General features: G+C 42.7%; 2 protein-coding genes across 2 annotated transcripts; both read right to left on the reverse strand.

Moving 5' to 3' along the window:
- Positions 1-37,660: 37,660 nt before the first annotated feature.
- On the reverse strand, positions 37,661-38,254 carry LOC122665491. The gene has a single exon (XM_043861646.1). It carries the CDS (start codon positions 38,252-38,254, stop codon positions 37,661-37,663), a length of 594 nt encoding a protein of 197 aa, XP_043717581.1.
- A 24,371-nt stretch (positions 38,255-62,625) lies between these two features.
- On the reverse strand, positions 62,626-63,180 carry LOC122665492. Its single transcript, XM_043861647.1, has one exon. It carries the CDS (start codon positions 63,178-63,180, stop codon positions 62,626-62,628), a length of 555 nt encoding a protein of 184 aa, XP_043717582.1.
- Between the last annotated feature and the right edge of the window lie 8,909 nt (positions 63,181-72,089).

Consider the following 72,089-nt stretch of genomic DNA (forward strand, 5'->3'; position numbering starts at 1 on the left):
TTGCATGCTTCGGTTTATTATAACCATAGGCCTAATTGTCACACCCCAAACCACCCCCTAGGAGGATTGGGTAGGTGACCCGAATTGCACAACGGCAATCTGCCAAATCCCACGGATCTAGAAGCAGTGCTTACATTCACGGAACCACATTCATTCACTTACCAAAGGCAAGATCAGAGTGCTGCAGATAACTACAATTTCAATAAATAAAGGAAGCATAGCGATACTGGGAAATGATGATAATATATACATAAAAAGGTCTGTTTTGATACATTTCCCATCAACCCACAAACATAAAGACAAAGCTGACAGAACCAAAGCTAAAACTACTACATACACATATATATACAAGGTGAGCATACTCAACCCTAAAAAGAAAAGAAAGTAAAAACTATAACCGGTCCATAGTCAGAATGGGGATGAACTCCTAGAAAAAACAAAAAGGAGTCCCCAAAACAAAAAGCATCAGAAGTACTCCTTAATGGTCTTCATCAATGACCACTGAGAAAGTATGCAGGATCGGTCTGACCTCCATCAGGGTCCACACCAACATCATCGTAACAACCAGAACTCTCCTCCTCGAGATAAGCCTCCATGCCACACTGGCATCGATCTGCAAAATCATCTAAGAAAAACATTGTATAACAGAGTGTGAGCCCCACTGAGCTCGTCAGCAAATAACATCAATCATGCATGCATATGCAATCACAATTCACAGTTCATATGATCCTACATGATGTGCAAATCCAGTTTATTATTAGCCACCTAACAATACAACTAAGTCAGGTCAATGCTACTATAATCCCCAATACATGTATCCCTGGTGCGGGCTTCTAACCCCTTCCCGTGATACACCCATTGAGTTGTCAGAGAGGACCAGTTAGCTCCCGCATCAGTCACCAAGGTCAGCCCGACCAGCCCTCTGTAATTAACCTGAAGGGCAATCCATTTCTTTTCTTTGGCTTACAACCCATATTCACCATTCCAGTGTTCTTTCTTTTCTTTTCATTCACCATTCTGGTGTTCTTTTCATTTCTTTTCATTCACCATTCCGGTGTTCTTTTCATTTTTTTTCATTTCTTTTCTCATTCACATATGGTCACCCTCATAGGCATCCAACTCCTAAACCCCTGTTGGGAAGGGTGCGTAGCACAGGTGATGAAACTCTAGCCCCATGTCTATATGGCATTGTATGAGTCGGGTGATTTCAACCGCATCCCATTCTACATGCTACCACAGGCCTCATCTCCAAGCCGACTACGGCATCTAGTCTAACAATCACAATCATCATAATAGAATTCACAGTGTTGATCAATAAATAGTCATTATATAGTGATTTGAGTAATTTGAATAGAAGTAAATAACACAGCACATATAATTCAATTCTTATTAGCCGGCATAACTTCATAATTACACATGCACATATGATAGTATTATTCACTCACCTGAGTTTGGTTCTAGATACTCAGTTGCAAACTCAATTCCAATAGTAGTCTAGTTGTTGACCTCGAGCGCAGGATCAATTCCTAGATATAAATCAAAAGTTGTCATGTTAGGTTTTTAGTTTATCACTGGCACTCCTAGGGTTAACCTAAATTTACTGGGTTGACCCAGTATTCAGTTGGTCCACACTTGGAATCATTGGGCCTTGCACTGGGCTTTAGGTCATGTCCGGGTGCATCACCCAGTGTCAGTGGCACAAGGGTAAAATGGTCATTTTCATTAGCTGTACCTGACCCAAGGTCAGATCAAGTCCACAGTGCTGTCCACAGCTTGTCTATGCTGTAGGATCAAGCACAATAGGGTTTCTTACACTTACGGGACCCACTAGGGTTCCAAAATACCTTCCCATCAAGGATAGATGTGGGGAAGGGCTTTTTAGATATTTCCCAACCTCCCACAGTGTCCAAAAGGCCATTGGGTGAGATTCCCCAAAGTCAGATCAGCAATACAACAACTTTCCATTCATTGGGAGATGTCTCTGGGCTTTGCCACGTCGCCCAGTACATCGCCCAGAGGCTGCAAATCGATGCTGGGCTGAGTTCCCTAGGCTGGGCTTCTTGGGCAGGGTCCTAACCTTCAGCCTATGCATGTTAGGGCATAAGGTAGCCCCAGTGATGATCTACACCATGGTCCAGATGAATCTTCCATCAAGTCCACCATCAGGCTGCCAATGGCCGCCCAGACAGTCCCAGTGAATAGTGTCATAGGGTTTTACCAAGCTTGGAAATCTGGTTTCAGCCACATGCAGGGCTGGAAATGCCTGAAAAATAGTGGTTCAAGGCTGCAACCACCTAGGGTTTGGTCTCTACAGTCATGGCTTGCATACAGGGCTTCAATCAGTTAGCCAAGAGTGAATCTGAACAGTGCAGCTATGCACAACTAGAATCGGCTCATAAGAACAGCAAATCAGAATTATATTTTTGTTCAAAAATCACTGATCTTCCATGCTTAAGGCTAGCATGGCAGATCTGGAGCTGGTCTAGGCAAACCCTAGCTGTTCAGGACTGCCCAGGGAGCAAAATCACATCAAACATAGAGAAATAATGGGGACAGTAGGCATATATAGGTATGTTTATACCTGAATGAGTCTGAGAAGGCTCGAACCAGGCTGGGTATAGGGCTGCAGCAGCTCCCCCTTCCTTCTTCTTCCTTCTTCCTTCTCCTTCTTCTTCTTTTTCTCCTTTCTTCCCTCTCTTCTCACCCACGGATTTCAGATATGCCAAGGGCTCTAAAATGAGCCCAAGGCCTGTTTTCCTGAGAAAACCTCTTTTAAAAATCAGTTTTTAAATTGATTCTGACTGATTTTGGGCACACTGGTGGCGTCCACAGTGAACTGAGGGCATGAGGTGGTCCCTCAGACTCCCTCTACCCATGGAGGGTTCCCATGTCCATATTAGGTGGTCCCCACAAATAAAAATAAATAAAATATACAGAAACAGTCACTGGGCCCTGCTGCATCGCCCAGTGCCATCGTCTAGAGAATTCCAGCAAGCTGAAATTCAATGGGCTTGCACAGGGGTTTGACCCTTGGTCAGGGTATTGTCCCCACATGCCCCATAGGAGATTTTACATACTTTTACAGAGGTGGGTCCCAGCATTATAAGGAGGAGAGAGATTACTTGGGATCCAAACCATATATCAGGCAATGAGCTGTACATTTGCAGGGGTCTGCTGTCCACCTACTGACAGGCATGTAAGATGATCCACACAGGGTTTCTTCATCAATCCAAGTCACTGGGGTGATGCTCCACAGTGATCCTGGTTGCCTGATCAGGGGTTTGTGTCCTTCAATCAAAATTTTTAGTTAGTCAGGGGTAGGGTTTGACACTAATAATACCACAAAATGTAGGGTTCCTCCTAAGTATGGACTATCTTGACGAGTACTATCGTCCTTTGCTTATAGGGCTTGGCACGCTTAGTTCGTTCAGCTATAATCCATCATTGGTACAACCACATAAGAACAAAATACCATTGCTTGAATGAAAAATAATGAATCACAGAAACAAAATTTTCCAACTAAATACATCAATTAAAATCATCCAAACAGGGATGGGGTCTCAACATCAAGCAATCAAGAATACAAACTAGAATTTTCAATAGCAAACACCACTAGTTCATCTACACCTAAAGACAGAGGGAACTTAGCCAATCATGGTGCTAAGAGACAAAGGGCAGCAATGGTGATGACGATCTATGGCGATGAAGCTGCTGGAACGGTGATCACTCCCTCCTCCCCTTGCCGAACCCAAGATCCAAAAACAAAAAAAAACCAAAGAAGAAGGAAGCAAAATAAAGAGAAGAAGAAGAGAAGAGGGCACGGTTTTTTTGCTTTTTTTTTTTGCAATGGGATCTGTCCGTGGGTTTTATAGTTGGTGTTTTAAAAAGAAATTTAACAATAAAAAAAGAAAAAGAAAGCATGAGAGATAGAGAGAATGAGGGAGATAGAGAATCTGTGATGGATTTGGGAAATAGGTGGGTGATAGGATCTCAATCTGAATTCTGCCCAGTAATTTAATGAAACCCTCTTTAAATCAGTCCCCCTCCTCCACGTGAATAGGTTAGATGATTTTAAAAAGATAAAGATAAGAATAAAAGGGAATCCGGTTGGAATAGGAGAGTAAAAGAGAGGGAGAGAGGTAACATGTAAGATGGGGATGAGACAGAGAGAGAGAGAGAACGTGTGAAATGGGGAGCATATGGGAGTTAGAGGAGAGATTTTAGTGGATAAGAATTAGGAGAATAAAATAGATTTAGGAAAGGGAAACCGTGTGGCGTTTGAGAGAAGATGGGAAAGAAGTAGGGATTGAGAAGTGTAGGGTTTGAATAAAATAAAAAAATAAAAGAAAAGGAAAGTGAATGGGAGAAAGAAGAAAAAGAAAAGTAAATAAAATATATAAAATATATGGGAGAGAGAAAATAGGAGAGGAAATAAAATAAGAGAATAAAATGGGAGAGAGAGAAAATAGGGGAGGAAATTCGTCCAACAATGAAGGAGGGGCCCACTTGTATTATACCAGTCAATCTTCCCTGGTTTTGGGCTCGGGCTTGCATTTCAACTCATTTTTCGGCCTATTATTCTTTTCTAGCCCAAAAAGAATAATCGCATGAATGGACTCCAAAACCGATGCATACTTTTAATGCAACACATCCATCTTGCTCAGAATTCAGCCCTCTTTGTAACCATGAAAAGAAACTAGACCACTTTACGTGTAAATTAGAAGATATGATGCCTGATAGTCCATAATAGCATGAAATCACATAAAATACCCCTGTATCCTGAAAAAGACAGAAAATACCCAAGGTAGCTCCATTCTAAGCAGATAAAAATGCAGAATTAAATGGAATAATTTCACACATAAATGTGCTCATCAAATACCCCCACACTTAGATTTTGCAAGTCTTCGAGCAAAAAAAAAATAAAGAAAACAAGAAAAACCTAACTCACTTTCGTAGGAATCACGGTTGTACTTAGCATGTGCAACAAGCCTTTAAACCTCTAGGTTACCCCTAGTGGACGAGTTTTGTCTCGTGAGTGTTTGCAGGGAATATACACATAATATTCATGATTGCAAGTTCATATTTTGACAATGGGTAAGAAGCACACACCAAACCCAAAACTAAGATGCCCTACTTAAGATCAAAAAGAAAATGGTACCCCCACACTTGAGCTCTTATTACCCAGTATTGATTGTAGCAACAGGTACTGTAAAACCCCTGCACAAAAATACAGGCTAATTGGAATTTTTGTTGAAAGCCCAGAATCCGAGGTCAAAGCTACCAGTATACTATGGTGCATTGAACCCAAGGTTGAACATAATGAGATAGCCCCATTGGTGAGGACCTGCATACCATTAAGAAGGCAAACACCAACTCCTTGTGACTGTACAACTCACCACCAAATGTACTGGCTAAGGAAGGTACCATCCCTTGATTCTAGGACCTTTGGACTTAAATCCTAGTTCTAGGCTAAACCAATGATGACCCTCATCAACTTGAATGTTTTAGATAAAACATTTTTAAACCCAAACATCAATTTGCATGATTGATTTGATGGTGGGAACCCAATTCCATACATACATCTTAAATCCCAACATAAATGACAAATTTTGCTAATTTACAGATGGACCTTCTCTTAGTTAAAGTGATACAACTCCAACACCCAAACTTCATTTGTGTTGGTTCCAATTTTTCTGGAAACTAGACTCATAGGGTTGCATTTTGTTAGAAGACACCATTACCTAGATATGTCTCTAAGTTAGTTAAAAGTTTACCTCAAGTTGCTGTCAAAATCGGATCCTGCTATTTTGATAGGTAGACCTTTGCGTAATAAAAATAACATAACTTCATAATCCAACTAGATTCATAGAGCTTCATTTCCTTAGAAGGAACCATGACCCAATTATGTTTCTAAATGGACTGAAATTGCATTTCAATCCAAACAATTCTGCAGATGAATTCTCTGGGCGATGGCACTGGGCGATGCACACATCACCCAGAGACATCACCCATAGTGGGAAAATGCAGTCTTTTAATCTACAGATGTGTGGGGACCACCCCTATTGGTCATGAACCCCCCCATAGGTTGAAGGGAGTCTGAGGGACCACCTCATACTCTTAGATCACTGTGGACCCCACTAGAGAGCCCGGAATGACTGAGAATCAGTCTAAAAACACATTCTTGGAATGGGCCTAAGTTGCCAAACAGACCTTAGTTGAGGGTTGGCCTATAAATAGAGACCTCAACCTCATTTTAGAGCCCTTACACTGCTCAAACTGTGGAGGAGAGGAAAAGAGAGAAAAAGAGAAAGAAAAGAGAGAGAAAGGAGGGAGTGCATACCTTGCACCCAAACTCGGTTCCAGCAGCATACTCAGACCAAAACTCAGGTATAATCCTTACCCTAATATGCTGCTGCTGCTGTTCTATGTTTCCTCTTTTGAATCTATGCTTTATGGAGGCAGATCTGGCCAAGGAAAGCCTAGAACAGCTGGGGGCTGCCTTGTGCTGCCTCAAATCTAACATGCAAACCAGTTGCATGTAAGATCTGAGCACCTTTCATGTAATAAACCTACTGTTACTAGTTTTCTTCTTAGATCTCTGTGGTTTTAATGGATTTTTAACCACTGGTAGCCCAGAACAGCTCGAAACTACCTAGAACTGCTCCAGATCTGCCATGCAAGCATGGAGCATGGAAGATCTGAGATATTTGAGTAAAAATACAGATCTGTTTTGCTGTTCTTTAAGCCGAAATCTGGCTGTGCATGGCTGCACTGCCAGATCCACTGTTATTTGACTGTTTGGAGTCCTGATTGCATGCCCTAGCTGCATGGAACCTAACACTAGGTGGTAGCAGCTTTGGATTACTATTTTGTACCTAAAACCAGCTTTGAATGCAGCCAAAACAGTGGCTTGCAGCTGAAGCTATGCTGGGTTACTATTCACTGGGCTGTCTGGGCAGTTTCTGGCAGCTAAGTGGTGGGCCCAGGTGAAAATCCACAAGGACCAGTGCAAAGTATACCCCTGGGGGGTCCAAGATGACCTAACATGCATGCGGAGAGGATCCATGCACTGCCCATGGTTCAAAACCTTGGAATCTCAGCCTGATTCCGATTTTGCAATCTCTGGGTGATGGCACAGGGCGATGCAGACATCACCCAGAGACATCACCCAGTGAATGAAAACTTCACTATTTTGCTGATTTGACTTGGGGGACCTCCACATATGAACTACAAATAGTGTAAGGAGGTGGAAAATGACCAAAATACTCCTCCTCACATCTGTCCACAATTATGTATACCTTGGGTACCTAAGTGGGCCCCGCAGGGATTGGAAACCCTGTCTGTGTTGGTCCTACAGCATTACTGACCTAGGGACTGTGTTGTAAGGATATTGTGACCTAGAATGATGTACTACAGTGATAAAATACGATATTGACCCTAAGCCACATTCTCCGGATGATACACCGAGACATGGGCCTAAAGCCCAGTGCAAGGCCCGGAGAATTCAAAGTGATCTCGGATTGAGCATCGAGTTAGACCAGTGAGCCTAGACCAACACTAGGTAATCCACAATAGTTTTGAATAATTAAAATAACATATTTCTAATTTATTAATTTAGGATTTGTTTCCGTGCTCGAGGTGCACAGCCAGATACCGATCGGAACTGAACAAACATCTGAACCAATAGGATCAAACCAAGGTGAGTGGAATTACACCATGAGTGTAGGTGTAACACGACTGATGGGTCATGACAACAACAAAAATATTTATTGTCTTCAATTACTTTAAATTGTTTTATATTCTCATTTGAATTATGAATCTTATCTGATGAAGATTAGAAATGTATGATAATGCTTGTATGTGGAATTGCTAGATTAGATGTCGTAGCCGGCTTGGAAATGAGGCCTGTGGTAGCCCGTATTATGGGATATGGTTGACACCGCCTGACTCATACGATGCCATATAGACATGGGGCTAGGGTTTCATTACCCGTGCTACGCACCCTTGCCAACAGGGGTTAAGGTGTTGGATGCCTGTGGGAGCCACAATTAAATCACGAGCTATATGCCGGGCTTTAAGCCACAACTAAATCATGAGCTATATGCCGGGCATTAAGCCATAATTAAATCATGAGCTATATGCCAGGCTTTAAGCCACAACTAAATCATGAGCTATATGTCGGGCGTTAAGCCACAATTAAATCATGAGCTATATGTCGGGCGTTAAGCCACAATTAAATCATGAGCTATATACCGAGCTTTATGCCACAATAAAATCCAAAAATAAAAGGAAAAAGAATTGAGCTAAATACCGACGGTTACCCCACAGGTTAATTACAGAGGGCTGGTTGGGCTGACCAAGGACTAGTGCGCTGGGGCTAATGGTCCTCTCCGACAACTCAATGGGTGTATCGCGGGAAGGGGTAATCAAGCTCACACCAGGGATACATGTATTGGGGATTGTAGTAGCACTGACCTGACTTAGTTGTGATGTTAGGTGGCTAATAAATAAAATGATCTGCACCTCATGAAGGACTCTTTTGGTTGTGCTTGCATGGTTTATATTTCATTCATGGGCTCGGTGGAGCTCACACTCTTGTATATTCTCTTTTAGTTGATTTTCCAGGAACGGGTTTGCCAATGGGCGAGGAAGCTGTTGATGGAATTGTATATCTTCCTCATCTCGTTGCTTAGCGACGACTTTGTTATTATTTAAGTTCTTTCTTTCAAGAAGTGTAATTACCAAGATAATGTACCTATTGAACATAAATGGATATGTATATGGTATAACATAGGTATTTGGGATTTTATTATTGATGATATAAATTGTCTGTGGGTAGTTCGATCTTTCATTGCACTCTGATATTCTTCTATTATCTTTTAACCTCAAATTGTGGTTTGTGACGTGTAAATACTGCTTCTAGATCCTTAGGGATTGGCGGATGTCGTAGGATATCCGATCACTTGCCTAAATCCTCCCAGGGGATGGTTTGGGGTGTGACAGAGTGGTATCAGAGCGAGAAGCTCTATTTACATTCACAAACAACGAAAGTAGGAAATGGGTGGCCAAGAGACAAAGAAATAAAAGTTTTAAGAAAACAACAAAATAAAGAAGTAAAAGAACACAGTAGGAGACTAGCTAGGTGTAAAAGTTGATAACTCTATAATTGAAGAGGCATAAACTTTCACATCCGGAAAGAAAACTGGGAGTACTATTTCCAATCTTATTATAAACGAAAGTGCAACCAATAAAGCAGAAACAAACACAAACATAATTTGGAAGATTCTAAATTCTAAAAATTCTAAAACTAGCTCTACTCTTGAGCCTAACCTTAAGCTCGAGATGATAATCAATAAATTATAGATTCCTATAGACGCAGTTGTATTTTTATTGAACCTTGATAGCTAGGGAATTCGGTGTAATTAAGAGGGAAACAGAGTACCTTTAGACTCATACAACCTATATCAAAATTGTACTCCAACGATGGCCAGGCCGAAGCTAGTGCCTGATTCGGGGTATGCTGGTGCATATCTTACTTAACACTGCCTTAAGATCATCACACCATGTATTTCAAATTTCTTGCTCCAAATCGTTCTATTCAAATATTTCAAGTACATAAATGTCGCCTCAATATATGAAATATATTGAATTTTCCTGTTGCATCCAAGTAATCATAAATCTTGAATTCCTTTCAAAAAGCGAGTATGGTGCAAACCCGATCCAACAGAAATATTCCTAGTGGAGCATGTCCTCCTGTTAACCCTCCAGTCAATCCCCCCAATGAACCTATTACTCAGAACATAGAAGTTCCACCTGCATCTGCACCTGAGGCCTCTCCAGCTCATGCACCTGCACCTTCCCCTAATATGACTGCTAATGAGGTGGCTACCATCATGACCAATATGATGCAAGCCATGGAACACCAACAACAAATCCTGTTCCAAAACCAGCAACAACAGCAAGAGTTGCTAGCCCACATGACCACTCAAATTGTGACTGCAATACAACAGCAACAAGAAAAATTCATGACTTGCATGAACATACACTTTCAAGCTACGAAGCAGGCACATGCGGCACCGGGACTTCTCACGTATTTGACTCACCACCTATACCTGATAAGTCTATAGAAGACGAACAGGGAGTTGAGGGCATAACACAACAAGGGTTTAAGAAGAGACCTATGAACTCACAAGAGCCTGGAGAACCTAATAAGGGAGTTCAATCCCTTAAGTTCTCTAGACCCAATGAATTTAATGATATAACCAAGCCCTAGTGGACTCTAGGACACCCTTTCCTTGTCCTTGAGACTTAAAGATCCAAGTGGGATAAATTGGGTTAAAGAACACCTTCAAAACTGTATCATGCCTTTATCGAATGCAAGGGCGGATGCAAGGCCCTGCCTACAACCGTGCTTGCATCTAATGCTGCCCTAAAGGTCAACAGTCTATGTAATTTATGGGGTTTTCATAGGGAACCTTCCCCCACCCTTTCTAACACTCTTCTACACTATCCTAGGCTTCATTAATTGTATGAAGAGAAGCACTTAGCGGGCATCGAACGACGAATCAAATCAACGAAACATGAACTATATAGTGAGTGGGGATTGGATCTTATTTTATTTTGAGTGTTTGTATGATTAAATGTTGTGCTTGATACATTCATGTTATTTGCCATATTTCCTACATGATGCATGTTTGCATTATTTAACCATGAATGTGATTTTATGTATGCTTAATGACTATGCGTTACAAATGTGATTGGAATTGTATGAGATGATACTGTGGTTTAATTAATGTCTTTCTTCATATATTATATTTGGCATGTTATGTGTCATGTTGTGCTGGTACCCGCGTACTAGATGGTATGGGACGTCGATGCACCCAGAATACCTCTCGATACGATAGATTCATATAGCATTTTGCACAATATTGCATTTGTAATTTTGTGTTAAAGAGATACGGGTGATAGATGTGTAAGTTCTTATATTGTATCACCTTATTGTTAATCCAGCCCAGGGATCAAGGGTAAGTTCTGGTACCGTGGTTGGGATTATCGGAGGCTTGCTGGGAGACCAATGGTGTGTTTTGGGACTGGCAAGCTTCCACTAATATAGTTAGGGGTATATCGTTGGGGATCGAGGGTGTGTTCCGGTACCAAGGATATAACCCTACTATGTCGTAGATTAATGGTGTTGTATCGTTGGGGATCGAGGGTGTGTTCCGGTACCAAGGATATAACCCTACTATGTCGTAGATTCATGGTGTTGTATTATTGGGGATCGAGGGTGTGTTCCGGTACCAGAGATACAATTCCATTACTCTACACAGCATAGCATTCATGCATACATTACATCTCATCATCATCATCATCATCATCATTATACATATTACATATCATATTGTTGTGTATGTTGCATGACTGTAAATCAGATCTAATGTGTAATACCCATGCCCAAAATATAAGGGTAATTTGAACTTTTCACTTTGTGTACAGAATCTGTACCAATGGACCAATGAAGGGTGGAATTGTGGTTGTTAGTATGCACACTATAGGTAAAATCTTGCTAGTATTTTATTAGTATTAGTGCAGGGTATGCTTATTTATTTATTTATTTTTCCTTCTTTGTGCATGGTTATATGTTCCTAGTATCCAAATATATTTATTTATAAATTTATTAACATCTAAGAGAGGTTAGCCTAGTGGTTAGGACCCCATATGGATTTAAACAAGTCTAAGGATCAATTCTTGAGGGAAGCAATTGAAATGAATTTTATTTGTTTTGCTTTGGATAGCTTGGTGGACACAATATTGACTTTTGACTTGGGGACTATAATCGATATTGAAAGGAGAAGAAAGATTTTCTTTGTCAAGTGTACTTGAGAAGTTGAGATAAATTAAGCGAAGGGAGAGAATGAAGAAACTTAAAGTTTAATGAATTAATAAATTGTAAAATAAATTAAGAGATTAAAAATTAAAATTTAATTAAAAGGGGGTTGAAACCTATTCTAACAAATAAAGAAGAAGAAGTAAAGAAGAGGAAATAAAGAAGGATTGAAGAAGAAGAAATAAAGAAGGAGGAGGAAAAACAAAAAAAAAAGAGGGAGAAAAGAATTTTACGTAAGAGCAAGAGAGAAGAGGATTCATTGGACTTGTCTTTTTTGAAAATGTATACATTTTAATGTTCTCATATTCTATTTCATGATCATTTGAATATAGGAGATTGATTCTTGAGGTTGTATTGTTACAGTGTACAGTTTTGGATAGATTCTGTCCGCTGTTAGAAAACAAAAATTGTATCTCTTAATCAGTGAGGATTTTGGATCCCAATTTTGATGGAATTATAGATGACATGTAGATGAAATATTATTTCAAATTTGAGGCCCATCAAATTTCATTTGGTATCCCATCTGAATGAAAACTTGGGACTAATCTGTTGTCTTGACAGAATTTGAACCTGAACTTGGGAATAATGAAAGCCCAACTAATACTTGGAATTTAGGCTTGAAATTTGGTTTGGATCATTATTATTTAGTCTAGTTTAATACCAAAAAAATTTGGATTTAATCATGTTTGGGATATGATATTTATATATTTTGTAAATATGTTACGCAGATTCTGGCAGAATCTGTGCACTAAGATTGAAACAAATGATTTAAATATAAAATAAGATAATTTGGAGATGATTTTTGGTGGAGATCTTGGTATTAGGGTAAATTGGTCCCCTGTAAATTTTGAGAGTCTCCAGATATGTACAAGGGGATAAATATTACAATTTGAGGGCTGCCCATGTTTACAAGTTGGGTACAGCTTTGTAAGCGTACATAAACCTATTGATTTTGCTATTTATAATCTATGTAGGGGATATTGGATCGTTATTTTTGTGATTTGAAGTGCAGTGAGAATTGAGTTAAAACTTACAAGGTGAGTGAGACCCCGTTGAACCTATGTATTATTTTCATATACAAATTTCTTTTCTTTGATTTGTCGTTTTATGAAATTTCATGATTTGAAACAACATGACTATTTGTGCATAATTGTCTTGAAGTCTATTTTGAAGTATTATACATGTTTTGAAATATAATATGATTTTTATGGAAAGAATGCATGATTGTGAATTTATCAAAAACATGATGAGACTTGTCATTTTATAAGATATGATTTGAATGTAATATTGTTGGACTGCAACCCTTCCAACAGGGGGTTATGTGTTGGGGTGGATTGTTGAGCACAGGAGTGAGGCAAGAGCGTGACGTTTAAGGACATGGTCTGGTTCTGTGAGCCAAGAGCTCGAAGCTCACAATTCCATTATGTTTGGTATGTGGACCGGGGGTGAGGCAAGAGCGTGACGTTTAAGGAATGTGGTTTCCCCTCCATAGGAGCCCATTACCGGTTCTGTGAGCCAAGAGCCCGAGTCCCATCCTATTGATTATATTGGTGATATGTTGATTTTTAGCGGTGCCATTTTATGAACCTACTGAGGCTATTAATTGGAACTAGATTTATGAACTTTTGAACTCATGGCATGTTTTACTGGAATTTGTGATATTTTCAGATTTATATAACATATGTTTTGAGATTCTATAACATTTCGGGATATGCATTTGTTTATCGATATTTATGTTCTATTTTCCCTTACTCATTAAGCTTTCCCCAAGCTTACCCCTTTATTTAACCACACAGAGGACGAGAGTCAGGAGCCATGCTCATGTGATGAGTGCACTGGAGTTATTGGAGGAGATGATACTCAAATTGGGGATGATTAGAAAATTTATGGAATCAATTATCCTTTTTTTATTTAGAACGATTGTAATGATTTGGGTTTGTATTTGACCCTGATACATGGTTTATTTTAATATTTGGATGGATGGATGTAATAGGGATTTATTTTTACTTTTAGTTGTGGTGCCACCAACACCTTAGTTTTAAATATTCGAATTCATATTAATCAAATGCTAAATTTAACTGTTTAAGTCTTCCGCTGTGTTATATGATGGTATTATTGAGGATTTATTTGGAGATTATGACTAATGGTTCAATTTTGGTTCATCTATCTAAAACCATTTCGATCTTGTGGATTTGTGTGACGACCTTTACCCCTAGGCTGGTTTGGGGGCGTCACAGCGGTGGTATCAGAGCAGAGTTTTAGAGTAGAGTATGAACTAGGACTGGTGGCATAGGATTTTTAACATAGAGATGTTACACCTAGGATTGAACCTCTATCAATAGGGTAGTTTGTCTTGGTTTCCTGCGTACTAGAAATTTTGGCATGGGAGTGATATACTGCTTTGGACTAAAGTGTACCTCTTATTGTTAGGAACAATGCCTCCCCACAGAGGACGCTCAATTCCTCCACCACCACCACCACCAGCTGAGGAGAATCTACCCCCACCACCTCCTATTGTACCTGGGGTTACGCCACAGGATTTTATGGGAGCCTTTACAAATTTTATGAATTTTGTGCAACAACAGGCTACAGTTGGCGCTAACCAACCACAACCAGGGCAACAAGCCCTAAGGAGAGAGGATACCAGCAGGGTGATGGAAAAGTTTAAGAAATTGGGACCACTGGTCTTCAAGGGAGTGAGTACAGATCCCTTGTGGCCATCAGTTTGGGTTGACAAGATGGAGAAAATCTTCAGAGTCTTGGAGTGCACCGACCACCAAAAGGTCACTTACGCCACATTCATGCTACAGGGAGAAGCTAATATGTGGTGGAAGACTTCTAGGCAGATACTGGAAGCTCAAGATCCAGTAATTACATGAGCAAAATTCTTAGAGGCCTTCTACGAGAATTTCTTCCCTGAAAGCCTCAGGGAGAGAAAGGAGGTGGAGTTTTTACATTTGACACAGGGATCAAATTCAGTGATGGCCTACAAAAAGAAATTTGAGGAATTGGCTTAGTTTGAACCTGCACACATTGATACTGATGCTAAGAAGGCTAAGAAATTTTTGAGAGGTTTGAATCCCCAATTGAAGGGATCAATCGTAGTATTGAAGCTGAGATCATATGCTGAGGTGCTAGAGAGAGCACTATTATTGGAGGATAGTCAGAGGGGTACTATACAGGGCAACTCGAGTAAGGTACAGGGAAAGAGGCCTATTAACAGTCAGCACTCTAGGGATGATAGACCCCAGAGGCATCAGAGGACTCACTATGAGCAGACCACACAGACTCCTTGTCGTACCTGTGGTAAGCATCACAGTGGACAGTGTAAGCAGAATTCTGATAATTGCTATAGATGTGGAGGACGAGGTAACATGGTAAAGGATTGCCCTACCTCATTACCTCGTGAAGCACCATGACTTGGACAACAAACAACACCACCGCAGAGGCAGCATCAGACCTATATTTTTACTCAAAAATCTCAGATCTTCAATGCTCCATGCTTGCATGGCAGATCTAGAGCAGTTCTAGGTAGTTCCCAGCTGTTCTAGGCTGCTAGTTGGCTAGAAACTTATCAAAATACTAAGGAATCAAGTAAGGAGCAGCATCAGTATGTGAACAACAAGTTAGAGGTTACATTTTATACCTGCTCAGGCCTATGGTTGCTTGAATCCAAGCTTTTGGATGCAAGGCTGCCTCCCCTCTCTTCCTTCTTCTCTTTCTTCTTCTTTTTCCTCTTCTTTTCTCTCTTCTTTTCTCTCCCATGATTTGAACAGTAGTAAGAACTCTAAATGAGCCCATGGTACTACTATTTATAGGCCCAGCCCATACTAGGGTCTGTTTGGCTACTAAGGCCCCTTTTGAAAATGAGTTTTTAAACTAATTCACAGTGATTTTGGGCACACTGGTGGGGTCCACAGTGAACCAAGGGTATGAGGTGGTCCCTTAGACTCCCCTCTATCTATGGAGGGTGCCTATGTCCATTATGAGTGGTCCCCATAATTTAAAATCAATTTAATGTGCTATTTTGTACTCTGGGCCATGTCTCTAGGCCTTGTCTACATCACCCAGTGCATCACCCAGAGATTTCAGCAAGGCTGAATCTCAGTGGGGCTTGCACAGGGGTTTGACCCATGGTTAGGGCATTGTCCCCACATGCCATTTAGGGTTCTTTAAACATATTTTCAGGGGTGGGTCTCACAATTATTGGGAGGAGAGAGATTACCTGGGGTCTAGGCCATACATAATGTACCTGGGGTCCAGGCCATACATAATGCTGTGAGCTATGCAGTTGCAGGGGTCAGCTGTCCATCTTCTGACAGGCATGTAGGAAGACATACACAAGGTTTCTTCATCAATCCAAATCACTGGAGTGATACTCCACAGTGTTCTTGGTTGCCTGGTCAGGGGTTCTTGTCCTTCAATCAAAATTCCAGCTAATCAAGAGCAGGGTTTGACAGATGCAAATTGGATTACAAGATTCGAAGAATCAAAGTCCACCAGTGGTTGGATATTTACCTTGGGTGGAGATCAATATCTTGGGGATCCAAGAAACAAACTATGGTTTCACACTCCACTATGGAGTCTGAATTTATTGCTTTAGCAATGGTAGTAAAGGAAGCAGAATGGCTTAGGAACCTATTGATAGAGATTCCTCTGTGGCCTAAGCTGATGCCTGCTATATTAATATCTTATGATAATGAAGCAACATTATCAAGAACTGATAATAAAGTTTACAATGGAAAGTCAAGGCATATCAGTTTCAGACATAGCTATGTAAGAGAACAACTCATCAAAGGAGTTGTGACTATTAGTTATGTAAAGTCAAAGAAAAATTTGGCTGATCCCTTTACAAAAGGCCTAGGTAGGGATGTGGTATGGAAAACTTCTAAGGAGATAGGTTTAAAACTTTTAAATGAGAGGTAACCCACAAGTGGAAACCAACTAGACACTAGACTAACATCTAGTCAACTAGTTCAATAGAAAAACATTTGTAGTTATAACCGGTTATGCACTTTAGTAGAGATAGTATCTCTTGTCATCTCAAGGTAGTGCATGTATGTATGGAGAAATAGACAGAGGATAGGATCAATCCTTTAATGAATCTATGTCCTATAGGAATTGTAAGTCATACATTTGTATTTTATTAGATTCACCTATATAAGTGTAGGAAGTAGGGCCGCTTCTGCGAGATTCAAAGCTTATCTGTAAGGCGCTTATGAAAACCTAAGATGAAAGCACAAGGCCATAAATGTGCGGGTATTTTTGAAACTATGTCAAGTAAATCATATGTCTAGTATATTAGATTTGTCGCTATAAATTCTAAGTTCAAGGACTCGACTACTTTGATTTTGACAAGTCCTAATGTATTTTGACAACATGAAGGTTCAAGTCGAAATACACCTTTAAGTAAGTATGATTAAAGGTACAGAGAGGTTATTGACTAAGAATCAATTATTTTAAAAAATTAGGGGAAAATGTTGGAATTTTTTCAATAATTGTGTGGACGGTTTTGGGTCATTCCTTGGTTCAATGTTGGCCTGGTTTTTTGGCGGTTTTGGGTCATTCTTTGGTTCAATATTGACCAGGTTGTTTGACTAAGGGACATGTATCTTCAAAGAGACATATCTAAGGGACATGTATCTTCAAAGAGACATATCCAAGGGACATGTATCTTCAAAGAGATATATCCATTTGTATAGGTGCATTCAATAGCACTTGGATTGGAATCTTTTAATCTAATCCATTGATCTAAGAGTCACATCTATACCATGAGGAATCTCCAAGAGACACACCTATACCATGGGGTATCTCCAAGAGACACCTACACCATGGGGTATCTTCAAGAGACACTTATATATAAGTGTTTGGATTAGAATCTTTTAATCCTATCCACTCATGTCTATGGACACACCCATTCTATGAGGTATCTTGAAGGGATACATCAACCACTATAAATAGAGGTGAAATGGATAGCCTAAATCATTCAATTTTTATGGTACGATTTTAGTCAGTCAGGCATTAACAAATTCTCAATTCTCTGATAGTTTCAAGTGATTACTGTCTCTGCAAATCAGTAATCAATCCAGCCTGTTTTATCTTGGGAGGTAAATTTACTGCAATCCAATGTAATAATAGGGTGCAAATACTGTCTTAAGGATAGATTGTTCTCGTTCAACTCAGGCTATGTCTTTGGCCTCTTCTTTTGATATCATTGACTTTTTTAACAATTTTTGTCTTATAAATGGCTTGCAAGATTGACTTGTAGATATCTCTGATGCTTTCTTCGTAGATTACTCATGTTCACAGTGTATGTTATAGCAACATATAGAATAAATTATCTAATTATCTATACATCTTTGTTTTGAAACGTTAGAATAAACATGGCTTAACCCTTAAAGAGAGTACTATATAGATGGCATTTTGGATCAGGGATACGGAGAAAGTGGGAGGGGTGGGGGACCCAAAACTCTTTACAGAGAAACCAATCTTCTAATGAACACTCGAATCTAGCTGGAATCTTGGGTTTGCTGAGTTGCAGTCCTAGGATTTGTTGTATTGAAGAGTTAGTTACTTTCTCTTTTGTTCTTTTCATAGACATGACATGTTCAAGTAGTTCAAGATACGTTTAAGATAGAATAGGCTTTGGTTATTATAGGTTTGCTTTGTCAATAATGCACATCTGACCAAGGTTCTAGGTATAGGTATCGGTTTTCCAATATTGATAGCATCGGTTGATACAACAACACAATATCGATACTTAGAACTATGCATATGACACGTATTGTCAAACCCTGCTCCTGACTGGCTGGAATTTTGGTTCAAGGACAAGAACCCCTGATCAGGCAACCAGGATCACTGTGGAGCATCACTCCAGTGACATGGATAATTGAGGAAACCTTATGCATGTCCTCCTTTATGCCTGTGAAAAGATGGATAGTGGACCCCTACTCTTGCACAGCTCACAGCCTAATGTATGGCTTGAACCCCAGGTAATCTCCCTCTTCCCAATAATGGTGGGACCCACCTATGTAAAATGTGCCAAAAACCCTTATTGGGCATGTGGGGACAATACCCTGACCAAGGGTCCAACCCCTGTGCAAGCCCCTTTGAGTTTCAGTTGCTGGAATTCTTTGGGCCATGGCACTGGGCGATGTAGCAAGGCCCAGTGACATCGCCTAGTGACTGATTTTGATTATTTAATTGGATTTTAATTGTGGGGACCACCCATTATGGGCATGGGAACCCTCCACTGATAGAGGGGAGTCTGAGGGACCACCTCATGACCTCAGTTCACTATGGACTCCACCAGAGAGCTCAGAATCAGTTCAAAACCGATTTTTAAAAAAGAGCCTTAGTGGCCAAACAGACCTTAGTTGGTCTTGGGCCTATAAATAGGTAGGCCTGAGCTCATTTAGAGCTTTACTATCTGCTGGAAACTGTGGGAGAGAAGAGAGGAAAAAGGAGAGAAAAGGAAGAAGAAGGAAGAGGGAGAAGGAAAGGAAGGAGGAGAGAGCTGTTGCCACCCATCCTTGCTGCATCCGAGCTCACCCTTAGCCACTTCAGGTATAAAAATACCTATTCTCACCTGCTGTCTGCATTCCCTCTCTGTGTGTACTGTGCTTTTGCTCCCTGGGCAGCCTAGAACAACTAGGGTTTGCCCAGAACAGCACCAGAACTACCATGCAAGCCTTGAGCATGGAAGATCTGGGATTTTTGCTTAATTTTATAATTCTATTTTGCTATTCTTTGGAGCCGATTCTGGTTGTGCACAGTTGCACTACCCAAATTCACTTCTGGCTGACTGATTGAAGCCCTAGGTATAAGCCAAGGCTGCAAAGACCAAACCCTAGACGGTTGCAGCCTTGAACCCTTATTTTTCATGCTTTTCTAGCCCTGCATGTGGCTGAAACCAACTCCCAAGCCTGGCCAAAACCTTGTGACACCATTCATCTAGGCTGTTTACGCAGCCATTGTCAGTCTGATGGTGGATCTAATGGAGGATCCAATTGGACCAATGGGTAGGCCACCTCAGGGGCTACCAGACCCCCCTGACATGTAGAGGATCAGGTTTGATCCCTGCCTTGTAGGCCCCACCTTGGAAACTCATCCTCCATCAATTGTACAGCTGCTGGGCGATGCAGCAAGGCCCAGAGCCATCGCCCAATGAGGTAAAATGAGTTGTTTTGGTGGGCAGACCTGGGGGATCTCACCCACTGACCCCCTGGACACTGTGGGAAGGTTGGAAAGGACTAAAACACCCTTCCCCACATCTATCCTTTATTGGGAATGCTTTGGAACCCTAGTGGGACCCACAAGTAGAAGAAACCCTACTGTGCTTGGTCCTACAGCATAGACAAGCTGTGGACAGCACTGTAATCATATTTTGACCTAGGGTCAGGTACAACCTTTGGAATGACCAATTTACCCCTTGAGCCACAGACACTGGTTGAGGCACCAGGACATGAGCCTAAGGTCTAGTGCAAGGCCCAGTGATTCCAAGTGAGAACCAACTGAACCCCGGGTCAACCCAGTAAGTTTAGGGTAACCCTAGGACTCCCAGTTACAGATTGACAACTTAACATGACAACTTTTGATTTACATCTAAGACTTGATCCTGTGCTTGAGGACCACTATCAAACTGCTGTGGGAACTAAGTTTGCAACTGAGGGCTTAGAACCCAACTCAGGTGAGTGGATAATATTGTCATGTGTGTATATGTAATTATGATCTGATGCTGGCTAATAACAATTGAATATAATTGCTGTGTTATTTATTTCTGTTTAAACTACTCAAATCACTGCATAATGATTGACTATTGTTCAACACTATGAATTCTTCTATGTTGATTGTGAATGTTAGACTAGATGCCGCAGTTGGCTAGGAAATGAGGCCCGTGGTAGCCCGTAGTATGGGAAGCGGTTGACACCACCTGACTCATATGATGCCATATAGATATGGGGCTAGAGTTTCATCACCCGTGCTACGCACCCTTGTCAACAGGGGTTAAGGTGTTGGATGCCTGTGGGGGCGACCATCAGAAAATGAGAAAAGAGAAAAAAAAAATGAATAGAACACCGGAATGGTGCATGAATGAAAGAACACAAGAATGGTGCATATGGGCTATAAGCCAGAAAAGAAAAGAAAAGAAAGAAAGAAATGGATTGCCCCAAGAGTTAATCATAGAGGGTTGGTTGGGCTGACCTTGGTGAAAGAATGCGGGAGCTGACTGGTCCTCTCTGACAACTCAATGGGTGTATCGTGGGAAGGAGTTAGAAGCCCGCACCAGGGATACATGTATTGGGGATTGTAGTAGCACAGACCCGACTTAGTTGTATTGTTAGGTGGCTAATAATAAAACTGGACTTGCATATCATGTAGGATCATATGAATTGTGAATTATGGTTGCAGGTGCATGCGTGATTGATGTTATTTGCTCACGAGCTTGGTGGGGCTCACACTCTATTATGCAATGTTTTTCTTAGATGATTTTGCAGGTGGATGTCACTGTGGCATGGCGGGCCATCTCGAGTAGGAGACTGTTGGTTGTTACGATGATGTTGGTGTGGACCCCGATGGAGGTCATACCGATCCTGTGCACATTTTTGGTGGTTGTTGATGAAGACCATTGAAGTGTGTTCATGACAGCTTTTTAACTTGGGGACTCCTTTTGGGTTACCTGGAGTTATAACCGTTCTAACTTGGTCATTTTAGTTTTACTTTTATCTTTTTGGGGTTGAGTATGCTCGTCCCGTACGTGTCTCTGTATGTAGTACTGTACTTATCAGCTTTGTTACTTTATTTTCTTTGTGTATGGGTTGATGGAAAATGTAAAACTTCTATATGTATATATTATCACCATTTCCCCCGTATCGCTACGTTTCCTTTTGTTTATCAAATTGTAGTTAACTGCGACACTCTGATTTTACCTATGGTAAAGTGATGGTTGTGGTTCCATGATCGTAAGCACTGCTTCTAGATCCGTGGGATTTAGCTGATTGCCGTTATGCAATTCGGGTCACCTACCCAATCCTCCTAGGGTGTGGTTTGGGGTGTGACAGAGCTTGGTATTAGAGAGTGAGGCTCTTCTTACGATTATGGATTGCAGACTAGGACTAATAAGCTTTAAATAGTAAAATACGTAATGACTAAAAGCCATAAGGGGGGGGGGTAGATGTAAATAAACAAAAGTGCATAAATTCCACTAATTAAAAGATAATTACAGCTAAGTCTTTACATAAGCTTTAATTACATGGACTGAAATGAAGTAACTACATAGCTGGAAAAAAAAAATGACAATATGCACTAAACCAGGTTCATCCCAAACAAAGAAAAGTATATAAGCATAAAGAAAAAAATAGTCAGAGCCACGTAGCACGAAAGCCTGAAACTGCTGGGACTACTCAGTCGGAGGTAGATCACTAAGAGGAGGCTGAGTCTGGTGAGAATCAACTCTATAGAACCTATTCTAGAAATCTAGCCATTGCTCAACAGATCCCACTCTCGTCACCAAGGAAGTGAAGCCCTGGTTCACCCTAGTCGCTAAGCTAGAGAGCTGAGTGCCAAGACTCTGGAAGTGTGACATCATCTACGCCCACTCTGGAGGTCCAGGAACCTGGAAGCTAGTAGTGGCGGTCGTCTCATAGGTAGGTAAGTCAAAAAACTGAGTGTCCAAGCCCTCAAAATCACCCTGACCTACGCCCTGCTCCTCTCCAATAAACCCCTCATCGAGTGCATCACTACCCTGCTGCTCATCCCTAGGATCTCAATCTACTCCTCATCCTCTGGATCCTCACCAGGTACCTTCGTCTTCAAGATAGAAGTCTTATCTATGGGCTTAGACTTGGTCCTATCAATGTACTTGCCCTCCAATGGCACCCCAAAATATTGAAAGATCAAGGTGAGGAATCTCTCATAGGGAAGGTTCCCATCAGCGGGGTTCCGTGCATGATAGAGCATCACCTGAAGTAACAGATAGGGGAGGTTGATGACTGGACCCCCCCGACTAGCTCCCAAGAGGTAGTAAGTAATGTATGCTCTCATCATGGAAATACTGCCCTTGTTCCCACCCTTAGGGTAAATATTGTAGGTTACACACCTACTGATCACCCTAGCGCTAGGTCTGTAGGCAGTCTCGAACTTAGGAGTGTTCCTTGAACTTGTCAAAGCTGTGAAAACTGTCCTCCTAGTCTCCAAGGAAAACATATCCAAAATATCCATACGGGACTGATAGTAAACCTGCTCTCCTGTGTCTGGTAAACCCAAGATCTCTACTAGAAGGGCAGTGAACAGCCTGATATCCACTCCCTTTACCCTACTCAAGTTGGGATAACAAGGCTCAGTGGGGGATAGCATCGATGCCCAACCTAGGGCATTGAACTTGGTAAAGAGGCCATATTGGTGGAAGTCCTATACTCGTACCACGCGGCCATTCACTATCTTTACAGAAATGAAATTCTTCCACTCTTTAGCGTGCTCATACCTGGAGAAAAGATGGTGGTCAAAATCCGGTTCCTCTGAAGATGAATCATCTGTAGAGGATGATGGTGGAACCGAAGAATAGGAAGATTCCTCGGATTCGACCCGTAGCCTCTTTTGGGCTACCAATTTCCGTGTAGTACGACGACTAGTAGACATTTCCTATAAGGAGTAGCAAGAAAAACTAGGTTAGGGCAAGGAAAACAACAGAAATCCTAACCCAAGGAAGGATTTAAAGAAACAAACAACTATTTAGATAATGTAGAGAAGAAAGCATACCTAGGCACGTGTAGGATCACAAATAGCCCAAAGAATCGCAAGGATTTGGTGTAGAAGTGGTCCCCTCACCCTCCAAGGACTTCTCCCAAGTGTTTAGAGAGGTTTGGAATGAAATAGGAGACAAATGGGGCCCTCTCGGACTTAAAAACCCTGCGCCTGATTCTCTGGGCGATGGCACTGGGCGATGTGGCAACGCCCAGAGACATCGCCCAGTGTGTGTAGATTTACTATTTTGGGCTATTTTCATACAAGGACTTGAGATTTGACCATATTACCCTTAATGAATGTAAACGTGTGAATTTTCCTGGATGGATAAAAAAATAAAAATGAAATGGAAAAACAATAATAATAATAAAATAATAAATTAATTTAGTATTAAGCAAACACAACCTTCTTAAACCCAAAGGGGTGAAATTTCTAAATATGGATTGAGTAAGGCATATGGGACTGGGAAAATTTTGTTGATAAGTCATTCACAAGTAAGTAATTTATGTAAACAAATGTGTATAATGATATATGTTATGTATTACCTAATTACTACATGGTTGAATATCGTAATGTATGAACTGGCTAGAGTCTTGTAATGCAAATAGAACTTAGATATATAGTTGTGTTGTATCAAGGGATTAGTAAGTACGGGAAGCATAGATCTCATCCTATCCAAGGCCTAGGATAGTTGAGAATAGGGCCTAATAGGGTTCGTAGCAAATCGAACATTTAGACGCTAAGGTACCTCGAGCCAACCTAAGGATTTGTTACATTGATTTTTGGTTATTTAAGTTCCAGTAGTCGTGTACTTAATTCTTTTAATTAAGTATGCCTCATGCCTAGAACCATTTTATGTGACAGGACCTATTACCTTGCCTGAGGCTGGAGACCCCAGCATCATGATCTATCTTAGACATCTGCGAGAGAGACTGAGACGGATACGAGTAGTGTTACCCCGAGCTGAGAATCGACTGGACTATTACCAAGCCCTTGCTGCCATTGGTGGACTGGCAAAGCGATACCATTTCATGTCCTTAGCTGAAAAGGTAAAAGCTGACATAGAATTTTTGCTGGCAATGGAGTTTGTGACCGAGAAGAAGCTGGAGATGCTTGCCTGCTAGATCAAGTAAATAATTAAAAGACTTTATTTAAAAATCTAAAATTTTTCATTAGTGCCATGCATAGCATATTAACACATAAAATGTGTAAGAAAGTGAAACATAAAGCATTCAATAAGACATGTCACCTAATAAACCAAGACAATGAATCTAACAATCCACCTTACTGGTATGACTCATGACATTCATTGGAACTGTGGACTGGATTTGTATCTGCTTAGCTAGAAAACAACTGTTGCTCCATGATGGAATTGGAATATTGAACACGCTCCTCTTTTCAGAGAAGAAAAAATGGTCAACACTAGAAGTTCTCGTGGAGGTCGTAAAGGTAAACAACCTAGAGTTGTACCGGAGGTTGAGCTGCCTAACGGAACGGAGGCTCAAAACTCTGAGGCATCGGCTGCTTCATCAGAAGCACTAGTGGCTGCGCAAGCTACTGCTGAAGCACCTCAGCCAAGTGTGGTAGCCGACGACGTGACTGCATTCATGACCACGATGATGCGGACCATGCAACAACAACAAGAGTTACTTGGTCAAATATCTACATAGTTTGCAACCATGATGCACGAGCGCGTTGCACCACCACCACCACCACCCAATCGACCAGTGCTATTTCCACCACTTGTGCCTCAGCATTTAGCGGAAAATTCTACCGCCAAGGTTATGGAGAGATTCAAGAAACTCCAACCGCCTGCATTTTCAAAAATAACCCCTGAAGCAATGCAGTCGGAACTGTGGATCAGTGCCCTAGAAAATGCATTTGAAGTACTCAAGTGCACGGACGCGCAAAAGATTATTTGTGACGATTATCAATTGCAAACTGAAGCCGAAGCTTGGTGGAAGGCAACTAGGTCAAATTTGGAAGTTGCTCACCCAAATCCCACATGGGCACAATTCAAAGAGATTTTCTTCAAGAACTACTTCCCTAAGAGTTTTAAGGATAGGAAAGAAGCAAAATTTATTGCACTGGTGCAAGGAACTAAATCAGTATTGGACTATCAACAGCGATTTGAGGATCTGTTCCATTTTGCTCCAGAGCACCTGAAAGGGGAAGTTAGTAAGGCTAAGAAATTTGAGAAGGGACTCAAAACTGAGGTCGGGTCAGTTCTGTTAATTATGGACATTCGGGATTATACTTAAATGGTGGATAAGGCGAAAACATTGGAGGATAGGTTTAAGGAGAAAGAGAAAGAAAAGACTATGACGTTGCCTGGGTTGAACAAAAAGCCAAGTAATTTTCAAACCTATGGCTGGCCAAATAAAGTTTACCGAGGAACAAGTTTAAGCCCTACTTCGACTCTGTACCGTAGGTCGTTCATGGGATAGACCCCTTTCTGCCCCACATTCAATCGACCTGCTCAACCTACTACGAGTCAACCGACGACAGCAGCTTTGCCAACCCAACCAGCAATAAGTTAAGTGAGCAAAGCCTCAACACCTGGTGTTCCACCCTTTAAGTGCTATCTGTGCAACAAGGAAGGACATATGGCCAGAGATTGTAGATCATGTGGGTATGGTAACGACTCTCCAAATCAACCCTACTCTAGGCCATTTCAGCCACTGGATAATCGGACACAAGGAAAGGTGTACGCTTTGACGAATGAAGAAGCTGAGGCAAACCCCAACGTATTGACAGGTATGTTGCTGAACACTACTTGACTATAGGGAATAATTGGCTTACATCATGTAACCTAAGTTACCTACAAACCCTAGGTACCCTGAATATCTCAACCATACCCGCACGAGCATTATTCGACTCAGGCGCAACCCACTCTTTCGTCTCCTCAACCTTTACAAGTAGGATAAAAGGTCAACCAAGAGATATTGGGCATGAGTTAGTAGTTAGCACACCGACAGGGAGTGTTGTGAGTTTGAAGGAGGTCTACGACCCCTGTCAAATTGAAATTTGTGGGAAGAAACTAATCGCACGATTGATAAAGATGGATATAAATGATTTTGACGTACTACTAGGCATGGATTGGCTGACTGCCTATGGTGCAAACGTCTTATGTGTGGAGAAAAGGATAAAATTCAAACTGGAAGATGGGTCAGACTTCACCTATCAAAGTGAACCAAGAAGGAAATCCAGAAGGATAACATTATCAGCACTACAGACGCGAAAGTTACTAGAGGAAGGATGCCAAGGCTTTTTTGCCACTGTGAGAGACACGAAGGTGAAGATAAAACCCTTCAAGGAACTCCACGTCTTCAGAGAATTTCCTGATGTATTTCTGGAAGATCTGACTCAGCTACCGCGGGACCCCGATATAGAGTTCACGATCGATCTGATTCCTGGAGCAGCACCGATATCCAAGGCACCATATCGAATGGAACCTATCGAATTGAAAGAATTGTAGGCACAACTTCAAGACCTATTGAAGAAGGGATTCATTCGACCCAGTGTATCACCCTGGAGAGCACCTATGTTGTTCGTAAAGAAGAAGGATGGTAGCATGTGGCTGTGTATCGACTACCGCAAGCTAAACAAGCTGACCACTAAGAATCAGTACCCGTTGCCGCGCATCAATGACCTATTTGATCAGCTACAAGGAGCGAGAGTTTTCTCCAAGATTGATCTTAGGTCGGGATACCATCATCTGGAGATCAAAGGCAATGACATTCATAAAACGGCGTTCCGAACTCAATACAGACATAATGAATTCTTAGTTTTATCGTTCGTGCTAACCAACGCCTCGACAGCGTTCATGGATATGATGAATAGAGTGTTCCATGACGTGCTGGATAAGTTCATCATAGTATTTATTGACGACATCCTAGTGTACTCTAAAAGTGAGGAAGAGCACGAACGACACCTTACTTTTGTGTTGCAGCGATTGCGAGAATACCAGCTCTTTGCCAAATTCAGCAAATGTGAATTTTGGCTTCACCAAATCGGATTCCTGGGGCATATCGTCACCAAGGATGGCAACAAAGTAGATCCCGGCAAGGTGAAAGCGGTTCCCGAGTAGGAAACTCCGAAGAACGCCATGGAGATCCAAAGTTTCTTGGGATTGGTTGGTTATTACCGTCAATTTATTGAGAATTTCTCGCATATCTCGGCACCCATGACAAAGCTTACGAAGAAGGGTGCCAAGTTTGAGTGGAATGAAACATGCGAGAAAAGTTTTCAGGAATTGAAGAACCGATTGGTAACAGCTCCAGTCTTAACCATTTCAGACAAAACCAGAGGAATGGTGGTATACCCTAACGCATCTAAGACAGGATAAGGTGGTGTCCTAATGCATAACGGTAAGTAGTCACCTACGCCTCCAGGCAGTTAAAAGAACACGAGAAGAATTACCCCACTCATGATTTGGAGTTGGTAGCGGTGGTCTTCGCGTTGAAAATTTGGCGACATTACCTATATGATGAAAAGAGCGAGATATTCAGCAATCACAAAAGCCTGAAGTATTTCTTCACCCAAAAGGAGCTGAACATGAGATAGAGGCGATGGTTGGAATTGGTAAAGGATTATGATTGTGAGATCCATACCACCCCGGTAAGGCCAATGTTGTGGCGGATGCATTAAGCAGAAAATCTCAAACTGCGTCCCTCGCATCTTTGGTCCTAAGTGAGCAATTGATAGAAGAAGCTCAAAAGTTTGATCTGGAACTCGTGACCGAAGAAGCGGCTATGCAATTAGCAGTATTGGATCTACAGCCGTCGATACGAGAGGAGATAATTACGAAGCAACCATTGGATCCCAAGCTGGCCAAGATAATTCGAGAAGTTCAACATGGTATCCATAAGGACCCAGATTTTTCATTGGCCCAAGATGGTGCATTGAAGTTTCGTGATAGATTGTGCATGCTTGATGATTTTGATGTTCAAGACCAAATCCTGAAAGAGGCGCACAGCTCACCCTATTCGATCCATCCAGGAAGTACAAAGATGTACAAGGATTTGAAGAAGTATTACTGGTGGATTGGAATGAAGCAGACCATAGTAATATACGTGTCCAAGTGCCTTACTTGCCAGTAGATAAAAGCAGAAAGACACCGATCGTATGGTTTATTGCAGCCACTTCCCATATCTGAGTGGAAGTGGGAAAGAATCACTATCGATTTCATGACAAATATGTGCAACACTAGAATGGGCATGAACGCGATTTGGGTGATCGTAGACGGATAGACAAAGGTAGCTCACTTCATACTAATTAAAATAAGTTACCCAATGGAAAAGCTTGCTCAGATATATATTGAGAACATAGTCCGCTTACATGGCGTGCCTGTGTCTGACAGAGATCCTCGATTTACTTCAAGATTTTGGGGAAGTTTGCAAAAGGCATTGGGATCTCAACTAAACCTTAGCACAGCTTTCCATCCACAGACTGACGGACAGTCGGAGAGGACTATCCAAACCCTAGAAGATATGCTCCAAGCTTGTGATCTGGAAATGAATGACAGTTGGGATGCTCACATAGCATTGGTGGAATTTGCATACAATAATAGCTATCACTCCACCATTGGCATGGCACCGTTCGAAGCACTCTATAGAAGGAAGTGCCGAACTCCACTATATTGGGATGAGGTTGGCGAATGAAAATATCTCGGACCTGAGATGATACAAGTGACCTACGACAAGGTTGATGTTATAAGAGAAAAGATCAAGGCAGCCCAGTCAAGATAGAAAAGCTATGCAGATAATCGAAGGAAAGATATTGAGTTTGAGGTCGGAGAAAAAATATTCCTTCGAGTATCTTCAACTAAGGGATTGCTACGTTTCAACAAGAAGGGCAAGTTGAGCCCAAGATTCATCGGTCCATACGAAATTCTTAATAAAGTGGGACCCGTAGCATACCGACTGGCTTTACCACCATCTTTGTCAGGCATCCACGATGTTTTTCATGTGTCAATGCTACGAAAGTACTTAAACAATCCGACACATGTATTATCAACTGAACCTAAACAGTTGGATGTTGATATGACCTATGAAGAACACCCCACAAAGATAGTGGACAGAAAGGAGCATAACCTCCGAAACCTCACAGTCGCCTACGTAAAGGTTCGATGGGGAAATAACCCTGTAGAAGAAGCTTCATGGGAACGTGAAGAAGAAATAAAGGAGAAGTATCCTCAACTTTTTGGATTACAAGGTAAGCAAATTTCGAGGATAAAATTTTTGTAAGGTGGGGAGAAATGTCAAACCCCGCTCCTAACTGGCTGGAATTTTGGTTCAAGGATAGGAACCCCTGATCAGGCAACCAGGATCACTGTGGAGCATCACTCCAGTGACATGGATCAATGAGGAAACCTTATGCATGTCCTCTTTTATGCCTGTGAGAAGATGGACAGTGGACCCCTACTCTTGCACAGCTCACAGCCTGATGTATGGCTTGAACCCCAGGTAATCTCTCTCCTCCCTATAATGGTGGGATCCACCTATGTAAAATGTGCCAAAAACCCTTATTGGGCATGTGGGGACAATACCCTGACCAAGGGTTAAACCCCTGTGCAACCCCCTTTGAGTTTCAGTTGCTGGAATTCTTTGGGCCATGGCACTGGGCGATGCAGCAAGGCCCGGTGACATCGCCCAGTGACTGATATTGATTATTTAATTCGATTTTAATTATGGAGACCACCCATTATGGATATGGGAACCCTCCACTGATAGAGGGGAGTCTGAGGGACCACCTCATACCCTCAGTTCACTGTGGACCCCACCAGAGAGCTCAGAATCTGTTCAAAAATTGATTTTTAAAAAAGAGCCTTAGTAGCCAAACAGACCTTAGTTGGTCTTGGGCCTATAAATAGGTAGGCCTAAGCTCATTTAGAGCTCTACTATCTGCTGGAAATCATGGGAGAGAAGAGAGGAAAAAGGAGAGAAAAAGGAAGAAGAAGGAGAAGGGAGAAGGAAAGGAAGGAGAAGGGAGCTGCTGCCACCCATCGCTGCTGCATCTGAGCTCACCCTCAACCACTTCAGGTACAAAAATAATTAGATAAGCATGGAAGGTGTTTACCCTATTATTTATAGGTGATGGTGTGTAGAATCGTGCCCTAATAGGAAAGTAGAGCCCCAGGCATGGAGTGAGAGATTTTAGGAGTGATCTTGGGGATAGGGTTGATCCCTTGATCCCCTTGCGCCTTATTAGGCACCTATGGGTGATAATCTAAGGCCATGTTAGTTCATGGTAGGATTTGCGTTAACAGAGTGCAGTGCTCAAGTCATCCCCTCCCACTATGGGGCGGTCCAGGTTCTGCGTTAGGTTATCCTCATAAGGGGGTCAGTCTGGCGACCCCTCGTTATGGCTTGAGGACTGGCCTCGTACGTGCATCCTTCGAGGTCTGGTGTGCACCCAGACCTCGCTCCTTGTGAATCTGGTAAGCTCGCACTTACCCTATGCGACTTCAGCTCATCCATGATATATGTGTCGGTCTCTCATTGGCGGCTGACATCTCTTGACATCTCACAAGCCCCCCACTCCTTTGGGCATTCTTGCACAAGGGAGTCGAATCGATTTTTGGTTTTAATGCCTGCCTCATGCGTGGGGATGTGATGGTTGGCAGTTGAGAGTGGACTTGACATTCCATCTACTGATCGACGCATGGTAGGAGTTATGATGGCGCCTCGAGCAAGGCTACCGTCGCTCGAGCCTGATGGCTTTTGATGTTCCATATGTTATCTGACACGAGGCTCTAGGTATTATGATGTCTAGGGCTGATCTACGATCGCTTGATCTCCATCGCATCTGGTCTTCCACTCATTAGCTGACGCATGGCGTGGGCTTTTATGATGCCTCGGGTATGCTCAACCGTTGCTCGTTCTTGTCCTTCTGATGGTTTCTTGTTATGACCGTTGGATCTTGGCGATTGCTCTTCTTCCCTTGCTCATAAATTTAGGATTTCTATTCTTCCTTCCTCTCTATTGCTACTTCAAGTTTTTTGCATTCATCTTCTTCATGTTATTTTGTCTCACTGCCCTTCGGCTTCTCTACTAGTGCTTGCGTTGGCGTTTTCAGCCTTGTAGCAAGCTCTGTTCCTCCTGTTCGTGTTGTATTTCTCGTTAAGGTGCCCTTAGCCTCCCAGTGCACGAGCTTCATTCTCTATTTCCTTATTCTCAGTAAGTTTTCTGCATCTATGTCTTTGCCTTCTTCTTGGTCGGAGCCCAGTGGGGACTCTGGTGATGTTCCCGATATAAGTAGGGGCTCTGACCCTGAGGTGAGTTCTCCGGGCCAGCTGGTGGCGAATTCGTGTAGGCAGATCTTTGGTTTCTACATCTTTTTTGCTTAGCTCGGCTGTGAGCCATCCTAGGCCCTTTTTGACCATTTCTTCATGTTGAAGAGGGTGTCAGGCAAGTGGTACTATTTGACGCTGCGCGGCCAGAAGGGGTCATTGAAGGCTATGCGGTTTATAAGCTGCATGCCCTAGTTTGCCAAGAAGTGGAAGGACCACTTTTTTTCATGCAAATATCCGACTGAGGATCGTGAACCTCGTCCCTGAGCTGAGCTGGTACGATCAAGAGTCTCTCAGCTTGTGCTTAAATGGCATGGCCTTTGACTTGCATGAGCCGAAGCATAAGGATCTGCTGGTCCGCAATGGCCTGAGCTTGGCCCAGGGTGAGCATCTCTGGTTCTCAGTGTTGGTTCTTCTTTCAAAAAAGGGAAATTTTTTTTTATTTTATATTTCTTATTGTTCTTTATTTCTCTGACAGTGGACTTCAAGGTGGATCATGGCTTGCTCCGAAGGTCGCCGCCAAACGCAACAAGAAGACGTGAGCCGACCAGACCACGTCAAGTGGTACTCCCCTTCCCCCTTCAAAGATAAGAAGAAGGTCCTCCCCAGCCAAGGACCAAAACCTCCCTAGGGATCACTCCCAGTCCCTGACCCCCAGCTAGAGGAAGGAGCCCAAGAAGGGGAAGGGCAAGGAGAAGGAGGTCGAGGTGGAGGTCCTCGTCATTGAGCATGAGAAGCAGCTGAAGAGGTCATCCTCGGCGAGGGTCAAAAGCTTAGAGGAGGCGTACTTGGCCAACTGGGCCCGGGAGTTGGTGAAGGGGAAATGTTCCTGGGTTATGCCTCGCTGGGAAATCTATGAGGGGGACTCTGCCCTCAAGGACGCAGATGTTCCCCATAAGTGGGTGACCCAACGCTTGCTTCTAGAGGACTGCAAGTCTATGTAGTCAATGCGTGATGAAGACCTCATCTCATCGTTTGCTCCCGCTGCAGTGATCGTAAGTATTTTGTGATCTCTTGACTTATATTTTTCATTTATTTACTTCTCCAATGTCTTATTGTGCTTTCTGTCTTGCAGCTGGCGACCAAGGCTAGTGAAGTCCTCCACTGGTTGGAGGTCTACCACGATCTCTATTATTGGGAGAGGTGAACTTACCTAGAGGTGGATGTACACCAGCTAAATCTGACCAAGGACAACTCTGACCTGGAGTCCAAGATCAAGGACTATGAGGGACACTCAAGACCTTGACTGACAGGAAGGACGTCCTGGAGGGTGAACCTGAAGTCGTGGCCAAGTGAATCAAGGCCCTGGAGGAGGAGCTGGCCCAAGAGATGGCCAGAGAGGCCTAGATCTGGGCCGAGGTCGTGGAGGAGTTCAAGAAATTGATCGAGCTATAAGAGCTTCTAAAGTTGAAGACCAAAGAGGCCTACGACTTCGGCATGAGCGACACGGTCGGATACATCCTTGGCGAGAGCCCGAGGTTCAATTTCAACAAATTCAAGTACTATGTCCCTCCTTTTTCCAAGTCTCCTCCAGCCCAGTCTCCTCCAGCCAAGTCCTCTGACGAACTTGCCCCTGTAGACCCCCCATCTGATTCTTCATGTTTTTTTTTTCAAATGTAAATATCAACACCTTTGGATGAAGTATATGTTCCCACTTCCTGTTGTAGTGTGACTGCTTTCTTATTCTTTCTAGCTCTTTGGGTCATTCTTCTTTATGCATTCGCAGGGTCGGGTAGGTCTTTCAGTGTCGACTACTAGAGTCGGTCTTTAGTGCCAACCTCAGAGGTTAGTCTTTCATGCCAAGCCATAGGGTCTGTCTTGGTGCCCGATAGGGTCTTTTGTGCTGATCTTAGGGATCAGACTTTGGTGCCAACCTTTGTGGTTGGTCTTTTGGTGCCAACATTCAAAGTCGGTCTTTATTGCCCGGTGGGGTCTTTCGTGCCTATCTCAGAGATTGGACTTTGGTGCCAACCTTTGGGGTTGGTCTTTTAGTGTAGAGACTCAAACTTGGATAGAGGTTTTCCTCAAATCATAACCTTTTATTGCATGAGGTCGCTCTTACAATAATCTTATTGAAAAAATTTTCTCAAATTCTTTGAGTTCTAAGGTTGGGGTATTTTGTTGCCCCCTGGGGTCTTTAAGCGATATGTGCTCGACCTTATATGCTTGGAGACCGCATATGGACCTTCCAAATTTGCATCCAATTTTCCTTGACTTTGAGGTTGTGAGGCGCTAGTTTTCCTTAACACCAAGTCTCCGGCTCTGAACATTCTTTCTTTTACTTTTGAGTTGTAGAAATGAGCCATCCTCTACTGGTAAGCTATGTTTTGCATCAAGGTGTCCTCTCTTACCTCGTCCAAAAAATTTTTGTTTGCCCTTAGTCCGTCCTGATACATGCTCTCATTGAAGTTGAGGTTTCTTAGCGACCTTGCTAATATCTCGACTGGTGCTAGGGCTTCTGTTCCATATGTTAGTCAAAATAGGCTCTCCCCTATTGGCGTCCTAATGGTAGTTCGATATGACCACAAGACACTTAGTAGCTCATCCACCTATTTTTCTCTTTCTTTGACCTTGTCCTCAAGCAAACTATCATCCCTTAGATAGGCGACGATCAGGTCCATCTAGCTCGGTTCAATCCCGATCGTCGTGACCTCTTTATTTTGATGAGATGGCTCGGGCAGGTTTTCAATGTACACCGACCGTCCAATTGTGCCAACACCTCGCTCAAGAGGCATAAGAGCGAATCAGCTTTGGCATTCTTGTCCCTCAATACTCTATGCATCTTGAATGCCTCGAACGAGCTGACCAGTTCTTTTTCTTTGGCTAGGTATGCCGCCATCCGATCATCCTTTGTTTCGTAATCACCGTTCATCTAGTTCACGATCAGCTGAGAGTCGCTTTTCACCACCAATCTCTTGACCTAGATTGCCTTGGCTATTTTTAGTCCTGGTATCAGCGCTTCATACTCGGGTTCGTTATTGGATGCTGGGAATCCAAAACATAGCACAAACTATAATTTGAAGCCTTCTAGACTCGTTAGTATGAGTCCTGCTCCACTGCCTCCTAAGGTACTCAAGCCATCCAAGAACATGGTCCAGGACGGTTCAGACTTGATCTCTTCCTCAGCTCGTTCCACCGGGTCCAGCTCAGTCTCACCTTGTGTACACTCAAGCATGAAATCGGCCAGGACTTGGCCCTTTATGGCTGTTTAAGGCTTATACTCGATCTGATACTCGCTTAGCTCCACTTCCCAGGCTATAAGTCTCCCTGACACATCCGGCTTATTTAGTACCTTTTTCAAGGGCTGGTCTATCATTACTGAGATGGGGTAGGCCTGGAAATAGGGTCTCAGCTTTCTCGCTGCTTTGACTAGTGCAAACGTGAGCTTCTCGATCTTTGGGTAGTGACTTTCTGCTTTCGATAGGACATGGCTAACGTAGTGGACCGGTTTTTATGACCCGTTCTCCTCCTTTACTAAGCTTGTGCTCACCGCCATGGGCGACGTTGCCAGGTACATTAGTAGCTCACCTTTTTGGTCAAGTTGTGCTAACAAGGGTAGGTTTATCAAATATGCCTTCAAGTCTTCAAAGGCCCTCTGGCAGTCTTCAGTCCAGGTAAAGTCTTTGACCACCTTCATATTTTTTTGTGTTTTGAAGAAGGGTAGGCACTTATCTCCAGATCATGATACGAATCTGGCTAGGGCTGCTATTCTTCCATTCAGTCTCTGTACTTCACGGATCATCCTTGGTGGGCTCATCTCTTATATGGCTCATATCTTGGCGGGGTTGGCCTCAATCCCCCGTTGGGACACTATGTACCTAAGGAACTTACCCGAGCTTACTCCAAAGGCGTACTTTGATGGGTTCAGCTTCATTTGGTGGGCGTACAATACTTGAAATACTTCTTCCAGTTCAGCTAGGTGGTCTTCGGCCCGTACACTCTTTACTAACACATCATCTACGTACACCTCCATATTTCTGTCGATCTAGGCTTTGAACATTCTGTTGTCCATTCTCTGGTAGGTTGGCCCTGCATTCTTCAAGCCAAAGGGCATGACCCGATAGCAAAAATTCTCTTGGTCTAACTAGAATGTCGTGTACTTCTCGTCCCCCTTTTTCATCAGGATTTGATTATATCCTGAGTACGCATCCATGAAAGTTAGCCTTTCATAACCCATCATCGCGTCTATTAGGAGGTCTATCCTAGGGAGAGGATACTTATCTTTGGGGTAGGCTTTGAGGTTAGTGTAGTCTACACACATCCTCCACTTTCCATTTGGCTTCGGTACCATCACCATATTGGCTAGCTAGGTTGGGAACTGCTCTTCTCGGATGAAGCCCAATACTCTCAGCTTCTCTATCGCTTCTTTGATCATGACCTGTCGCTTTGGGGTAAAGATTCTTCTTTTTTATTGGATCGACTTTTTGGTAGGGTCCACATGCAGGGCGTGCTCCGCTATGTGGCACGGGATGCTTGGCATGTCGATGCCCGTCCAGGCGAATGCATCAGCATTCTCCCAAAGGAAAGACCCAAGCTCTCTCGCTTCTTCTTCCTTTAGTAGGGCCCCAATTTTCACAATCTTTGTAGGGTGCTTGTCGTCGATTGGAATCTCGATGAGTTCGTCAATTAGAATCTCGACGAGTTTGTCGATCAGCTCGCCCCCCGCTGATAGCGCTGGTCCCCCTCATGGCTATCGCTGACTTCAACCACGAAGGCTATTCCTCTATAGTTGCCTTTAATGTGCTTCAAGAAGGTAGCATGGCATTCTCGTGCCTTTTTTGGCTCGGTCTGGTACTCTCCTATGTCGTTTGGGGTAGAGAATTTGACCTTTAGACGCTTGGGGGAGATCACGACCCCCAACTCGTTCAAGCTCGGCCTCCCCAGTATGACATTGTAAGCTGTCACAACCCGAGCTACCATAAAGTTGACCTTTATGGTAATTTGGTATAGGGCAGCCCCACTGTCATTAGGAGTTTGACCAACCCCTCGATCGGGGTGGGTTCTCCTGAGAACCCATAAAAGGGTATGATCTCGGGCTTCAGTGTACATGGCTCGAACCAGAACTGTAGGTAGGCATCGTACGCTAGCATGTCTACTGATGCCCTGGTGTCCACCAATATTTTGTGTAGCGGTCTGTTGGCTATAACTGCCTAAACCACGACAACATCGTCATGTGGCCAGCTTAGCCCTTCAAGGTCTTCATCTGAGAAGGTAATTATTGGCTGGGTTCATGCTTTCTTTTTAGGTACTTCTGTTACAGCCATGAACCGTGCTTTGGATTTTACCTTTTCGAATGACTCCTTTCCCAGGCCTCCTAGAATGGTGAGAATAGTTGGGGCATTGGAGGTGTTGGCCTTGGTGTCAGTTCTTTGGTTATCTCTTCGATTATCTCGCCAATCGTCCCGCTAATTTTGCTCGTCTCTTCCTTGGGCTCGATCGTCCCTCTTAGGGTTGCCCTACGCACCAGCTCGGCCTTGGGGATTATCTTTTCTGTCCTCCATAACATATCACTGTAGGTTTCCCTTCTGGATCACATGCTCAATCTCTCTCTTTAGCTACTGACAGTCTTTAGTATCATGACCGACATTTTGATGGAACTTACAATATTTCTTCTTATTTCTTTCTTTGGGCTTTGAGAACATTGGTCTGGGCCACTGCAGTAGGCCTCGATCATAGGCCTCCATCAGGATCTTAGTCCTAGTGGTATTCAAGGGCGTGTAGTCCGGGCTCTAATCTCGGTCTTAGTACCGATCTAACCTCGGCTTCTTGGTATCTTTCTTTTCTTCTTTCTCTTTTGCTTTGGGGTCAACTGTTCTTCGTGCCTTCATGATGTCAAACATGTTGGCGTACTGATAGCACTGATCAAGTAGTTGGAACACGGTGGTGATTGATTCAAGGGTGAGCGATTTCACTAGGTCAAGGTTGGTTATTCCATTGTGCAGCACATTGAAGGGCATGCCACCATCTAGGTCCTTGATCTCTAGGGCTTCTCCATTAAAGTGAGTGATATAGTCCCGTATGGACTCATCGGGCCACTTCTTCATTGCTAACAAGTTCACGGCCATCTTTTTTTGCTTGACACTGCTTTGGAAGCGGCTCACGAATGCTCTGGCCAGCTCCGTGAAACTTCTTATGGAGTTGAGCTTTAGCTTGGCGAACCAGAGCACCGTTGGTCCCTTCAGGGAGGTTGGGAAAGAGTGACATGACACAACGTTAGACCCGTCGTATACTATCATCATCACGTTGAAGTAACTAATATGGTTGTTGGGGTCAGTCTTCCTATCATAAGCCTCAAAGAAAGGTGGTTTAAAACCTCGAGGGAGCTCGACCCTCATGATCTCGGTCATGAAGGGGTGTTGGCCAGGCTGAAATTCTCTTCGGTGGTGCCCCCCTTTTCCAAGTCTTCTAACTTGGTGTTGATCTCCCTGAGCTTACGGTTAAGCTCGCTTTCCATGACCAGATTTGCTATCGGCTCAACTCGTCCATTGCACCCGTTTACTTCTTATTGGTTCTCTTGCCTGACCAACCTTTGGAGACTGATCCGTGCATTGCACGCATCTAAATTCTTGGTACAGCTTTGCTTTGTTCTACCACAGATCTCTCGGGGCATTGAGACTGATGGCTCCAATACGCGAGAAGGGTTGACCCGAGCAGGTAGGTCTCTGGTGCGAATGATCCCTAGAGGGGGATTGTTCCTTTGGGAGGGGTGAGATGACCCAGCCTGACTTCTGGCCCTATGTACTTCTTCCTCTCTTGGGGTTCTCTCATCTTCACGTGTTGCCCTCGAGAGAACTAGTAGCGGGGGTGGGACCCGTGCTATAATAGGTGTAGGATTGGGCGTCCTTAGTGCTTGCAATTCTCTAACTACTTCCCTGAGGAAGTCATTCTGTTAAAGAACCTGCCATTGTAAGTCATGGATCTGAGCCACTGTGGTCGACGCATCTGGGTTCATGCTTACTGGGATAAACTCCTCCAGTAGTGGAGGTGGGGGTGGTAGAGCTCCCACGCCCTAGATGGTCTGAACGCCTTTTGGGACTATGCTTGGTCCAACTGCAATTGTGAGTGATGGCCGGGGCCTTGCATCCCGACCGCTATCGTTGCCAGTGGCTGGGGCTACAACCTGTGTCTGGGATCCAGCCATTACTACTATTACATGGCGTGCAATTTGCTTCCCTGCCTGTCCTCTACCACGATTGTTGTTCGTTGTCCGGCGGGCTACTGGATTCTCTATAAGTTGGGGAACCTCGCGAACAACATTCTATTCACCGACCATTATTTTTTATTAGCTTATAGAACTTTGAAAGGCTTGCAGTCGTCGTTCCCACAGATAGTGCCAATCTATTGCATCAAGAACTGTATCGAAACGACCTGTTCCTGCAATACAAAGTCAGCAAGAGAGGGTCGGGCTGTGCCTATGTCTCCACTCCGATGCCTAAGTTAGATCTCCTAGCAACAGATAAGAATAATTGAAATCAGATAAGCATGGAAGGTGTTTACCCTATTATTTATAGGCGATGGTGGGCAGAATCGTGCCCTAATAGGAAAGTAGAGCCCCAGGCGTGGAGTGAGAGATTTAAGGAGTGATCTTGGGGATAGTGTTGATCCCTTGATCCCCTTACGACTTATTAGGTGCCGTATGGACGATAATCTTGGGCCATGGTAGTTTATGGCAGGATTTACGTTAACAGAATGCAGTGCTCAGGTTGTCTCCTCCCACTATGGGGCGGTCCAGGTTCTGGGTCAAGTTGCCCTCATAAGGGGGTCAGTCTGGCGACCCCTCGTTATGGCACGAGGACTGGCCTCGCGCATGCACCCTTTGAGGTCTGGTGTTCACCTAGACCTCGCTCTTTATGAATCTAGTCAACTCGTGCTTACCCTATGCGACTTCAGCTTATCCATGATATACGTGTTGATCTCTCATTAGCGGCTGACGTTTCTTGACATATCATGATCAATTTACAATTGTCTTCTTGAGAAAGTTTTCCCCTCTTTACAAAATCAATAAACTCAACAGTGACATACTTCAATTTAGGTAGAAACCACATGAGTCCCTCTCTAGATTCATGGAAAGGTTCAAGGATCTCTTGTTAGAATGCCCTCACCACGGTATTGACTTGTGGTAAATTTGCCAAATCATTTATGAGGGAATTGACTTTCAGACCAAACAATTTTTAGATTCTATGTGTCCTATCGGATTTACCTCTTTTACTTATGAGAATGAGGCTTGGACATTTTTGACCAACTTGACTGATAAGACTAGCGAGTGGGAATCCACCCAAGAGGCTGAAAGGACCACTAAGGGTTACCTCATTAAGGGTGTACCAGCTAAAGAAGCCAAACTAGATAGCCTCGCCAAAAGGTTTGAATCCATAGTTCCTAAAGAGCCTATACTAATTAACCAAGTTAACCATGTCTCCATATGTTGTTGGTGTCATACAACTGGTCATCTTATGGAAGAATGCCCTAACACACCTTTGCGGGTAGTTCTAATAATGAAAATGTAAGTGCTTTTTACCAAAATAATCCATATAGCAACACTTACAATCCAGGATGGAGAAATTATCCTAATTTCTTCTGGAATCAAGGGAACCAAGCAAACGCATCTAACTTTCACCATCAAGGCCAGCTTGCTCCCCAAAGGCCTAATTTTGCACCACAAAACCCAAGTCTGTCTCCTCATCCCCTTCCCTCTTATCTACATTTAGGACCTCCAATGAATTTTCCTAGGCCACCTCTTCTTGTACGTTCTCAGCAATCCCCTGGGTTTACCAATGTTGGAGAGGCACTAAGAATAAGTGAGCTTGAGAAAAGCATGACCCTTCTCCTGATAAGCCATAACAATATGGAAAAATAACTCACCCAGCTTGTTACAATCATGCATGATAGGGGAAAATAGAAATTGCCTAGCCAACCTGAGCCGAATCCTAAACATTAGGCTTTGATTCAGCAAGGAACCCAAGCTCCTCAGCTCAATGTTACACAAGGTCAACAACATCCAGAGCCCTCTAACTAGATTAATGCAGTGTATGCTTTACGCAGTGGCCGTGATCAACGGGTTAGTACCCCTTAGTCTTTATCATCTGACATTCCTGTTGACTCTCCCCCTACTAATGAGGCTGTTATAGTGCCTTTTGTTCCAGGTTCGTCTGATGAACCTGAAGATATTCAAGATGATGTGGTCGAGGAAACAAAGATGATTCTTTTGAGAAGGTGAAAAGGACCACCCCGGAAAGAGTGTATACCCCACCTGCCCCATTCCCAAATAGGTTGGTTATCAAAAAATCTCCTTCTATAGAGAAAATTCTTGATATTTTTAAACAAATTTAGGTGAACATCCCTTTGTTGGATGCTATAGCCCAGGTCCCCGCTTATGCTAAAGTCCTCAAAGACTTATGTACCCATAAGCGGACCACCAATGTGCCCAAAAAGGCATTCTTGGTTGCTCACATTAGTTCTCTCATTGTACAGCTAGTAGTAGCCAAGCATAAGGATCTTAGAAGTCCCACCATATCTTGAACTATAGGCAACACCACTATTGATCATGCTTTAAGGGACCATGGTGCAAGAGTGAACCTATTGCCTTTTCTGGTCTACCAACAATTGGGATTGGGAGAGCTGAAACCCACTAGAATCACCCTTCAGCTTGCAGATAGATCAGTAAAAACTCCTAAGGGGATGGTTGAGGACGTCTTGCTTAAGGTTGGGGAATTTGTATTCCCTGTGGATTTAATTATACTACATATCCAACTTATTGTAAACTTCAAGGATCAAAACCCCTATCATCTTGGGTAGACCATTCCTTGCTACCAATAATGCTTTAATCAATTATAAGAATGGTCTCATGAAATTATCTTTTGGCAACACTTCTGTGGACTTTAATGTGTCTAGGTTGGGTAAGCAGCCTGAAATAAATGAACCAGTGCATATGCTTCAGGGATTCCTCGATGATGTTGAGACTTTCTTTGAGATTGAATTTGATACGGGATTTTAGGAGTATAGGAAGGAATTGGAAGGTGTTGATGATACCACCTTATCTGAGGGCATCCAATCACCATTGGAGCCCTTTGGACTCTTATCCACCTCCATTCCTAAACCCTCCATTATTGAGCCCCCACATTAGAGTTGAAAGCGTTGCCCTCCAACCTAAAATATGCTTTCCTAGGATAAGATCAAACTCTTCTTCCTATCATTATTGCTTCTGATCTGACGTCTAATCAAAAAGAAGTGTTGATCAAGCTTCTGAAAGAACATAAGGAAGCCATAGGTTGGATCAAGTCAGACATCAAAGGTATTAGTCTTTCCATTATTTAGCACCATATTCATCTAATGGAGAGATCCAATCCTTCTAGGGAATCCCAGAGAAGGGCTAATCCTATAATGAAAGAGGCCGTTAAGAAGGAGATCCAAAAGTGCTTGGATCATGGCATCATTTATCCCATTTCTGATAGCCAATGGGTGAGTCCTATGCAAGTTGTGCCTAAGAAAGGAGGAGTCATTGTAGTCGAGAATGCAAATAATGAACTGATTCTAACCCATATCCAAACAGGATAGAGAGTGTGCATTGACTATAAGAAGCTGAATGCAACAACATGGAAGGACCACTTCCCCTTGTCTTTCATTGATCAAATGTTAGAGAGACTAGCTGGCCATGAGTATTATTATTTTCTTGATGGATATGTTGGCTATAACCAAATCCCTATTGCTTTGAAGGACCAACATAAGACCACATTTACATGCCCTTATGGAACTTTTGCTTACCGGCGTATGCCTTTTGGGTTTGGTAATGCCCCTGCTACTTTCCAAAAGTGCATGATGACTATCTTTTCTTATATAGTTGAGCATTTACTAGAGGTGTTTATGGATGATTTTTCTATTCACGGCTCTACTTTTTCTAATTGCATGCACCATCTTTCCTTGGTTCTCAAGAGATGCATAGAAAAGAACTTGGTCTTGAACTGGGAGAAGTGCTACTTCATGGTGAAGCAAGGCATAGTTCTTGGTCACTTTGTTTCCAAAGATGGGATGAAGGTTGATAGATCTAAGGTGAACCTTATTGTCAATTTACGACTACCCAAGAGTGTGAAGGATATTAGATCTTTTCTGGGTCATGCTGGCTTTTATAGAAGATTCATCAAGCACTTTAGCTAGATACCTAGACCTCTAACTACCTTAATGGCAAAAGACTGCCCCTTTGTTTTCTCCCCTGAGTGTCATAAGAGCTTTGAGCAATTAAAAAGAGAGTTGACCTCAGCACCCATTATTCAAGCTCCAAAATGGACAGTGCCATTCGAGCTTATGTGTGATGCCTCTGATTTTGCTATAAGGGTTGTTCTTGGGCAGAGAATCAATAAACTGCCCCATGTCATTTATTATACAAGTAGGACTCCAGATGATGCAAGCTTACTTATACCACTATTGAGAAAGAATTTTTAGCTGTTGCATTTGTATTAGAGAAGTTCACGCCCTATTTAATAAGCTCACATGTGATTGTGTACACTGACCATGTAGCTATCAAATATCTTATGTAGAAGAAAGATGCCAAGGCTCGCTTCATTAGGTGGGTCCTCTTGTTGCAAGAATTTGATCTTGAAATTAGGGATTAGATAGGTAATAAAAATTTGGTTGCAGACCATCTATCCCGACTGCCAAATTCCTTGACTGATGATTCTCTAATCAACGAGAACTTTCCTGATGAGTATCTGATGGCAGTGTATAGTGAACCTTAGTTCGTTGACATTGTTAATTATCTAGTTATGGGTGTGACACCTGCATATTGGTCCACCCAATATAAGAATCGTTTCTTTTCTCAAGTTAAATATTTCTTTTGGGACGATCCTTATTTTTTTAAGACCTGTTCGGATCAAGTCATCTGGAGGTGTGTTCCTGATTATGAGCAACACTCTATCTTATCTATTTTCCATGATCAGGCTTGTGGAGGCCATTTTGGGCCCAATAAGATAGCGGCCAAGGTTTTACAATGCAAATTTTATTGACCTAGTCTTTTTAAAGACACTTTTACTTATTGCAAGGCGTATTCTTCATGCCAATCTTTAGGGCGTCTCTCCAGGAGAAATATGATGCCCCTCAATCCAATTCTGATGGTTGAGGCGTTTGATGTATGGGGTACAGCTTTCATGGAGCCTTTCCCTAATTCTTTTAGTAACCTGTACATTTTACTTACTATGGACTATTTGTCCAAGTGTATTGAAGCAATTGATTGCAGGACTAATGACCATAAGATGGTTATAAAAATTCTAAAGGAGAATATTTTCTCCTATTTTTGGTACTCCCCGTGCTATCATTAGTGATCGGGGCAAGCATTTTTATAACTATCCCTTTGAGGCCCTCATGAGAAAGTATGGTGTCATTCACAAGTTGGTCATGCGCTACCATCCTCAGACCAGTGGCCAGGTTGAGGTTTTAAATGGGCAAATAAAGCAAATTCTTGAGAAAACCATCAACTCGAACCACAAGGATTGGTCTAATCGTTTGGTAGATGCCTTGTGGGCCCATAAGACCGCCTTTAAGACCGACCTTGGTCAATCTCTGTACTGTCTGGTGTATGAAAAAGTGTGTCACTTACCTGTTGAGCTAGAGCACAAAGCCTTTTGGGCTATTAAAAAGCTTAACTTTGATCTACCTACTGTGGGTGCCCATAGGAAACTCCAACTATCTGAGTTGGAAGAGCTGAGAAATGATGCCTATGAGAATGCCCAGATATATAAGGCAAAGACCAAGGCCTTCCATGACATGCATATTTTGAGAAAATCTTTTGAGGTAGGTCAAAAAGTGTTGTTGTATAGCTCTCGTTTGCACATCTTTCCAAGTAAGTTGTGCTCTAGATGGGATGACCCTTATATTGTTCAAATTGAATTGACGTCATCAATCCAAGTACAGGCGCTACTTTGAAAGTGAATGGCCAACATTTGAAGACATACATTGAGATGTCCATTCCAGTTGTGGAAGAGGTCATGGATCTCCATGAGCCTCTTTACCTTGATGATTGATCTCCTGGTATGTCTTCCCTCCCTTGTCTTTATTTTTTATTCTACAGGCATTGAGGACACTACATGAATTAAGTGTGGGGGGGTGTGTGAACTTAATTGGTGAATTTTGATTGTAGTGGTAGTTTTGGTTTGACGCATACGTTTCTTTGATTGCGAAATAAGAGAAAGAGGAAATTAGGTGCCCTAGCATGCAAAATAATAAAAAAATCCCATTTAGAGGATGGTAATTAGTACGTATCCGGTGATGGGGACTGAGTTGAAAAATATGAGCACCATTTCATTTGATGGCTAGATTCCTCTATGTGTTTTATGGACCCTTTGATCTTTTCTCTAGAAGCTGAGACCAATTTATTTGTGGCAAGGCATGAAAGAAAAAAAAAGAAGAGAGAGAGCAGAAAGGAAAGTGGAATTCCTTAGAACTAGATAGGGCACTGGTGCCTCAGGAAGCTGGGTGAATTGTTCTAAATTCCTTGAAAGGAAACTCAAAAAAAAGGAAAAAAAAAAAAGAAAAGAAACCTAGCATCAAGGTCTCAATGTCTTTATAGATATATGCAAAAAAGCGAAGCTACAAAGTACTTGGGTATTTGGTGTATGCTCCACCATGTCATTCAGGGAACAGTAGTGCAGTAGAAATAGAGTTCACTATTTGAAGAGAAAGAAAATCTATTGCCTTAATGCCTGAAAAGAAAGTATGGTCAAAAATGCTCAAAGCCTGAATCTTTGGTTCCATCGATGCTATGAGTAGTTTACCTGAAGGTGAGTAGTGTTCAGAAGATATGAGGAGATCCCTTAATCTTGATACATGCTTGTTGCTTGAATTGATGTGGGGTAATAAAATTCAAGTGTGGGAGAATCTTTGGCTCCTTGATCTTTAGTTGAATATTTTTAGATATTGTGTGTACTATCCTACTTATGCCATAATTAAAATTTGCAACATTTTCTTTTTGACTTATTAAATTTTGGGTGTACATTCACTGCAAATACCCACGAAACAAAACTAGTCCACTAGGGGTAACTTAAGGGTTTAAAGGCTTATTGCGTATGCTAAGTGCAACCATGATTCCTACGAAAGTGAGTTAGGACTTTTACATTTTAGGATAGTTTTTGTTTTGTTTACTTGAGGACAAGCAAAGTCTAAGTAAGGGAGAATCTGATAAGCACATTTATGTGTGAAATCTTAGGGCCATAAAGCACGCATTTTTATACTTGGAATGGAGCTACTCAAGCTTTTTGTTTGTATTTTTAGGTTTTAGGTGAATTCTTGTGAAAATAGAGCCGTTTTTAAGTTGTTTAGTGGTGTTTGGCAGTAGCCGGAAGCACAAAGAGTTGAGAAAATAAAGTATGGATTGAGCATTGAAAGAATCATGCCAATTAGTCCAATTTGAATGTGAGTATAGTGGGCCCCTTAGTATAATTTTGAGATTTTAATAGTATGGATTTGTAGCCTGTCGAGTCAGCTTCGCAACGGTTCAAACAACACTTGATTTCGAGTTAAAACGAAGAAGTTACGGCCATTTTTGTAATGACACACGAAAATGGCATGCCACTGTTTTCATTTTTTATAACAAGGGTTTGTTTGTAATTATTGAAAATTGGCCGGGGATAAAGTAAAGCGGTAGTTCGGATTCGAGAGGCCGTATTACAATTATCAAAAGTTATCTTAAAATTCAAGTAGCTGCCAATCCGAAGGCTGATATCCAATCCGATTCTTAGAGGCAGATCTGATGGCCCAGAATGGTGCCCTGGCGTGGAAGTTCTGCGTACGTGCCTATATCGCGATAAATCCAGAATTGACTTTTCTATTAGCCAAAAGATTCCATTTGAAAGGCTCTGGAGCAGTCCAACTTCAACTTGAGATATCTTGGGTTCCCGAATTCCAAATTGGACAAAATTTGGGTCTAGTTTGGGTGATTTTTCGTTAGGAACACAACAATGAGGCCTATATAAGCACCCCATGCTCCACATTTTTTTGAAGATAGAATGGGAATTTAATTAATTCTTGAAGAAAGGTATCCCAATCATCACACACTCTCTCTTTCCACCATATTTTCAAGGGCATTCTGGAAATTTGACTAGTGATAGATATCTTGTGAGGAATATTCTCTCATCCTTGGAGAAAGCCTTGTTCACATTACTAGGAGAAGACACATGCAAGAAAAAGAAAACACAAGAGTTAAATTGGAAAGCACTATTTTTAGAAAATAGCAAGTGTATTGAGCTAGGAACTTGTATTTTCTACTTTCCATTTTTTTTCTTTTTCTTGGCAACTAAGCTTTGATGTAAAAGGAAGGTGGGGCCCACTCAAAATCGTGGAGATCCTTCTTCCTTCTCTCTCTCTTCCCCTCTCTTCCTTCTCCTTTCCCTATAAATACATAGGGGGGTGGGGCTGTTTAGACTATTCATTGCTATCAAAAATTTTAGTCTTTTTCTTATTTTTGGCTTCTAGTTTTCTAGCTTTGTTTTTTTGAATTTTTATGTCAATGGTTGTAATTTCTTTTATGCAATTTTAATTCAAGGATTGTTCTTTAATTTTGGTTGCAAACTCTTTAATCACTAGGTGTAGTTGTTGTTTCAAGCCTTCTAGTTCTAGGTTTCTAGTTCTTGTGAGAGGAATTTAGAGATTTGGAGAAGGAAGGTAAGCAAGTTAAGTCAAGCAAAGTAGGCTTCATCAAGGGGAGAGAGAGAGAGAGGTACCTTGAAACCCTAAACCTGAAACCAGAATCCTTCTTTATCCATCAGTCTTGAAGCCCACGCCCTTCATTCTTAAACCCTAACTTGATTCCTAAGGCCTTCATCGACCTTGAAACCCTAAACTTGAAACCAAAATCCTTCTACAACTAAGAACATGTTTCAAGGTCGTCTGTTGCAACGTGAATCCTTTATCACCCGGAATCCGTCTTCGACCTTGAAACCTTCTTTGCCCTTCGTTCTTAAAACCCTAACTTGATAGCTAAAGCCTTCATCAACCTTTAAACCTCTTCCATCTTCTCAAGTTAAACCTTCTTAGAAATTTGAAACCTTTATGTTCCATCCTCACATCCAAGAAACCTGGTAAGACACAGTTGATCAACCATTTTTGGATAAATGATAGTTGGTACCTAATGGATTTGCCTGGCTATGGATATGCAGCAAGCACAAAGAAAGTAAGAGAGTATCCGTTTTGTCATTCAACACAACTATACAGTTGACAGAGCACTACAAGCAGAGAAAAGAAAGGGAGAGGAAAGTAAGAGAGAGAAAAGAAAAGGATAGAAAAGTAAGGCAGAGAAAAGTATAAAAAGGAATGTGAGTGTAGAGTATGGGTGGCATATTGCCCTTGCCACATGTCCATTATTGCGCGTATAAGGATTGAAACTGATCATGGCTTCGGTAGTCTTTCGATCATCGGGTTGTACTTGAGAGGCCCTTCCCAAATCCAAATCGTACAATTTTGGTCTAGCTCGGTTCGATTCAACAACAAATGGCTTCCGTTGTGGGCGATATGGTTTGAAATAGCTTTATTTCAGCATGAACCTTGAGAACAAGGTTCTCTGAAGGGGTTGGCAATGTTATGATCAGAATAGTATCAATCATAGGATTGACTGATGTGGCATTCCAGTAGTTAGTTTGTCAAGATTGGCTGATATGATCATAGGCTTTAGGGGTATTTTGTTAATTGTTAAGAGTTGATGGGTAATTAGTTGTTAGATATGGCTTTATATAGTGTAAGGGGATCGGTTGTAAATGGCATCAAGAATTAATCAGAAATATTCTCTCATCCGTATTCTAGGAAGCCGCTACCCTCGAAGAAGCATTTCCCTCACCCTTCTCTACCATCATTCTCACAATGACCTCATCACGTCCGTCCAATCCCTACATTTACACAGTAGGTAATTCTGGGCCCTCAACATTGAAGTACCTTTCAGCGTCAAAGGTGTAAATAGGCACGGATGGGCCTGGTTTTTGGAAAACTAGTCCCATCTAGGGGCTTCCACGGATCGGCCTAGGCTCGGCCCTGCCGGGTAGGTTGGGCTTGGTCTATTTTAGTTATACATAGGCTGAAAAGCCCACATAAGCCCTGAATTTTCCAATGGGCTTTGGCTTGTTGGGGAAAACTTGAGAAGCACGTTCTCTCTCTCTCTCTCTCCCTCATATAAATGATCTCTCTACCCCTATTTATGAAACTGTTCTACAGACCCTAATTGATGTGTTCCTCTATGCTGCTTGGTCAAATAACCCTCTTACATTACTTAGTTATAAAGGGTGGTTCTGGTGATGCCCAATGCATGCTAGCTAGCCTAAATGAAGCCTCTAGTCTTTCTTTCTCTTCCTCCTCCCACCCCCGGTGCCAGAAAAGGCTAACCTCCTAGATTCTATGAAGCTATGTGCTCTGCAGCCAAATCACAAAGTCAGAGTAATAATTTCTATTCTTCAACATATATTTTATAAGGCTTCCTATTCCCGATGCCAAGAATCCCATGTGCTTGCATGTGTTCATATGGAAGATCGAGCCACTCTCATACATGGATATAGTAATCGCTATTGGTCCATCGGATACTCTATCGATCTTTGCCAATACCGATCTAGATTGGTGGTATAGCCAAAATTATAGTGACATGCATATAGCTAAATGAGCTTAAGGCGTCCTATTTATAGACCAGCCTCTCACTGAGGCCTATTTGCCTGCCTAAGTCCCTTTTGAGAATGTGTTTTTGACCGAATTCTTAGTCATTCTAGACACTAGGTGGGGTCCACAGGGATCCAAGGGTATGAGGTGGCCCCCTAGACTCCCCTCAACCTAAAGAGGGTGCCCATGTCCAATATGGGTGGTCCACACATCTGATCATTAAAATATTACATTTTTCCACTCTGGGCGATGTCTTTGGGTGATATCTTCAACTCCCAGTGCATCGCCTAGAGATTCAGTAAGGCTGATTCATCATGGGCTTGCACAAGGGTTTGACCTAGGGCTATGGTCTTACACCCACATGCCACTCAAGGCCTTTTGCACCCATTTTTAGGTGTGGGACCCACATTCATGGAGAGGAGAGAGAATACTTGGAGTCTAGGCAGTACATTATGTTGTGGGTTGTGCAACTGCAGGGATCAGTAATCCATCTTCTGAAAGGTATGTAGGAGGACATCCCTAGGGTTTATCCATCAAATTCAATCACTAGAGTGATCCTCCACAGTGTACTTGGATGCCATGTCAGGGGTTCCTGTCCTTCAATCAAAATCTCAATCAGTCAGGGGCAGGTTTGACATTTCTCCCCACCTTATAAAAATTTCATCCTCAAAATTTGCTTACCTTGTAGCTTAAAGAGTTGGGCATACTTCTCTTTCATTTCTTCTTCACGTTCCCACGAAGCCACTTCTATGGAATTATTTCCCCAACGAACCTTTACAAAGGCGACCGTGCGGTTACAGAGGTTATGCTCCTTTCTGTTCAATATCTCCGTAGGTTGTTCTTCATAGGTCATATCCATGTCCAACTGCTCAGGTTCAGTTGAGAGTACATTTGTCGGGTTATTGATGTATTTCCTTAGCATTGACACATGGAAAACTTCTTGGATACCTTGCAAAGATGGCGGTAATGCCAGCTGGTATGCTACGTGTCCCACTTTGTTGAGGATTTCATAAGGACTGATGAATCTTGGGCTCAGTTTGCCCTTCTTGTTAAAACATAGCAATCCCTTTGTTGGAGACACTCGGAGGAATACCTTTTCTCTGACATTAAATTCGATGTCCTTCCTCTGATTATCGGCATAACTTTTCTATCTTGATTGGGCCACCTTGATTTTCTCTCTAATGATGTCTACCTTGTCACATGTCACTTGTATCATCTCTGGCCTGAGATATCTCCGTTCTCCAACCTTGTCCCAATATAACGGGGTTCGGCACTTCCGACCATAAAGAGCTTCAAACGGTGCCATGCCAATGGTGGAGTGGTGACTATTATTATATGCAAATTCCACCAGGGGTATGTGGGCATCCCAACTATCGTTCATTTCTAAGACACAGGCTCTGAGCATGTCCTCCATAATCTAGATAGTTCTTTCTGATTATCCGTCTGTCTACGGATGGAAGGTCATACTGAGATTTAGCTAAGATCCCAGTGCCTTTTATAAACTTCTCCAAAACCTTGAGGTAAATCGAGGATCCCTATCAGATACTATACTGATAGGCACACCGTGTAAGCGGACTATATTTTCAATATATAACTGGGCAAGCTTCTCCATTGAATAAATTACTTTGATTGGTACGAAGTGAGCTACAATTTTCAGTCCGTCTACAATTACCCAAATTGCATTCATCACCTTCCTGGTGTTGGGTAGATTTGTTATGAAGTCCATAGTAATTCTTTCTCACTTCTATTCAGGTATAGGGAGCGGCTGCAACAGTCCATACGGTCGGTGTCTTTTTGCTTTTATTTGCTAATAGGTTAGACACTTAGACACGTCTATCGCTATGGTCTCCTTCATCCCAATCCACCAGTAATACTTCTTTAGGTCCTTGTACATCTTCGTGCTTCCAGGATGGATTGAATAGGGTGGGTTGCATGCCTCTTTAAGGATTCGGTCTTGGATGTCATAATCATCAGGCACGCACAACCTATCTCAAAAGTTCAGTGCCCTATCATGGGCCAATGAAAAATCTGGGTCCTTATGGACTCCTTGTTGCACTTCCCAAATTATTTTGGCCAACTCGGGGTCCAATGGTTGCTTTGCAATTACCTCCTCTCGTATCGACGACTGTAAATCCATAGCTGCTAATTGTATAGTCGTCCCTTCGATCACGAGTTCCAGATCAAGCTTTTGAGCTTCTTCAAACAACTGTTCTCTTACGACCAAGGAAGCAAGGGATGTAGTCTAAGATTTTCTGCTTAATGCATCCGCTACAACGTTGGCCTTGCCAGGGTGGTACTGGATCTCACAGTCATAATCCTTCACCAGTTCTAACCACCACCTCTATCTTATATTCAGCTCCTTCTGGGTAAAGAAATACTTCAAACTCTTGTGATCGCTGAAGATTTCACTCTTTTCACCGTATAGGTAGTGTCACCATATCTTTAATGCGAAGACTACCGCTGCCAACTCCAAGTCATGAGTGGGGTAGTTCTTTTTGTGTTCCTTTAATTGTCTTGAGGTGTAAGAGACCACTTTACCTTTTTGCATTAAGACGCCACCCAATCCTGTTCTGGATGCGTCGGTATATATCACCATTCCTCTAGCGCCATCCGAAATGGTCAAAACTAGAGCCATCACCAACCGGTTCCTTAACTCCTAAAAGATTTTCTTGTATGTTTCATTCCACTCAAACTTGGTGCCCTTCTTTGTTAGCTTCGTCATGGGTGCTGAGATGCGTGAGAAATTTTTAATAAATCGGTGGTAATATCCAACCAACCCTAGGAAATTTTAAATCTCAGTGGCACTCTTTGGAGTCTCCCACTTGAGAACCGCTTTCACCTTGCCTAGGTCCACTTTACTGCCGTCCTTGGTGACGATGTGTCCCAGGAATCCAATTTGGTGAAGCCAAAATTCACACTTGCTCAACTTGGTATAGAGCTGGTATTCCTACAACCGCTGTAACACGAAGGTAAGGTGCCGAGCGTGCTCTTCTTCACTCTTGGCATACACCAGAATGTCGTCAATAAATACAATGATGAACTTTTCCAACATGTCATGGAATACTCTATTCATCATGTCCATGAACATTGTCGAGGCGTTGGTTAACCTGAACGATAAGACTAGGAATTCATAATGTCCGTATCGAGTTCTAAACGCCGTTTTATGAACATCACCGCTCTTAATCTTCAATTGATGGTATCCGGACCTAAGATCAATCTTGGAAAAAACTCTTGCTCCTTGTAGCTGGTCAAATAGGTCTTCAATGCATGGCAATGGGTATTGATTCTTGATGGTCAACATATTTAGCTCGCGGTAGTCGATACACAGCCGCATGCTGCCATCCTTCTTTTTCATGAACAACACGGGTGCTTCCTAGGGAGATACGCTGGGTCATATAAAACCTTTCTTTAGTAGGTCTTGTAGTTGAACCTGTAACTCTTTCAATTGAATAGGTGCCATCAGATATGGTGCTTTGGATACCAGTGCTGTACCAGGGGTTAGATCAATTGCAAACTCTGTCTCACGATCTGATGGTAGCTGGGTCAGATCTTCTGGAAAAAAATTAGGAAATTCTCTGACGATGTCAAGTTCCTCTAAGGGCTTTATCTTTGCCTCCATGTCTAGCATAGTGGCCAAAAAGCCTTGGCATCCTTCATCTAGCAACTTTTGCGCCTAGAGGGTGGATAAGGTTATCCTTCCTGGTTTCCTTTTTGGTTCACTTTGATAGGTGAAAACTGACCCATCTTCCAACTTGAATACTATCTTATTTTCCGCACACATGACATTTGCCCCATAGGCGGATAGCCAATCCATGCCTAATATCACGTCAAAGTCCTTCATGTCAAACTTTATTAGTCATGCGGCCAAGCTCTTCCCATAAATCTCTATCTAACAGGGGTCATAGACCTTCTTCAAACTCACGATACTACGTCGGTGTGATGACTACTAAATTGTGCCCGATGTCTCTCGGTTGATCTTCCATCCTACTCGCAAAGGTGGTAAAAACAATAGAGTGGGATGCGCCCGAGTTGAATAGCACTCATGCAAGAATGGTTGAGACACTCAAGGTACCTAGGGTTCGTATATAGTTTAGGTTACATATATAGATCGATTATTTCTATAATATAGTAGTGTTCAGTGGACTTACCTGTCAATACATCAGGGTTTGCCTCAGCTTCCTCGTTTGTCAATGCGAATACCTTTCCTCGCTTCCGATTGTCCTGTGGCTGAAAAGGTCTAGCGTAGGGGTGGGTTGGTGAGTTATTGCTGTACCCACGCAGTTTGCAATCTTTGGCCATGCGCCCTTCCTTGTTGCACACATAACACTTATAAGGTGGAACAACTAGTGTTGAGGCTTGGCTCACTTGACTTGTGGCTGGTCGAGCTGGCAAAGCTGGCATTGTCGCTTGACTCGTAATCGGTTGAGTAGGTCAATTAAAAGTGGGGCGGGAAGGGTTCTGATCCACGTTTGGCCTGCGGTATTGAGTTGGATTGGGGTTTGAACTGGCTCCTCTAAAAACCTTGTTCGAGTAACCAAAGGTCTGGAAATTACTTGGCCTTTTGCCCAACCCGGGCGACATCACAACTTTTTCTTTCTCTTTCTCTTTAAATCTGTCTTCCTTAGTCTTTGCCTTGTCGACCATTTGAGCATAGTTCTGGATGTCCATAATTGACAGAACTGACCCGATCTTAGGTTTAAGTCCCTTCGCAAACTTCTTCGTCTTGCTAACTTCCCCTTTTAGGTGCTCTAGAGGAGCGAAATGGAACAGATCTTCAAACCGTTGTTGATAATCCAACATTGACTTGGTCCCATGTATCAGTGCAAAGAATTCAGCTTCTTTCCTGTCCCTAAAGCTCTTTGGGAAGTAGTTCTTGAAGAAGACTTCTTTAAATTGCTCCCACGTGGGATTTGGATGAGTAGTTTCAAGATTTGGCTTAGTAGCCTTCCACCAAGCTTCAGCCTCATTCAGTAGCTGATAACCCACACATATCAGCTTTTGCGTATCCATGCACTCGAGCACATCAAATGCCTTCTCTAAGGCGTTAATCTACTATTCCAATTGCATTACCTCGGAATTCAATCTAGAAAACATGGGTGGTCGGAGTTTCTTGAATCTCTCCATCACCTTGGCGGTAGAGTTTTCCGCTAAGTGTTGAGGCACAGGTGGTGGGAAAAGTACGGACCGGTTGGGTGGTGGAGCTGGTGCTGCACGCTCATGCATCATGGTCGTAACTTGTGTAGACATTTGGCCCAGAAATTCTTATTGCTGCTGCATGGTCCGCATCATAGTAGTCATGAAAACATTTACCTCATCGGCTACCATACCCAGCTGAGGTGCCGCAGCAGTGGCTTGACTAGCCACTGGTGACCTCGACGAAGCTGCCAATGCTTCAGAATTTTGGGCCCTGGTTCCATCTGGCAGTTCAACCTCCGGTATAACACGAGGGCATTTTCCACGACGACCACCTCGAGAACTTCTTGTGTTGAGCATGGTTGCTTTCTGAAAAGAGCAACATGTTCAATAATCCAACACTCCTTATCGAGGTCAACAACTAACTCCTAGTCAAAACATGTACATACCTAGTCCATAGTTCTAGTGAATTCATGTGGTCATACCAGCAAGGTGTGTTATTAGATATGTTTTCTTTTGTTTGTTTTGAAGTGTTTCTGTTACTTGTGTTCTATTCATGAATATTTTATGCGATGATAGGCTGTGCATGACACTATAATAGACTTTAAATTTTTAACCAAAAATATTTTAAATATGCACCTAAACCTAACAGGCAAGTCTCTGTAACTGCCAACTAGTGATAATATTCTGCACGTAAAGGTAGGCTATATCTCCTCTAACTTTGTCTGCTAGGTATAGGTAGGTAGCTTGATCCACAGGTCCACTAGCGTCCGCAAGAGCTAAGTAAACTACTAATTGGTTTTCGGCACGAGCTCGTATCTCATGTATCCTGATCAGTCTTCTCCTCAGTTACCTAATATATCGCATGTTGTTGGGGTCTCCAGGCTTGACTGAGGCAGTAAGTCCCTGTCATGAAAAGGTTCTAAGCATCAGGTTACTATGAATACTTAATTAAAAGAATTAAGTACATGCCTACAGGAATTTAAGTAACCATGTTCAAAAGAAAATAATTGGGTTGGCTCGAGGTACCTTAGCATCTACGGGGTTCAACTTGACTGGAAAACCTATTGAATCCTATTCTTGGCTGATCTAGGCTATGGGTATGGTAAGATCTACGCTCCCTAAACCTTATAGATACTTATTACAACATACTTACATATCTATGTTCAAGTTTGCATAGCATCACACCACTCGGTTCATACACGCATGGTACTAGGCACATATCATTAACTATTTATGTACACACGAATTACATATAGGCATAGGCATATTTATTTATCATATTTATTTACATACGAAAGAAAAATTCCTAAAATCCCTATGTGTCTCATTTTTACTTTAATAACCGACAAGCATTGCTTTATCTCTCCATAGGTATGTTATTAGCTAAATATTTAAATTTAAATTTTTATTATTATTTTATTATTTTCTTTATATGCATATGTTGTAAAAATTTATGTTTTTGTGTTTATCGAACCATTTCTGCAAAACTCATCATTTCATAAGCTTTTATGCAAAATAGCAAAAATTCCATTCTTTGGGCGATGTCTCTGGGCGTTGTGTGCATCGCCTAGTGCTATTGCCCAGAGAATCGGGGCCCAGTTATAATAGTCCGAGACCTCTCATTTTCACCTCATTTTTCCTCTAGAGCTCCCCAAACACCTAGGGCAAAGCTCCAAAGTCTTGTGTGACCATTTCCACACCATATCCTTGCATTTTCTCGGGTTCCTTGCGATCCTATGCGACCTTGGGTAAGATTCTTTAACTTTTCTCCCTATTTTAGGTCATTTCCATGTCTTGTTTTGGCTAGGGTTTTACTAACTTTTCTTGCCCTAACTATTTTTATTCCATCCTTTTCGCAGCCCCATGTCTGCTAGTCACAAAATGGCAAGGAAATCCATAGCACGCAAGAGGCTACGGTCTGAGAGCGAGCATTCCTCTTCTTCCTCTGTGCCACCAACCTCACCGAGGGAGGATTCATCATCAGAGGAGCCAAATTTCGATTGGTTCCTATTTTCTAGATATGAGCACTCTAGGGATTGGGACAAATATAGGTCCCTAAAGATTGTGAATGGGAGGACGGTACATGTGGATGACTTCCATCAATACAACTTGTACACTAGGTTCAACATTCTAGGTTGGGCTTCTATGCTATCACCCACCGAGCCATGTTACGCTAACTTGGTTTGATATTTTTACTATAACCTAGTGCTATCTGGAGCACAGGAGTTTCGATTAGTGAGTAGGGTTAAGGGGGTGGATATTAGACTGACCACTACCACCTTAGTTGGGATCCTACGGCTGCCTAACACAAGCGAGAGTTGCTATTATAAGCCCAGGATGGACATTTCAGGCATGTTCTCTTTGGAGACTAGGAGAAGGGTCTTCAAAGCATTGATCGGTTCAGAGAGTATGCCTAGGTCCGAGGCTTCCTATAAGCCTAGTGCTCGGATCATTAGTAGATGTGTCTCATATAACATCTACCCGAAAGGGAGGGAACAAAGACAGTATTTCTATGATGAGGACCTACATCACTTACTGTCTACTAGGAGCAGGCAAGGGGGGTCCAGTTATAAACCTCCTATATTTACTACTTCAGGCTATGCTGTATCACGCCCAAAACCCTTCTGATGGGAACCTTCCATATGGGAAGTTCCTCACTTTGGTCTTCAGACGCTTTGAGGTTCCTTTAGGCGACAAGTACATTGAGAGGGACAAGTCTATACCCATCAGCAAGACCTTGATCCTGAAGATGAAGGTACCAAGAGAGCCAGGGAGTGATCCAAAGGAGGGAGATCAGGTGGAGATGCAGGGCAAGGAGTAGGGAGAGATGCAGGGAGATGAACAGGGAGAGGTGGGCGACTTTGAGGGGGTTGGTACACAGTTTGCTGATTTGCCCCCATATGAGGCGACCGGTTCCACTAGCTCACATGTGCCAGAGTCCTTTGAGTGGTTGCAGATGATGTCTTAGTTCCAGGGCCTCAGCACCTAGCTCACCAAGTTATCTACGAGGATGGATCAGGGCTTCTCGCCTCTTGAGGGCAGAGTAGGATCAGTGGAGCGACGCCTAGACTTTTGGGATACATTCTATCGCATTGACTCATGGCATTCACAACCTCCACTGGGTGATTTACCTCTGTAAGAGTAGTACTCCAGCCAACTTTCACATGTTCTAGCCTGACTTGACTTTATGTAGTTTTGACTTTTGACTTATCTTTTTTTAGCTTATGTATTTTCTTTATTTTTTTTTTTTTTTGTCAGCATATGTAAATTGAAAGTAGTACTTTCAATCAAACTTCTTGTAGTGGCTCGGCCATAGTTATCTTCATATTAATGTAATTATGCATCTTTGTCTTTTAATTACATCTACCTCCCCTATAGCTTTTATTTTAATACACGTTTTAATGTTGGTAGCTTATTATTCCTATTCTGCATCCCATGAATGTAAGAAGAGCCTCTCGCTCTGATACCAAGCTCTGTCACACCCCAAACCACCCCCTGGGAGGATTAGGTAGGTCACCCGAATTGCATAACGGTAATCCGTCAAATCCCATGGATCTAAAAGCAGTTAATACGTTCACAATCTCACTTTGTAACATTACCTCAAGTAAAATCAGAGTGCTGCAGATAAACTACAATTATAATAACGAAAGAGAAAGCATAGCGATAAGGGAAATGATTGTGATATATATTTACATATTGAAGTTTGTTCCATTCCCCAGTACAACCCACAGACTAAAAAGTGAATCTGACATATACATAAGTGAAAAGAAAGTACATATATATACAGGGCGAGATAACTCAACCCCAAAAAGAAAAGAAAAACCTAAACAAGAAACAGGAATGGGGATAAAATCCTATCAAAAGCAAAAAGGAGTCCCCAAGACAAAAAGCATCAAAAGCGCCCCTCACTGGTCTTCATAAATAACCACTGAGAACGCTCGCATCATCGGCACGACCTCCGTTGGGGTCCATACCAATATCATCATAACCACAAGGGCTCTCCTCCTCGTAATGAGCCTCCATGCCACAGTGGCATCGATCTGCACAATCATCTAGAAAGAAAAACATATATAACAGAGTGTGAGCCCCACTAAGCTCGTGAACAAAGCATATTATCATGCATGCATATGTAACCACAATCCACATGATCCTACATGATATGCAAGTCCAAATTATTTAATTAGCCACCTAACAACACAGTTAAGGCAGGTTAGTGCTACCACAATCCCCAATACATGTATCCCTGGTGTGGGCTTGGTTACCCCTTCCCACGATACACCCATTGAGTTGTCAGAGAGAACCAGCCCGCTCCAGCATCTCCCTACCCAGGTCAGCCCGACCAGCCCTCTAGATTAAACTTGTGAGGTAACCGACTCAATATAATTTCACCTTTTGATGCTTCCTGACATGTAATTCGAGGATAAACTTTGTTGGGCATATAGCCATGATTCATCTATTGGTGCTTCCCAAGCATGTTGCTTGAGGCTTCCCAGCATAGTTGCCCTAGGGCATCCCAGCTGAGCTGAGGCTTCCTGGTGTAAATGCCCGAGCTTTTATGATAGTCCTCACAGTCATCCAACACCTTAACCCCTGTTGGCAAGGGTACATAGCACAGGTGATGAATCTCTAACCCCATGTCTAAATGGCATCGTATGAGTCAAGCAGTGTCAACCGAATCCCATAATACGGGCTACCACAGGCCTCATTTCTAAGCCGGCTACAACATCTAGTCTAACATTCATATTCATCATGATATATTCACAGAGTTGATCAACAGTCACACGATGTGTAATAATTATGAAATTGAATTGAATTAACTAACACAACATTATAATTAAAGAATTTAATTGCCGGCATAATAATATTGTTACACGTACATACATGATAATATTTCACTCACATGGGTCTAGCTCTATGAACTAAGTTGCAGTTTCAGTTTCGGCTACAGTCTGGCTGTAGGCCTCAAGCGCAGGATCAAACCCTAAGTATAAATCAAAAATATGTCATATAATATTCCAAACTATTTTTGGATGTCCTAGGGTTTACCTAAGCTAACTGGGTTGACTCGGTGTAGAGTTGGTCATCACTTGGAGTTCTCTGGGCCTTGTACTGGGACTTAGGCCTATGTCCCGGTGCATCATTCAGAGATTGTGGCCTAGGGGCAAAATGGTCATTTTCCACCATAATTCATATTTCTAGGTCATATTAGCTTCACAGTGTTGTCCCCAACATAGCAGTGTTGCAGGACCATCACAGACAGGGTTTCCAAGCCCTGCAGGGGCCACTTGGGCACCCAAGGTATTCATTCATGTGGACAGATGTGGGGAGGGGTACTTTGGTTATTTACCACCTCTCTACAATATTTTATGGCCCATGGATGAAAATCCCCAAAGCAGATCAGCAATTCTATCTCTTTTCATTCTCTGGGCAATGTGTCTGGGTGATGTCTGGATCGCCCAGAGCCTGTATACAACGTGAACAGGCTAAGATTCCTAGGTTTTTGACTATGGGCAGTGCTTGGATCATCCCCCCATGCATGTTAGGTCATCATGGACTCCCTAGGGTGTAGTTCACACTAGACACCATTGATTTTTACTTGGGCCCACCACTTGGTTGCCAGGAGCTGCCCATACAGCCTAGTAAATAGTAACCCAATGCATCTCCAGTTGCAAACCAAGGATTTGGCTGCATGCAAGGGTTGATTCACATATATTATAGTATTCTAGGGCTGTTACTACTCAAGGTTAAGCTGCATGCAGCCAGGGCTCACAGATCTGAGCTCAAACTGCCTATTCTTGGTGTAACAGTGCAGCGTAGTCTGACAACAGCTGGGTTTTGGTCTCAGGTGAAGAACAGCCATGAAAAATATCATAAAATGCTCAGATCCTTCATGCATCATGTTTGCTTGTTGGATTTGAGATGGTTCATGGCAGCCCCCAGTTGTTCTGGGCTGCTCATGGCCAGAAAAGCTTAAAAAACACAAAGATCCATGGAGAAGAATGGTAAACAACAGTATAGCAACAGGTGTGGGCATAGTTTTTATACCTGAACAGATTGGGTAAGCTGCTGGACAGATTGGATGCAAGGTGAGACCTTCTCCTTCTTCCCCTTCTCTTTCCTTCTTCTTCTCCTTCTCTTTTCTCTCTTTTCTTTCTTCTCCTTCCCTCCATGGTTTCAATAGTACCAAGAGCTCTAAAATGAGCTTAAGGCCTCCTATTTATAGGCCAGCCTCTCACTGAGGCCTATTTGCCTGCCTAAGTCCCTTTTGAGAATGTGTTTTTGACTGAATCCTCAGTCATTCTAGACACTCAGGTGGGGTCCATAGGGATCCAAGGGTATGCGGTGGTCCCCCAGACTCCCCTCAACCTATGGAGGGTGCCCATGTCCAATATGGGTGGTCCCCACACATCTGATCATTAAAATATTGCATTTTTTCACTCTGGGTGATGTCTACATCGCCCAGAGATTTTAGCAAGGCTAATTCATCATGGGATTGCACAGGGGTTTGACCTAGGGCTAGGGCCTTGCACCCACATGCCACTCAAGGCCTTTTGCACCCATTTTCAAGTGTGGGACCCACATTCATGGAGAGGAGAGAGAATACCTGGAGTCCAGGCAGTACATTATGCTATGGGTTATGCAACTGCAGGGATCAATAATCCATCTTCTGACAGGTATGTAGGAGGACATCCCCGGGGTTTCTCCATCAAATTCAATCACTGGAGTGATACTCCACAGTGTGCTTGGATGCCATGTCAGAGGTTCTTGTCCTTTAATCAAAATCACAATCAATCAGGGGCAGGTTTGACAACTCGTCTCAAAGACCTTCTATTGTAATCAGGAGTTTCTCTCCTGACTTGCTTTTCCCTCTGAGCGCAATCGCATAGCAGCTCCGTGATGTTTGTTGGTCGCCCCTATACTCTCCTATTCCTTCACTCATAAGGAACTTCATCTTGAGGTGGGGCATTGACATGATGGCTTTCTGCTTATTGAGCCCCACTCGCCCCAGAATGGCATTGTAAACGGATGGGATGTCCAGCACTAGGAAGGTGACCATTAACATGGTCTGCTTGTCTCCTATCCCTATAGTCACCTATAGGTCGATTGAACCCTCAACCTTAACCATCGCTCTGGTGAATCCTTATAATGGGTAGCTAATTTTCTTCATTCTATCTCTGCCCAGCTTCATTCTATCGTAGGCTTCCTTGAATAGGATGTCCGTCGAGCTGTCATTATCGATGAGTATCTGCTTGACTTCAAAATTTGCCTCCTTCATAGTCTAACCAAGGCATTGTCATGCGGGTTTTATACTCCATCGAGGTCTTCGTCGGAGAATGAGATGGTCTAGCCGATTTTAGCTTTCTTATTTTAAACCTGGGCCATGTTGACTCTCCTCGCATATGCCTTGGCCTTCCTGGTCAAGGTCAAGCTCTCTCTTACCGTCGATCCTCTGTATATAGTGGAGCATTTTGCCCTTTGCGGTTTTCCTATCGGCCATGCTTGGGGGTCCTGTCTCACCTCTGACCCTCTTGGCTTCTATTTTGGCCTCTACCTTCGCGGCGATCACGATCTTCTCTTCTGGATGGTCGGGCATCCCGATTATCCTGGGTCTCCTAGTTCCTTTAGTCATGCACATATCGACCTAGGTACCCCCTCTATATAAGGCTTTTGATCTCTCCCTTCAGGTAGTGGCACTCATCCATGTCATGCCCCGTACCATTATGGAAGCTATAGAATTTGTCTCAATTTCTTCTACCGAGGTGGTTGCCAATCTTCGCGGGCTACTTGATGAACTTTTCCTTCTGGATTTGCATCAGTATTTCCAACCGAGGCCAATTGAGGGGGTGTAGCGCTCAAACTCTTTAGGTGGGCTCTAGGTTCGGTGCCTTCGTCTCTTCCTATCCTCTCTACGCGAATCCCCCTCTCAATTGGTTCTCTTCTTCTCACTACGACCTTCCTAAGTCTTGAATTTTGCATCAAGGGTCTCCAAGGTGTTCATGTACTCTTCCAGGCATGCACGCAGCTCAGTGAGATTGTCAAGCTGTTTCTTGTAAAGCTCCCAATTGAGATCCTTATCGTTGATCCCGGATAGAAGGGCAGTGAACTCGACTGCCGGGTCTAGGTCTTCTACCTCCAACTTCACCTGGTTGAACATGGTGAGGTATGATCTGAGGGACTCGTCGGTCCTCTGTTTCACTGTGGTCATACTTACAGGTGTCTTCTTGAAACTCCAGCTACTTGCGAAAGCTGTCAAGAATGTTGAGCTCAGCTTTCGAAAGGCTTTGATCGACTTAGGCTCTAATCGATTGAACCACGTCCTGGCTGCTTTCCATAGGAACGTGGGGAAGGCTCGACACATAATAGGGCCCAAGGCTCCACAAAAAGCCATGAGTGAGTTGAAGCCTTCCAGATGCTGCACTGGATTTGTGGTGCCGTTGTAGTACTCCAATGTCAGCATTTTGAATTCTTTGGGGAGTCGGATGCTCATTATCTTGTCAAAAAGTGCCGTCATGCCCGAGAAAATTAGTTTCTTGATGTCATCTTGTTTTGAGAAGACTTTGTTGAACTGTTATTGTAGCTCCTTCATCTGCTTGCTGAGGTCATCCTCGACAAGAGCTTTGTCGTGCTGGTCGACAGGCGCCGGCTTTGAGTTTGCTTTCATGTTTCTATCATCTTGTTTCTGGCACTTCCCACATTGATGATGAGGGTCCCGCTCTGAATTGCTTGATCCTAAACTATTGTGGTTTTTGGCGTCGTCACCTTGTGAGGTGCGTGATGGGCACATTTCTCGGTTGTTGTGTGGTGACCGGGACTGCCTGTTGGATCAACTGGGTGATTTTTTGGAGCTCTTACTAGAGGGCTTGGAACTACCCCTGGGTGACGGGTGCCTAGGGGTCGAGCTGGCCCTGTGGGTGCCTTGGGCTGCCTGAATGACCGCCTGATCACTCTGAGGCTCGGCTTCATGACCCTCTGGCCAGACTAGAACTGCGCAGGGGTGAACGAGTGCGTTGGACACTCGACACAGAGCGAGGGTTGTCCTAGCTTGGCTCATGATGAGCACATTTATGTGTGAAATCTTAGGGTATAAAGCATGCATTTTACCACATTGAATAGAGTTACTAGGGTTCTTTCCTGTACTTTTCAGGTTTTTGGTCATTTTATGCTATTCTGGGCTATCGGGAGCTGCATGTCCTAATCTACACGTAAAGCCACCATATTTCTTTCCATGGCTGTAAAGAGGATTGAACTTTGAGCAAGATGGATGTAATGGAATTTAAGTACGCATTCGTTTAGGCCACCATGCAAGCGATTATTCTTTTAAAGCTAGAAAAAAATAATGGGCTAGATATGAGCTAGAATGCAAGCCCAAGCCTGTCTGCCACTTCCCAACGGTATTTTTGATAGCAAAGAAGGTATTTCAAATCAAGGGCTGAGATTTAATACAATTACAAGACCCTTTCTACGATTTTCAAATCTTAAAAAGAGAGAAGAGCTGCCATCCACACAAGGGGAGACCACTCTCCATGTTTTTTCTTGCAGCACACATACTACACTCCACGATTTTTAAAGGGAGCACACATGTTCCACGATCTTTGAAGGTTAGTGTGGGGATGTAATTTTTCCTTGAATGGAATCGTAGTCATCACTCTCTCTCTCCTCTAAATCTCCAAGGGTATTTTAGGAATTTGACTATAAAAAGATATCTTGTGGAGAATATTCCCTCATCATTGGAAGGTTGAAAAGTCAAATATTGGAGATGCCTTGATCACATTACTTGGAGAAGACACCTGCAAAGAGAAGGAAGCATGAGAATTAAATTGGAAAGTCTACGTTTTAGAAAATAGCAGGTCTATTGGACTAAGCTTTGTGTACCTCTTACTTTTTATTTTTTTTTATTTTCCTTGGGATTCAAGCAAATTTGTAAAGGAAAGAGAGATGAGAGAATCAATTTTGAGGGAGATTCTCTCTACCCTCCACATTTTTTAGAAGAAGAGAACCTCCCAAAACCGAGGAGCTTCCCCCCTCTTCTCTCTTCTTTTCTCCTTCCCCAATAAATAACTAAGGGGTTGGGGGTTGTAAAGTGTTCAATTCTCAATGAAATTTCTTCTTCTTCTTCCTCTAATTTTTGGCTTTTAGCTTCTAGTTTGAATTACATGGTTTTAATAATTTTATGCAAGTTTTAATTCAATTATTGTCTTCAATATGGTTGCAATCTCTTAATCTGTAGTTTTAGTTTAAGCTTTCTAATCTAGGTTTCTAATTCTTGTGAGAAGACTTAGCGTCACGCCCCCATCCCGATGTAATATATATACTGCCACATAGGGGGTGACTGGACAATCAGTGTCATCCCACTACCTACCAGGATCACAGATATAGTGTCCCGAGCCACAGTCCACCATGTCGTCACATATTAATAACAAAAGGAACATACCAATATGGAATAAGTCGTTCCAAATTTAGAGTTAGCGGAAGTGAAATTAAATTAAATCATGTGAAATTATAGAGCATCGGTTCTCTAATGATAACATATAGTACATTGTTCATAAATGTAACCATTCAATCTCTCCTATATAAATAAACATACGATTTATACATGATTGTGGAATGTAGACAGAAAATTAAATGATAAATAATTGCCTCAAGGGCACAAATCTTGGGTGTACATCTACATCCAAGTCATAGCCATCGGCTCCACTTGATTCGCATCCAACGATGCTCATCTAAGTAGTACCTCCTGCATAACAACTAAAAGGAGTTGCGCAACGGGGTTAGCTACACTAGCTAGAGAGGGAGCAAAGGAAAATTCTCATCCATCATACAGTCAATATCAACCAAAATGATGCATGCTTATGTTAGATTCATTTTTCACCTAGCACACAATTCTATCGGTCAAGTATATGCTACTGTGATAATTCGGGAGACACTGAGGGTTACTTATTCCTATCACCCCAGTGAAACCTCAATTATCACGAGGGAACCTACGCCGATAGAAGCCACATGACCACCCAGTGGTAGACCCCGATAGCCATCACTACCCCTGACCTGGCCTCTCCCGCCTCCATAGCCATCAGGTGCTCAGACTATCCAACACATAAACCCCTATTGATAAGGGTCGTAGCATAAGGGAACAAGCATCCTAGCCGCAGATATACTATATGCAAGTCCTATCATCCCGAGAGGTATTCCAGGTGCTGCAATGTCCCATTCCATCTAGTACCCGGGTACCAGCATGGCACGGTACATACAAATCAGGATGGCATATAATAGTTTTCATAATTAAATAAATTGGGGTTTCGGTACCGACACACCTGACACCGTAGCCCGATACAATGGTGAGCATACTATCACATTCATAATAGTTCACATTTGGATAATAATACAATGCACACAATGCTTATAATTATATAATAGCATGTTTAAGATTGTCAGTATATATATATATATATTCAAGCCTAACGAAGTTACCTAGAACCCACTCACCTAACATGGGTGTCGCCGTATGTGGTTGACATGAATCTCACCTGGGCTCCCTGCTATCCATCGATTTGGGTAGCCTAGGAATACAAAAACAATCATTAAAGCATGCATAGAAGGGTCCCATGCTAGGCCCTCAAGGTTAAAATCAGATTTCAACCAAGATAGCACGAGCGGATTCACGGACGGTTGCAACAGGGGTGAGTCCGTCCCTGGAAATGTTCAGGCAAAAAGATAAAATAGAGCGAGCGGACCCACGAGCGGAACATTTCACTTGAATCCGATCGTGCATCCGTTCAACACCTGAGACACACCTAAAAGGGAGCGGATCGACGGGTGGATGTGCTTCTTGGGTCCTCCCTTGCATCCATTCATTCCCTGAGACATACCCGAGAGCAACTGGCCTTGGGCGGATGCAACAGACTTGAGTTCCTTCCTTCATCTGGGCAGTCCAACACACAGGGGTTATACTAGGCGGACGGCATCACGATTAATGGATCCGGTCGTTCGTCCGCCGACAGTCTCTTCCGAGATTTTAGAGGGCTTTTGCTCTAGCTTGAAACTTGGAGTACCCTAGCTCTTCAGGGTCATGGAGGGGTGTCTAAGCCTCCTTAGGGTCACTAGAACCTAGGTTCACCTTAAGGATCCAAGATCCTACAAGGTTTGGTCTCAAATTAGTTCAAGGGTTGGGTTTCATGGCTTAGGACCAAGGGTTCACCAACAATGGCTGTAAATGTAGCACTTAGAGGTCTAGATTAGCTCCATTAGAGCTCCCAATTAGAGCCAAGCATCACCATGAGTCCCAAATGAAACCCTAAGTTAGCCCAAGCTCAAGAAATCATCAAAATACAAAAAGAAAATGGAGAGAGAGAGGTACCAAGCTTGGAGCCTTACCTTGGTGAGATTCTCCTTCCAACCATCCTCTCCATCTCTCCTCCTCCTCTTTCTCTTCTCCCTTGGGTCCGGTCAGCTTGGGGAGGAGATGTGGGGTAGCCAGCCATCTTGGCATGGCTTCCATCTTCTTCCCTTCCCCTCCTATTCCTCTCCTACTTCTACTTCTTCTTCTTCCTTCCTCCTTCTCCTTCTTCTCTTGTCTCTTCACCTCCACGGTTTACTTGGGAGGGGGAGAGATATGAGAATAAGGATTCTCTTATCCTTTCAATGGTCAAATGGGACTTAGGCCATGTTTGGTTTAGGCATCCCTAAACACTTAGTGGCCCCTAGGTCTTTAAATGGGTTTTAGTTAGGTCTTAGGGTTAGTTTGGCCTTAGTCATAACCATTAGGCCCATTAGGTCATATTTGGGGTATATCTTAAGTCCATAGGACTTATTTGTCCTCTAGGGTCTGTTTGGTTTTTGGTTAGGGCATATAAAACCCATTATTCATTTAAGTTAGGCCTTGTGGGCCCACTTAATCAATCAATGGTAAGGGTGGGGGTCTAGATGGTCCAAAGGTCCAATTAGGGTGTTCGGGACACGGGGGTGTGGGTCCCACAGGAAGAATTACCAAAATGGTAAGTAACAGCACTGACGGATCCTCGAGCGGATTTAGTACAAGTGAGTCCATTCGTGACTCAGGTGTTGCTATTAGGGCCCAAACTTCAAAGAATATTACGGGACTTTGGCCCGCACTTTCAGGTCTTCGAGGGGATACTCTTAATAATATTTTAAGTCTGAGGTTACAGGTGTTGGCCGGTGCCACCGTGGCATTGCCCCTTAGGTAAAGGTATGAACTGCCCTAGGGTATAGGGGTATATTTGGGGTGCAGGTGTAACATCCCCCCAACCTTATAAAAATTTTGTTCTCAAAATTTGAGGTGGCTAGGGTCTCAAGGGTAAGGGTTTGTTGAGGAATAACATGTCTAATTACCCATTACTTGGACTAAGTCAAAGTTCAGGTCAAAATAAGACAGTGCTTATTTGACACAATAGGTCAGGCTCTCTAATTCTCTTCCCTTTTATGGTCATATTACCACCGGGGTGTGGTTCATAGTAACCCTAAGCTCCATTGGGTTAAGGGTCGGTGGTTACCACATTCCAGAGGTACTCACAGGGTCTTACACACTAACTATGCCACAAGGAACAGAAAGTTCCCTAGATCTTCCAGATTAGGTGATACCACTCAGATCATTTTGGGTTGCAAGGCTTAACCTGTCTAGTCTCCAACACAGGGTTTACATTTGAATGCTTTCACTTCTGGTTATCTCATTACCTAACCCAACTTTAGAATGATTTAGAATATTGATGGAATCTCCTATTGTTCACTCCCGGTACAGAGGGGATGCATTTGGTGACCTATTACTCCATTCATATCTGTCGTTGGAGAAGGTCTTGTTACATCCTTCAATTTTAGCTTTAACAACCTTTAAACCTACTACACAGTCATCTTGTAGGGGAGAGTCTAAATCAGTCATCCTTCGAGATCCAACGATCATTTACTAGTCTAGGTTTAAGTTATTTTCCTTTGAGTAGGTTCCATGACTAACCTATCCGGTCATTATTAAATTAATTCCTATTAACCTAAGGTCTGGTTGACCAGGGTTGGAGTTTAACCTAGCTACTACCATAAGGTTAACCCGAGGTCACACTTGTGGCTTAAAAGAACCAATCTAGCCACACACAAGGGTTTAAGAAATATATTTATATTATTATTTTCATATCAATTGTAGCTAAAATTTGATATTACATTCATATCCCTATGGACATATCTGTAACCTAGGTCAATCCATAGGAACAAGGGGTTCTTAGATACGGTACACTAGGTTTCTTTGGAAATCAAATCATGGTGTAAGACTCCTCCTATGAGTCTAAAGAAGGTTTGTATGAACCAAGTAAGGTACAAATAGAGTCGTCACTAGCTTGAGGTGTCATGAATGATTTCCAAGTACACGCGGTCCCGATTGATTACCCGCGCTAAGTTATTTCAACCAGTCTAGTGTTTCCTTCTTCAGGCTTGGCTAAGAGTTGGATCTTAGGTACCCCTATAAGGGTTTCTACACCACGTTGGTTTAGGTTTCCCTATCCATAGGTTTCGGTTCACTCACTAATGGGGTCTAAGGATTTTAAATCCTCGAAGCTAACTCTCCTTCTCTCACATAGGAGGGGAGTCACAGCGTATACTAATGCCTGCCATTTCTTATGGACCGGCCCAGTCGTGTATAAGTCCTAATCCCTTTAAACTTTAGGGCATTAATTAGACTTAGGTGGTCCCCAAAAATGGGTCAAACAATAGGGGTGTCCAACTAGGGTCTAGGCATTAAATTATCACATATAGGTGTGGTCAAAAAGTCTCCAAAATTTGGGCTCAAAATCCTAAAAGAAATCGGGCGGACTCACGAGCGGTATCAGTACTCTGGTTCTGTTCGTGGCTCCTCCACAAAGATATGGAGAGTGAACTGGCAAGCGGATGCGGAACTTGAATCCGTTCGTTCGTCCATTCTCAGAAGGTTCAATGGCCGAGAGGAAATGAATCGAACGGATCTACGGATGGACTCATGGATGTGGATTCGCTCAGGCTAATATTCCAAAATTTCAAGTTTTATGCAGGACGGGTCGACGGCCGGAGTCATGATAAGTGGATCTGTTTGTTCATTCGTTCACAGAATTTTAACAAAACAGAGCCACGAGTTTTAAAACTCCCTTTTGGCTCCAAAGAGGGGAAACACAATTGTAAGGGGAGAGGGCTTTATAGGGTTTTCGTTTGGCTTCCTAGCACTCTCTTGGGGGTTTTCTTGCAAGTCTCAAGCCCTAAGATCAACTCTTACACTCCCAAGGTAAGATTCCTTCCCTCCTTTCTCTTTTCCATTCTTTCTTCTCTTCATTGGTGAAGTTGTGGCTTGAGTCTCTTCATACTCCTTCCCTTTTCTTCTTGGATTTGAGAGGGATAACCTAGGTTGTGATTGGATTTGATTTTGTTTGTATTTTCATGGTTATATACACCAAGTCCAAGCCAAAATTGATGAAGACTAGGATTTTTAGGTTTGAATTAAGCCCTAATCGGTCAATGGCACTATATAGTTGGAGCATTGTTTGATTATTGCATCCTTTACAATTTTAGAAGCCTTCACAAACATTTTGTGAATATTGTTTGCTATGGTTGCCAAGTGTAGTTGGATTTACTTGGATCATTTCTAGGTTTAAATTGGGGTAAAATCCTCAATCCTTCAATATCTTGGGGAAAACTTCTCTAAACCATGTTAGATTCATTATATGCCTTAGAATCTCATAGACAATCTTTCCTTTTCTAAATCCTTTAAGTACATTTTCATTGTCATTCAAATAACTCATCCTTTTGATGTATTTCAAATACATTCCTTATATTATGGGATTATTTGCATAATTCTTGTTGTCTACCCCTTTCCTCAATACATAATTTCCTTCTCTTATGGGGGTAGTCTACTCAATTGCTTACTCATTTGGTATTGATTAGAATATAAGATAATCAAGACATGTATTGCTCATATCAACCCCACCACTCCATATCCACACACTAGGGATATCACATGAATATATATATATATATATTAATCTTACTTTCAAGCACATCTCCAATGGTATCCCTGTCCTACCTTATATATACTATGTTTCCTTTTGATTTCCTCCTCATGTATACTCTTCTCTTCTCACCATCTCCATTCATTTAAACATTTTACTCCTATAAATTTATTTGTCAATCATATGCCATCATTCCAATTTGGCTTACATTTATTGTCCTTCTTTGATTGGTGCCTTATGTGTAGGTAATCTGATCATAGGTCCCAAAAGGAAGAGAGATCTATCCCTTATGCAAGCTATCCCCACTGCTTACAACGTGAACCGGTTTACCTCCGAAAAGACTGAAGGGATCTACAGGGAGCATCTCTTCAATAGGAAGATTCTTATGGAGAGAGAAGTAACGGTGGAAGAGCTTTTGGCCTACAAGGTGGGGGCCAGGTTTTATAGATTGCAGTGGACCGACATGCTCATTTAGCCAGACTTCTACTACCCCACACTAGTCAGGGAATTCTATGCGAAATCTGGTAATGGTCCAGGAAGATGACGATGGTTCCAGATTGACTTCCTATGTAAAGGGAGTGGTCATTAGCTTCAATGCCATGGAGCTGGGGGTTCTCCTCAATATATCCTCAGATGGTGAGAGGGTATACTATCCTCCAGGCAGTCATCCAAACAAGTGCCTTCCTTCAGATGAGAAGAAAAAATTGTTTAAGGTTCTCTCCAATGACAGGTTTGAGGAGAACAGAGATCTTTCCAAGAATTCCTCCTTCACAGCGTGTTCTGATCTTTATAGCCAAGACCAATCTAGGTCCTTCTAAGAAACACAGCACTCTTCCTCCTCTGATGTCTGCGGTTCTGGCTTATTCTCTATACACTGGCCAGCCCATCTGTCTGCCTCATGTGGTCATGCAACACATGGCCTACGAGGTGATGAATCCTGCCCGCAACAATACTCTACCCTATTGTCAGCTGCTCACCAGGATTTTCTTATTCCTTGGGATTGATCTTGATCGGGAACCCAAGAAAACAAGCACTGAGGGACCTATTGGGTTCAATGCACTGTAAAAGATGAATCTGTATTATGATTATGACAGTGTAGGGGAGCAGGTGCAGTACGGGGATGGTAGAGGGGCCAGGGAGGAGGATGAGGATGACAGTGATGATGACCTAGAGTTTATGGGTTCTGGACCATCTGTAGTAGGTACTTTAGGTGCACCTGGGGGAGGTAGCAACATCATGATGGCTATTCGGAGACTGAACCTGAGGATGGTGGATGGCTTTGATGATGTCAAGAAGCAATTCTCCGATCAGGCTCAGCGTCTAGAGAGCATAATTTCACACCCCAAACCACCCCCTAGGAGGATTGGGTAGGTGACCCGAATTGCATAATGGCAATCCACCAAATCCCACAGATCAAGAAGCAGTGCTTACATTCACGGAACCACATCCATCA

The sequence above is a fragment of the Telopea speciosissima genome, chromosome 6, assembly GCF_018873765.1.
Source record: "Telopea speciosissima isolate NSW1024214 ecotype Mountain lineage chromosome 6, Tspe_v1, whole genome shotgun sequence".
Lineage (NCBI taxonomy): Eukaryota > Viridiplantae > Streptophyta > Magnoliopsida > Proteales > Proteaceae > Telopea > Telopea speciosissima.

Bases quoted from the DNA above. Each gene is read 5' to 3' on its own strand.
- LOC122665491 (XM_043861646.1), bottom strand. From the start codon at position 38,254: ATGAGGGTCGAGCTCCCTCGAGGTTTTAAACCACCTTTCTTTGAGGCT.
- LOC122665492 (XM_043861647.1), bottom strand. From the start codon at position 63,180: ATGACGGCACTTTTTGACAAGATAATGAGCATCCGACTCCCCAAAGAA.